Source organism: Ceratotherium simum, chromosome 11 (genome assembly GCF_057802395.1).
Source record: "Ceratotherium simum simum isolate JZ-2026a chromosome 11, ASM5780239v1, whole genome shotgun sequence".
Lineage (NCBI taxonomy): Eukaryota > Metazoa > Chordata > Mammalia > Perissodactyla > Rhinocerotidae > Ceratotherium > Ceratotherium simum.
In genome coordinates, this window is record NC_141910.1 from 12,901,987 (window position 1) to 12,955,645 (window position 53,659).

At 41.1% G+C, this 53,659-nt stretch overlaps 1 protein-coding gene and 1 long non-coding RNA gene across 4 annotated transcripts; both read right to left on the minus strand.

Annotated features, from left to right (window-relative positions):
• Window positions 1–567: 567 nt before the first annotated feature.
• LOC147915926 (uncharacterized) lies at window positions 568–6,899 on the minus strand. Its single transcript, XR_015553553.1, has 3 exons — window positions 6,792–6,899; window positions 5,528–5,638; window positions 568–1,613 (listed from the first exon to the last, which is right to left on the minus strand). It is a non-coding gene; the product is annotated as an uncharacterized LOC147915926 (long non-coding RNA).
• Window positions 6,900–21,341: 14,442 nt separating this feature from the next.
• Window positions 21,342–46,024, minus strand: STAMBP (STAM binding protein). Of its 3 annotated transcripts, none has more exons than XM_004435523.3 (10): window positions 46,007–46,024; window positions 43,902–44,119; window positions 34,546–34,621; window positions 34,160–34,255; window positions 32,634–33,000; window positions 30,537–30,661; window positions 29,535–29,672; window positions 24,254–24,366; window positions 23,360–23,459; window positions 21,342–21,999 (listed from the first exon to the last, which is right to left on the minus strand). In XM_004435523.3, the coding sequence occupies exons 2-10, from the start codon at window positions 44,102–44,104 to the stop codon at window positions 21,943–21,945; spliced, it is 1,275 nt and encodes a 424-aa protein (XP_004435580.1). In that variant the 5' UTR covers window positions 44,105–44,119; window positions 46,007–46,024; the 3' UTR covers window positions 21,342–21,942. The 3 variants fall into 3 exon arrangements, with proteins under 3 accessions (XP_004435580.1, XP_014646902.1, XP_014646903.1); XM_014791416.2 differs by having other exon boundaries at window positions 45,933–46,018; XM_014791417.2 differs by lacking the exon at window positions 46,007–46,024 and adding an exon at window positions 45,510–45,641.
• Window positions 46,025–53,659: the final 7,635 nt, after the last annotated feature.

A 53,659-nucleotide genomic window follows, 5' to 3' on the forward strand; every position in this document is an offset into this window, starting at 1 on the left:
ACAGTTTAGTAGTTTTAAGTATATTTACTTTGTTGTGCAATCTCCAGAACTTTTTCATCTTAAAAAACTGAAACTCTGCACCCATGGAACAACATTGCCCCTTTTCCCTCTCCCCCTAACCCCTAGAAACCACCATTCTACTTTCCATCTCTATGAATGTGACTTCTTTTGATACCTCATATAAGCAGAATCACACAGTATTTGTCTTTTGTGACCGGCTTATTTCACTTAGCATAAGGTCTTCAAGGTTCATCCATGTTGTAGCAGGTGTCAGAATTTCCTTCTTTTTCAAAGCTGAATAATATTCCATTGTATGCATATACCACGTTTTGTTTATCCATTCATCAATTGGGGGACACTTGGATTATGTCCACCTCTTGGCTGTTGTGAATAAGGCTGCTATGAACATGGGTATTTAAATATCTCTTTGAGACACTGCTTTCAATTCTTTTGGATATATACCCAGAAGTGAAATTGCTAGATCATATGGTAATTCTGTTTTTAATTTTTTGAAGAACTGTCATACTGTTTTTCACAGCAACTACGTTCCCATTTTACATTCCCACCAATAGAGCACAAGGGTTCCAATTTCTCCATATCCTTACCAACACTTGTTATTTTCTGTTTTTTTTTAAATATATATATTAGAGATCCTAATAGGTGTGATGTGGTATCTCATTGTGTTTTTTTTTTTAAATTAAATAGATTTTATTCTTTAGAGTAGCTTTAGGTTCACAGCAAAATTGAGCAGAAAGTACAGAGATTTCCCATAGATCCCCTACCACACCTACCACACATGCATAGCCTCCCCGACCATCAACATCCCCAACCAGAGTGGTACACTTATTACAGCTGATGAACCTACATTTACACATCATTATCACCCAAAGTCTTTAGTTTATGTTAGGGTTCACACTTGGTGTTGTACATTCTATAGGTTTCGACAAATATATAATGACATGTATCCATCATTATAGTATCATACAGGATAGTTTTCCCGTCCCAAAAATCCTCTGTGCCCCACCTATTCATCTGTCTCCACTCTCACCAACCTCTGGCAATCACTGATCTTTTTACTATCTCCATAGTTTTGACTTTTTCAGAATGTCATATAGTTGGAATTGTACAGTATGTATGTAGCCTTTTCAGATTGGCTTCTTTCACTTAGTAATATGCATTGAAGATTCCTTCATGTCTTTTTATGGTTTGATAGCTCATTTCTTTTTAGTGCTGAGTAACATTCCAGTGTCAGGATGTCCCACTGTTTATTTATCCATTCACCCAGTGAAGGGCATCTTAGTTGCTTCCAAGTTTTGTCAATTATGAATGAAGCTGCTCTTAACATCCTTCAGCAGGTTTTTGTGTGGACATAAGTTTTCAACTCATTTGAGTAAATACCAAGGAATGCAATTCCTGGATCATATGGTGAAAGTATGTTTAGTTTTGTAAGAAGCTTCCAAACTGTCTTCTGAAGTGCCTGTACCGTTTTGCTTTCCCACCAGCAATGAATGAGAATTTCTGTTATTCCACATCCTTGTGGTTTTGATTTGCATTTGAGCACTTCTTTTTAATGTCAGAAAATTTCTCCCACTTGACAGTTGATCTTTTAATTTCTTTGAGGGAAGGAAATAGCACACATCAATTATTCAGACACTCTTTAAAATAAATTTTTGTCACTTTATTTTTGTCAAAATAGAAATTCATTAATTTTCTTCTGATTTAAAAGGCATACTCATTCAAAAAACTTTAGGAAAAAAAAATATGAAGCAGAAAATAAAAATCCCCGCCTTCCAGATAATCACTATGAGCTAAAATCTTTCCAGACACTTTTCAATACATCCACACATTTAGGAAAATGGTATCACACTGTCTACACTGCTTCATATACTACGTAATTTATTTCACTGTTTTTTGATTCGCGCTGAGCTAACATCTGTTGCCAATCTTCCTCTATTTTGTATGTAAGCTGCCACCACAGCGTGGCCACTGACAGGTGAGTGGTGTAGGTCTGCACCCAGGAACCCAAGCCGGGCCGCCGAAGGGAGTGTGCTGAACTTAACCACTAGGCCACCAGGGCTGGCCCTATTTCACTTTTTATTATCTTTCATTTGCCACTAGAGTGTCAGCTCCAGGAAGGCAGTAATTTTTTTTCTTTTTCATTCACTGCTGTATTACCAGGGCCTAGATGAGGGCCTGACACACGTGGGCGCTCAATAAATATCTGTTAAATGAAGAAATAAATCCCACTTTTATCACTTAAAAATGTCTTGGAATTTGTTTTTTCTACATCTATTAGTATAGATTTTCAACATCATCTATTTTTTTGGCTGTGTATATTTCAATATATTTATTGAATCAGTCCTTTACTGATTGGTGTGTAAGTGGTTTCCAATTTGTCACTATTATAAACAATACTGTAATGAATATGTTTTTACTTGTGTTCGTGCACCTGTGGGATTATCTCCTTAGATCACTCCAAAAAGAGAAATTTCTTGGTCAAGTAGAATGCACATTTTAATTGTAAATCATTTTGCTAAGCCAGACCTCCAGAAAGTAATTGCAATTTATTCTGCCACTCAGGAAAGAGTGCTCATTTCCTTACAGCCCAGCTAGAGAGCACCAAACTTTTTAATCTTTGCAAGCAAATACATAAAAAATAGTGCTGCACTGGGTTTTAATTTGCATTTCTTTGCTTATTAGTGAGTTATGCATCTTTTCTTGTTTATTGTCCAATTTGTATTTCTTCTTTTGTGAATTGTCTGTTTGTGCTTTTTACATTTTTCTTAGAGTGCTTAATCTGTTCTTATTGATTTACAATAGCTCTTTATATATTAAAGATATTAACCTTTTGTATGTCATCTTGCAAATATTTATTTCTAGCTTGTCATTTCTTTTAAAATTATTTTCAGAGTGTCTTTTTCCAAACAGAAATTTTACTTAAATTTTTTCAATTGAGAGATAACATACATACAGAAAAGTACACAAATTTTAAGTACACAAGGAGTCTTTACCCCCACATAACCACTACCCAAATCAGGTTTCCATGTAGCCTCTCCCAGTCAATAATTCTCCCAAGGTAAACACTACTCTGATAAAGTTTTAACTTTTCTCATAATAATATCTTTCTTATCCTTCATGGTAGCTATTTTTGGGCCATGTTTAGAAAAGAATTCCTCAACTTATAATTATGTAAATATTCACCTACATTTTATTCTGGCATTTTCATTATTTAATTTATTATATTGAAATCTTTAATCCAGCTGAAATGTATTCTAATGTATTCTGAACTATGAGCTAGGGTTCAAACTACCCTGTCTTCGCTCTTCCCTCAAGGGCTACTACCCAATACTACTTATTAATTAGCCAACATCATTTATAAACTAGTCAACATTATCTCCATGATTTGAAATGTTCCCTCTTTCTATACATTGTTCTCTTCCTTTATTTGTCTATTTGTTTCTGCTCCCATATCTCACCATTTTAAACATAACTCTAGGTTTTAATATCTGCTGAAGTAAATATTGCATCATTACTCTCTTTCAAACATTTCTTGGATATTATTTCTCATTTATTCTCCCAGGAAAACTTTAAAATCATTTCGTAACATTCTCTCGCCACCTACCCTGAAAAAGTTGAGATCCTAATTGGAATTACATTGAATTTATATACTAATTTAGAAAATGTTTATATCTTTACATTATTGGACTTTCCATTTATGTCTTTTCATTTATTCAAAATTTTATGTTTCTCAATAGCATCTCAAAGTTTTCATCATATCGATCCTGTACAATGATGTTGTTTTAACTAGGTTTTTATATTTTTTGTTGCTACTATATTAACACTTTTGTTATATATTCTAACTGATTACTGACATTTTATTATGTACACATATAATATATATTATATACTCATGTCTAGTCATCTTGCTAAACTCATTAGTTTGACATTTTTCTTCTTTAGGTAGATAACATATCACCTGGAAATAATATTTCAACCAATATTTCTACCTTTTATTTATTTTCTTTTTTTAATTACACTATTTAGAACTTTCAGAACCATGTTTGATGTTTTGCCCTTATGACTAGCATCCTTATCTTTAATGAGAATGCCTCTAGTTCAGTGTTCTTAACCCATCCACTACAACTCCAACCCTAATTCGTCAAATCTGAGGTGGGACCCAGGCAACTGTGTTCTGTTAGTTACACAGATAATATTGAAGCATGTTCTTCCCCAAAACACCTCTGAGGACCCTACTCTAGTGTGTCCCCATTAAATATTATTTAATATAATTCACATTATTTTTCATATTAAGGAAGTATTGCTCCATTCTAGGTTTGAACCTGATGTTCTATGCCATTTTCCTCTTGAGACATCTTTCAGTGTCTAAACAGCACAGGGCAGAGGGCAAGAAGTTGAGCAAGAAGCAATAACTAAGAGACTGAAAAGCTTATAAGTGCTTTTGGCATATTTATGGGGCTAGGGAGAAAAATACTGGAGTTCAGAGCCCACTGTGGAGGAGGGGCAGTGTCAAACACTCCAGGCTTTCCATTGGGACCTGTGAAGGTTAACTTTATGTGTCATGTTGGCTAGGCCATAGTACCTAGATATTTGATTAAATATTAATCTAGGTGGTTGTGTGAAGGTATTTTTTAGATGAGATTAACATTTAAATCAGTAGACTTTGAGTGATGCAGATTATCCTCCATAATGTGGGTGGGTCTCATCCAATCAGTAGTTGGCCTTAATAGAAAAAGATTGATCTTCCTGGAAGAAGAGGGGATTCTGAATTCTGCCAGCAGACTGCCTTTGGACTCAAACTGCTACTCTTCCCTCAGTCTTCAGCCTAATGGCTGTACACACACACACACACACACACACACACACTCTATTGATTCTACTTCTCTGGACAACCCTGACTAATACAGGTCCCTTAAAAAACTATGCTCTAGGAGTAAGGGCAAGCCAGAAACAGACTAGACCTTACAAAAACCAAACTCAGCTCTGAATAAGTTCAATTCTAGATTGGAATAGGTGATCTTAACTACCTGCCAAAATCTAGAGTAAATCCTCTCTAGAGGAAGATAATACTATTAAGAGCCTCTACAAATTTTTGTCCACACTATCTAGTATTCAATTTTAAAATTATCAGGAATATCTGGAAACAGGACTGAAAGAGAAAAAAGCAAATAATAGAAACAGACCACAGATTATCTATATTTTTGAAAAATATGAAAAATACAAAAAAGAGAAATTTGGAATATGGTGAAAAGGTCTAACATGTGTAATTGCAATCCCAGAAGGAAAAGAGAGAAAGAATGTGACAGAAAAAATATTTGAAAAATAATGGCCAAGAAATTTTCAAAGCTGATGAAAGACATTAAGCTACAGTTTCAATAAGTACTCTGTATCCCAGGTAGGATAAATACAAAGCAAATCATGTCTAGGCATGTCATAGTGGAACCACGGTATGTGGGGCGAACTAAGATAAAGAGAAAAATTTTAAAGCAACTGAGTGAAAACACGTTACCTTTGAAAGAACAGCAATAAGACTTACAGCTGACTTCACAGTGGAATGACTTCTGTAAAATGCTGATTGAAAATAGATGCAATTTATAATTGTATACCCTGTGAAAATATTCTGAAAAACAAAGACAAAAATAAAGACATTTCCAGACAAGCTAACACTGCAATAATTCACCACCAGCCAACTTGCCTTAAGGAGAATTCTTTGGGCAGAAGCAAAATCATCCCAGTAGGAAGCACAGAAATTTAGGAAGGAATAAAGAATAATGAAAAGGGTTAGTAGTGCATAAATCTTCATGAATATTAACTACAGAAAACAAAAGTAAAATATAAGTAGATTTATAATGCACGACATAGTAACTCAGCAGGGGGATAAATGAAGTTAAAGTGTGTTCTAAGTTCCTTGCATTGTCTTGGAAGGAGAAAAGTTACTATTTTACATGACATGTTAATAAGCCAAGGATGAATGTTATGATATCTAGAGTAATCTCTAAAAGAAAAAGAATGTATAACTATAAGCTAATAGAGGAGAAAACAACTAGAATAATAAAAAATACTTCATTAATCCGTAAGAAATCAACAAAGGAGAGAAAAAGAAGGATAAAAACAAGTGGGAAAAATAGAAAGCAAATTGTAAGGAGGTAACCTTATTCCCAAATATGTCAGTAATTACAGTGTTCAAATTGAGTCAATATTCCTATTTAAAGATAAAGATTTGGACTGGTATTTCATATTAAATCGACAATATACTGCTTGTAAGAGGTATGCCTTAAATGCAAGGATATAGTAAATTAAAGATAAGCACTAATCAAAAGAAAGTTATACCAACATCAGACAAAGCAGATTTTAAGGCAAGGAGCAGTCCTAAAGATAAAGAGAGACATTTTATAAGATAAAAGGGCCAGTCCACCAGAGGACACAACAATTTCACATTTGTGTGCATCTAATAGCATAGAGGGAGCGCGAGAGCACAAAAATTGACTAAACAAAAGGAGAAATAGGTAAATTTGCAACAATATTGGGAGATTTTAACACAACTTTCTAAGTAACTGATAGCACAGGGAGACAAAAAAATCAGGAAGGATATAGAGGATTTGAACAACAGGATTAAATCTTAGCTGTGTACGGAGTGTTGAGTGAATATTTTTCTATTTCCCTGAAATTGTCTCTATAGCCCCCAACTGCAAACAACAGGCTCCAGGAGATGGCCAAAAATGGAGTCCCACACCTCCCCCAGGGCTGACTGGGGGACAGCTTAACCACCTTACCTCCCGGGAGCAGCGGCTGCCCCGCCCCGTGTGTCTCTGTGAGAAAGCTGGAGAGAGGAGGAGACTGAGTCTTCCCAGGCCCAGTCCTCAGCCTTGTGGGGAGAGCAGCGCTGTGTGTGTGTGTTGGGGGTGGGGGGACGGGGTGGAGAGAGATTCTCTCCTTTCGGAGGAGAGGAGGGGAGAGCTGTATCTCCCAGCCAAGTAAGGCGGGGTTCCAAGAGGACACTATGGAAGACCCAGGTGCCCACAATAGTTCTCATTCTCCATTTGGGTGTCTGCCCGTGTAGCAGCTGTATTGATATGCCCTGAGCCCACCTGCTGGGGGGTCGGTGCGCAGGTGTGTGTGTAGGGAGTTGGGGGAAGGCGATGAGACAGGGAAGTGAGTGGGGAAGTCTGGGGAGCAGACTGACCACCCCCTATTTGGCGGGTCCTCAAGGGTCCAGTGGGTAAAGGGAAGGTGGTCGGGCTTGGGCCTTCTTGCCAATCCCTCACCCAAGAGAAAGGCTGCGGGTGTACTCCTGGAGGGGGTGGGGATAAGGGAGGATGGAAGTGTTTGAACCAGACCAGATTTCCCACATCAAGGAAGTGCGCAGTTTGGGTGGGGGACGCCGTTTGCACAGGACCCACAGAAAATCCCACAAGTGATCACTATAAGAACACCAGCATTTGGACAGTCAGTGCTAAATGGAGAAGTAACAGCCAGAGGGGAGAACTTGGAAAGCTATTGGCCAGCTAACTAAAAAGGCACAGTCCTTTCCCACCAGCCCTCTGGGATGACCCAACTCTGGAGGAGCTGGAAACAGAGGACATCCCTCTCCACTTTCCAAGTGTCTCCAGCCTTGGGTGGGCCTGGGTGGTGCCTGGATCCCTGCTCCTTCCCTTACTTATTGTCAGGCAGTTCCTTCCTCCCACTCCCATACTCCTTCCTGGCAAGTATTTGGGGGGGTGGTGCCCCAGGTCCCTCTCCTCATATACAGAGACAGGAGAAGCTGGGGTGGGGGGGACGATGGGAGAAGGGGGACCAGAGAGCTTCAATATCAAGGTTGGTAGCCTCCCTGATGGATAGTTCTTTTAAAAGTCAAGCTCTACCTGACACTAAGGCCTGTCTACCCATAAGGGTGGCTTATAAATGAAGGCAGGATCCCCCATACACCTGACTATGTGATCAGGGGCTGTGGTTTCCCTGGGAAAGGCCTCAGCATGTGGGGACTCAGCTGAGCCTGGGCTGTTAGGATCCTCTACCCTTCCCTCTCCCCCCACTTTGCCCCAGCTTCTCCTCTCTGTACACGAGTATAGGAACATGGGGCAACACCCCCCAAATGCTTGGTGGGGAGAAGGAGTATGGGAGTGGGAGGAGGGAACTGCCTGATAATACATAAAGGAAGGAGCAGGGATCCTGGGGCACCTCACAGGCCAGCCCAAGGCTTGGGGCACTTGGAAAGTGGAAGGGGATGTTTGGAGCAAACTACTGGCCCCGGATCTCGTTATTATTACTATTATTGTTATTATTGACAGCTGCCATTTATTGAGTTGCGTCTACGTGTTATATTTATTTATTTATTTATTTTTTTGTGAGGAAGATCAGCCCTGAGCTAACATCCATGCCAATCCTCCTCTTTTTGCTGAGGAAGACTGGCTCTGAGCTAACATCTATTGCCAATCCTCCTCCTTTTTTTCCCCCCAAAGCCCCAGTAGATAGTTGTATGTCATAGTTGCACATCCTTCTAGTTGCTGTATGTGGGACGCAGCCTCAGCATGGCCAGAGAAGCGGTGCGTCGGTGCGCGCCCGGGATCTGAACCCGGGCCTCCAGTAACGGAGCACGCGCACTTAACCGCTAAGCCACGGGGCCGGCCCCGCGTCTACGTGTTATAAATTGTACTAAGCGCTGTGTATGCATTCTCTTATTTAATCCTGGTATTATTCACATGTTATTGAGTTGAGGACTTTGAAGATGGGAAGGGTTAGGCTCTTATTGAAGTGACATAGCCAGTAAATGAGGAAGCCAGGGAGCCATCCCAGGTCAGCCCACTCCTAACCTCAGCATTACGCCCTCCCCTAATGCTGAGGGAAAAAATATACCTGCCTTAGCTGAGAACATTAGAAACGTCGCTTGTAGTGTTCTGAAGGTGAAGTTCTCCTGTAACAACCCAATAATTTAGAATCAGTCTTAACTTCAAAATATTACTGCAAATGCAGGTTCCACTTCTCCTACATTTGGCTTAAGTATTCTTGGGTAGCCAAGATAACCTTTAATAAGTCAAATGAAGAAGCTGTGAAAAACCAAAATAAGAAGAGGCCACTCAGGACCTCATAAGAGTTAAAGTTTAGAATACATTTCACTGTCTTAAAAATACTTTACTTCAATAACACCTTGTGGTGAGAATGGAATCTGACAACAAGGGCTGACTCCAGAAGAGAGTTTTGAGCCATTATCATGGAAAGTGAGTTTGTGTGGGACCAAATGCTGAATAACACCCAGGAAGTTCACTTCCTCCTGCTCTCAGGAAACAAGTCAGCTGCCCCAATTTTTATAAATATGAGGCCAGTCTCTGACTACAGCCCAGTTGTGGTCCTTCCCTGCCCAGAAAATTTGAAAACTTGAGCTAAATAAAGTGCCCATGGGGGACTTTTCGCCTCTGGAGTTGTTAATGCTTCTCCTGAATGGTGGGCTTCCATCCCCAGTTTTATTTATTGATTGTGTTTATTATTTTTTTTACTCTTTGGACTTAGCTCTGTTTAGCTGGACCCAGAGCCCAGTTTATCTTCCTTGAATAAGAACTACCTGTGCCTCCTCAACTCAAATTAAAAGTCTATTTGTTTATTGGTCATTCTACCCAAATTCTATGCCAGCTCCTTAATAAGTTGTGCAAATCCAGGATTCTCAGATCGACATCTGACATAAGGAACAGATGGGCTTTAAACAGCCATTCCACCACAGGTCACTGTCATCATATTTGCCCTACAGTGAGTGGCAAGAATAATATCAAACTGTCTGCAACTTTTATTGACCTTTCCTCAGTCTGGGCCGTGGACAAATGGATTCGGCACTGCTATTCCACTTCATGGGCCAGAGCCGGGGGAGCAGCTTTCCTGAGGGCTGACCAGGCTGAGTTCTGACACCAGTACTTTTCCACTCGTTAAAAAAAAAAAATCTGAATCTATCTTTGGATGAGTTGGTTGCATAGCCACTTGCTATAAAAAAACAAAGGGAGGTATTCTTTTTTACTCTGAAGATATGGCTTTATTTTCCTGGACAAAGAATGGTCTGTGTATACAACATACCCTGCTAGCTAATTATGCACAGAAAGAAGGTCTATGGATCAAAACCTCTAACATTAAAGTTATTACCCAGGTAGGTATTCCCATGTTATTCCCAAATTCATAAATAAGGAGACAAACACATTGTCCAAAATTTGATTCCCCAAATTTGCTTGTACAGAAACCCTTTGTGGTGGCTGTAGGTTCCTTTTCTGCTGTAAAGTGAGAATCGATGTAGTAAGTGGGCCAGGGGCTCTCCTACTCCCCCTTGGTGAGCTGTGTTAAAACAAAACAGAAACAATTTCAAAGTCAAGGTCCTCGGATCTTACCCAACCACCGATAAAGAATGGCAGCGGCACCCCAGGCACTTGCCAAAGATTACAATTCCAAGTTCACTGTCACTAAATATTTATTAAAATGTCACCAAAGAGAAACTTGGAATTATTATCAGATATGGCAAAATATGTCCCTAGATTAAGCCAGATTAGCAGACAGCTAGGATCTGAGCTGAGCTGTACTGTCCCCACCTCCCACACCCACCTGAGTTCCAGTAGAATTACTTGTATTCTATATTGTGCTTTAGTGAGATGCCATCATTTATGTGGAGAAACAGAACCCTCTATGTGCTGTTTGGGTTTATTATACAAATGTTTATATTATTTATGACATCACACATCACGTGGCACATCCATGGTGGGAATGTAAGTGATCAGGGTTTACATTTTTTGCTCTGTCACTGGATCCACCTTGTTGCATCCTTGTATTATATACTCCTTTGCCCCTATGTTCAATTTATTTTCTCTTTATAATATTTTACCTATCCTGGAAAACCTTTTTACTAGCATGGGGCTTGGCACTTGGTAGGCATACAATAAATATTTGTTGAAAGAATCAAAAAAGTGGAGCACAAATAAATTATAATTATAAATAAAGTGTATAAATTAAGTTATAAACATGGAGCATAAATAGATTAAAATGAAAACAATCATTTCTCTCTTACTTGGGTTCGCTCACCACTCATGCGTAAAGTTGGTCCTCATCCTGTGTACACTCACCAGTTATGAAGAAATTGCTCTTGTGCTGTTTCCTGGGAGTATGGCTCCTTTGTCTTACTCCATTATTTGCTCCTTGAAGACAGAGAGCATAGCATCTACTCTCTGTGTATTTTGAACAGTGCTCTGCACACAGTAGGTGCTCAATAAAAGCAAATTAAATGAATGCATGACCCATGGCCTGGATGTGTGACCCATATATATTTTTTGTGTGTGTGAGGAAGATGAGCCCTGAGCTAACATCTGTCGCCAATCCTCCTCTTTTTGCTGAGGAAGACTGGCCCTGGGCTAACATCCATGCCCATCTTCCTCCACTTTATATGGGATGCCGCCACAGCACGGCTTGACAAGCGGTGCGTTGGTGCGCGCCCGGGATCCAAACCCTGGGCCACTGCAGTGGAGCGCGCGCTCTTAACCGCTACAACACAGGGCCAGCCCCATGACCCACATTTTTGAGAGTGAAAAGTCATTATTCCATAGTTCAGATGCTATTATCTAAAGCCAATAGCACCTGGTGTTCCCATTTATATCTTATTAGCTTGCTCACTTTAGGTCATACTGCCCACAGTGTGACGGTAGGCCCCAGCTTTTTCTCGTAGGCACCTGTTGTAGACATCTGTTGCTTTTGCCTGCCCAGCATCCACTCCCCCTTCTACTGTTACTGCCATAATGATTTTTCTTTGGAGAATGAATGCTCCCCCACTCTCAGTGCATGTGGTTCAGATGGGGTATCGGCACATGACTCAGGCCTGGCCAATCAGAGCATTCCATCCCCTTGGCCACAGTAACTGGTCCTAGAATGAAGTCATGACCAAAGCCATGACCCAACAACTCAATTCCAGGACTTTTGTTGGAACTGTTGGAGGCAGAAGTTCTCTTTTTCCTGCTGGATTTAACAAGACAATAGGATATAAACTTAGAGCTGTCAAAGCTACCATATTGGAGAAACCTAATTAAATGAACAAACACTGAGAATCTAAGAGCCAAGAGAAGAATACAAAATGAGTCTTGATGACAATGGGCACTGGATCCAGCTGTGCCAGAACACCAGTTTGAACTGAGTTTTCTGTCAGTGCAATGAAAAGAATTCAAACTAACACAGGATCCTGTTCTCATTATATGGTCTGTTCCTAGGCCACACTGAAGTCCCAACCGCCATAATCAGAGGCCTTGTGCTTACAGAGCAACACTGGGATTAGGAACTAAAATATTTGTGTGAACTTATCCTGAGTCTACCATGGTTTAATTTAAAATAATTTAAAACTCTGAAGCCATGGAAAAGGTGTAGAATACTAGCCTGGGTGAGAGAAGCTCTAGACACAGATGGTTAACCACGGCAAGCAGGGGTGTTAAGAGCTGTTCAGGAGGCAAAGGGGCCAATGCTGTGGATGGCATAGGCCATATTTTGATGGAATTGTGCTTTGGTATGACGCCACTGGCTTTTTTTAAGGCAAAGTGAGGTGAAAAGAGGAGACTGCCAGGGGTAGGGAAGCTAACTACAGGGAAGGACTGAGGAATATCTAAGAATAGTCTTCCTTTAGTCTAGGTGATGTTTCCACTTCCTTCCCCCACCAATAACCCATTACTATTTGTCCAACACAAGTAACATCCTACGTTCTCACCCATGCCCAGGAAAAAGACAGAAATAACTTGGGCCATTGTGGGAGTTCTTTTTTGGAGGAGGGTGAGGTGGGGAAAAGTAACCCTCCCCTAGGAACTGATCACAGAGGAGACCTGCTGAGCCCAAATGGATACACAGGACTTCCTCAGGCCATAAGCCTAGAAGTTCTCTCTTCTTTAGGTCAGCTTTCCACCCTCCAGGTTTTGTCCAAAGATCTCTGCTAGCTCTTGCAGGCAAGGTTTATGTTGAATGGGTTCCAGTGGTGAGGTCATCCTCGTGGAAGGTTTCCATATATGACATGCCTCTGCTGCTGCGCCCAAGAGCATTCCCAAGGCCCTTTCACTGATGCTGTCCAAGAATAAGGTCTTGGCTAGATTCCCACATTGAAAGGGCACTGGAGCTTTGGTTTCTGAAAATAGCAGGCATTGTCCTTTTCGTCCACTTATAAAGCTATACATGTTCTCTGTAGAATATTTGGAAAATTCAAAAAAAGTATAGAGGGGAAAAAAACCAATCATGCTGTAATTCCATCATCTATAAATAACCAATATTAATATTTTGGTCTACTTCTTTCTCATAGTTTTTGTGAATGCATGTATCTACGTTATTTTAGGAAGGCAGTATTGCATTGTGGTTAGGAGTGTGGGTTTGGAAGTCTGACACCACTCATTTAGAGTTATGTGGGCTTTGGCAACTTTCTCTCTTTAAGTTTTAATTCGAACAATAAAGTTTGCTAATTCTTAATCTAGTCCTCCACCCGTATGATACTATTTTAACTTACAGGTTTATAATAAGAGTTATTTGGTAATAAAATTTCCCCCAACATTCTTCTTTCCATTTTTAAAAATGGTTATTTCATTTATTCCAGATTAATGTTAGAACAATCTTTCCAAGTTAAAAAAAATGAGATTTTTGTAGACTTGCATTTAAAAGTATGGATTAATTAAAGAAGAATGAACATCTTTAAAGCATTAATTCTTCCTTTCATAGAATATAGTGTATCTGTCTTTCCATTTATTTTCTTCATATCCCTCTGTAAAGTTTAGTAGTTTTCTTCATATAATTCTTGCACATTTCTTGCAAATTTTGTTCTAAGGTATTTTATAGTTTTGGTTACTAGGGTGAGTGAGATTTTTTTCCCCAATCACAATTGGTTATTACCTGTACTAGAAAGCTATTTCAGAAGTTAGAGATATATATATATATATATCTTTTAGTGGACAACCTTGCTGTACTTTCTTATTAGGTCCAACCATCTTTCAGGATTGATTATCTCCATATTTCTAGGTAGATACTTAGTTTGCAGCCAAAAACCGTGTCTCCTTGCCAATAGTAAACTCTTTATCCTGCCTTATTACATTGGCTCGATTATCCTTTTGGGACACTGTTAGATAACAACAGTTAGAATGGGTCTGTCTTATCCCTCACACAATTATTTCTTTATTAAGAATGATGCTGTGTTGTTTAAGAAGATATATGTTATCATGTTAATGAGGCTTCTTTCTTTCCTAATTTATTAGGGGAGTTTTAAAAATAAAGAATAAATGTTGACTTTCATCTTCAAATACGTTCTTATTATCTATGAGAGACTCTTGGGTCTGTTTTTTTTTTCCTTTGACCTATTTCTGTGATGTACTATACAGGTGGATATCTCTTATAGGGCCATCATTACCTTCTCTACAAACTCACCAAATGCATCAGGGGCTCTGGAGTCGGGCAGACCTGGGCTGCCATCTTAACCCACCACTTACCAGCTGGGGGGTCATGGGCAAGTTCTACATGGGGATGTATAATAAATGCTGGCAGTTATGATATTCCTTTACTATATTGATGAATTTGTAAGTGCTTTGTTTAGGATTTTTGCATCTGTATTATTGATATTGGTGTAAAACGTATGTGTATGTTTGTACACAACTTATTAGGTTGTGTTCACAAAAAAGAATTATGTTGGTTTTCTTATTTTCCTATGCTCTACAACAATTAAAACAGCATGAGATATTTATACACCCATGTCCACAGCAGCACTATTCACAGTAGCCGAGAAGTGGAGGCAACTCAAGTGTCAATCGATGGATGAACGGATAAGCAAAATGTGGTATATATAGACAATGGAATATTATTCAGCCTTAAAAAGGAAGGAAATTCTGACACATGCTACAACATGGATGAACCTTGAGGACATTATGCTAAGTAAAATAAGCTAGTCACAAAGAAACAAATACTGTATGATTCCACTTATATGAGGTATCTAAAGAAGTCAAATTCATTGAGACAGAAAATAGAAGAGTAGTTGCCAGGAGCTGGGGGGAGGAGGAAAAGGGGAGATGTTCAATGGGTACAGAGTTTCAGTTTTGCAAGATGAAAAAGTTCTGGAGATCTGTTTCACAGCAATGTGAGTATACATAATACTACTAACTATACACTTAAAAATGGTTAAGATGGCAAATTTTATGTTATGTGGTTTTCTTTCTACAATAATAACAAAATGGCATGAGAATTATTCGTTCCTTGAAAGTTTGAAAGAACTCATTCATAAAAGCATCTGGAGATAAAACTTGCACACTTTTTCCATTTCTTCATTGATTATTGGTCTTTCAAGTCTGCCACTTAAGATAATTTTAGTTTCATTCACATGTATAATTTTTTTTTTTTTACCAGAAAATCATCTATTTCACTGAGTAGCAAATTCCTTAGCCTAGTTATACACAGGACTTTCTTATAACATGCATTTGTTCTATCCCCGTGTTCATTTCTAATTTTGCATATATTTTTGTTTTTCCTCTTTGGCTACTTTATTGCTTTTTCAAAGAATGACATTACGAATTTATATACCAATTTTCCTATTTTTTTAAGTTTATTTTTTAATTTTATTGAGGTCACATTAGTTTATAACATTATGTATATTTCAGGTGTACATCATTACCTTTCGGCCTCTGTATAGACTGTGTTGTGTTCACCACCAAAAGTCTAGTTTCCATCACCAAACATATGTGCCCCTTTATCCCTTTCACCTTCCCCCCATCCCCTTCCCCTCTGGTAACCACCAATCTGTTCTTTGTATCTATGTGTTTGTATTTTTATCTTCCACATATGAGTAAAATCATACAGCACTTGTCTTTCTCCATCTGACTTATTTTGCTTAGCATAATACCCTCAAGGTCCATCCACATTGTCACAAATGGCACAATTTCATCTTTTTTTTTTTATGACTGAGTAGTATTCCATTGTGTGTGTGTGTGTGTGTGTGTGTGTATCTCACATTAAATTCAGTAATATCTGCTTTAGTACTTCTTTCTTCCTGGCTTTCCTAGTATATTTTGTTATTATTTTTTCTTATTTATTTAAGTCAAATGCTTAATTCATATCTTTTGATTCTTTCTTATTAAATAATTAAAGCATTTAAAGTTGGAAATTTCCTTTTCTGTACAATTTGTAGAAATTCCAGAAGTTTTAATTTGTGATATTGCATTATCATTCATCTCCAAATAAAGTTCAATGGCTATCTATGTAGTTTTTATTTTCTCATATGCTTTCCTTTTTTAACTTCTAAGAGGTAACCTTCTATGATTAACTTGCTAATTTTTAAATTGTACAATCTTTAAAATCATTATTCAAAATGTGTACACATTTACTGCTCTGCTCCACCAAAAACCAAAGCTTTTCCACTTATTCGCTGTGTGACTTGGGACAAGTCTGTGCATTTATTCCTATCTTACTGAGTGTCAAACACTATTCTGGGAGCCGAGAATGCAAGGGTGAACAAGACAAAGTTGCAGTTTTCAAGGCGCATACTTTAGATACATAAGCTAGAAATAAACAAACAGGATGATTTTAGCTAATGACAGTATTATACAGACAGTAAAGAAAGAAATGTGGTAGAGCCATGGGCTGGAGGTGTTTTGGATGGAGTCATCAGGGAAGACCTCTGCTAACTGCCAGATCCTATGCACTCATCTTGGTCCTTAGCCCAGAAAACCTCTCCTGAGCCATTTGGCACCACTCACCTCCCCTTCTTTGAACTGTTGCCTTCCTTGGTTTCTATGACAAGATAGTGGTGTCTCTATCTCCTAGTCTCCTCCTACCTCCCTGACCTCCCCCTTTCAGCCTTCATTGCAGGTACATCTTCTCTGATTACCCATTAAACGAGCCTGTTGGGCAGGACAACATCTGTCTTGGCAACTGAAAGGAGAGCTCAACTACTGGCTCCCTCTGCTGAGAGCTCTTGCTTGTATTCAAACCTTTGGGACAAGGTAACAGTGGGATGGCAGCACAGGCCCAAGATACAATGTCTGAGTCAAGGCGTTAAGATAGCTTCCCACAAAGTGGAGGTAGAGCTTCTCAAGGTTAGGGCACAGGTCCAACTGGCTCCTAACACGATTCAACACCAAGGACACTATTTCAAGAAGGGCTAAGCAAAAGAAAGTAAGGAAGCACTATGCTGACTGAAAGGCACTCAACACAGTGCTAGAAAGCAAACATGGTGTCTACCTTAGAGAGTCTACATGGTAGTTCAGAGACATGACTCACATAAGAGACAATAAGAAAACACTGCAAAAGAACAAAAGGAAAAACACTGCAAAAGAGCAAAAAAACACACATTAACTTGTGGGACAGGCTATAAATGTCATTAGAATTCAAAGAAGGAAGCCCTCAGAGTGATTTACCAGTGAGGGAAGACACTAGAAGGGGTCGAACTCGAGCCAAGCCCTAAGGGAAGCAGGTTTGATCACCAAAGGACACAAGAGCCCATGGTTAGGCAGTGCGACAGGGCTGATTTCTGGATCTAACAGGCACAACGAATGATACTAGACACATACTATATACATAAGGCCCTGCTTCTAACCCCAAGAAGGCTAAAATTAACAAAAAATTCAACCCTGGATTAAGAAGTGAAGACTTCCGTGAAGACAGTCAAAGTTCTCTGCCTCTTCTTTCATCTCAAGAAGTAGTTGGAACAATGAAAGTGGGAGGTTCAAACAAGAGTGGGGTGGAGCCAAGGGATAAAAGATATGGTGCAACCTCTTTAGGTCCTGGCTCTGCTCTGGGTCTTAGGGAAAATGAGTGGAAATCTGGAATGTTTCTTCTGGTTCTTGAGGTTCTCAGTTTTTCAGCTCAGAACATCAGGGCAGACCAGACAAGATATTTGGAGCTGAGGCCGAGCTAGTGATAGAGAATGTGGATCTGCCTGAAGAGTCCTCTAGCTGGAAGTTGGATGGGGTAGAGGTCTAGTAGGTGGAAGCAACAGCACCTCAACTCTAACATTTCAAAGATAGAAATAACAAGTACCTTAAATCTTTAAGTCATCTTACAACTCGCATAGTTGCATATGGATTTCATCGTGTCCTCATTTGAGGTAGGTATATGAGACTGACCCCATTTTATAGATTTTAGAGAACCTTGGGAAGTTAAGTGACTTGCTGGTGAACGAACAGCTGGGCCTAGAAGCAAAGTCTTAAATGTTCAATGTGGCACTTCCTCTCAAGAGGATAATGTTCCAATGGTCCTGATCCAAACAGGCCTTAGTGCCCTAGGCAAAGTTCCTCACAAAAAGAAATGAGCCTTGACTCAGAAGTTCCACTCTGGGCTCACAGGCTTGAAAGTGCCTTGGACAAACTGGTCTCCAAACCTAGGTGGGGTTAAAATGCTGAGATCCCAGTGGGGAGGGGTCGGGAGGCACAAGACCAACTGACAAATTGTTTTCTAGGGAACAACATCCGGTCTGGTCCTAAAACTCTTCTCGAAATTCATTTGAAAGAGACCAAAGTTGCAGGATTCACTGGGCTTTCACATCATTAAAGCTTCTCTCTTAGCAGTCTCCATTCCTCTCAACCCCGACATGAAAAATTTCTCCTTCTACTGGAGTAACTGAAACCCAGAAGAAGTGATCAACAGTCGAAGGGGATAGACATTAGATTTTAAATTCTGGGGTGCCAAAATGAAAGCTGAAACCCTTGCCTCTCAAGCAACAAACACCCCCCAGGACACTAGCCTTACTAGGGAATCCTCCTCCCTGTCCTCCCTTTTAAGGTGTCTGGTCCCCGAGAGAGTATTACAAAGGCTTAAGTGGTTTCTTCTTCCTCTTTGGTGGAATTTAACTAGGAGTAGGTGAAAGTGATCATCTGAAAAAACCCACCCCTGCTCCGACCCCCAGCAAAGCAGCTTCACCAGAATCTCTCTGGACCCAGCCCATTGCATTTTGGAGGGTCTGTGCCTGTGAAGCCAACTGGGTTGCAACCAGACACTGCCTCTCTTACCCCACTCACAGACCAGTAAGCTTGGTACTCGTGTGGCTTGGGAGAGCAGAAAAGGCTCCTGGCCTTTGAGGCTCAGGAGCCCAGGAGTCAGTATCTTTACTGAGTAGTTGTTACTCTTTCAATATAAGCTTCTTTCCTTGGCTTTCATGGTCTGATTCCCTTTTATTCATAACATTCCTTTCCTCTTTTCCCTACAATTCTGGCTCCTTTTCTCCCTCACTGGCCTACCCAGTCTCCCTGTTTCCTTGTGGGCTGGTTTGATACCACATCTCTCCCACAGAGGTAGGGTGAAGAGAGAGATATTGCAACACTCCTGTGCAAAGTGCCTCTGCAGTGGCTAGACTGTAACACGTGCTAAGACGGCATCTGCAGCCTAGTTCCTGCTTCCATCCAGCCACTGACATTTCTTGTGCACAGATGCAGAGGCAAGAAAATGTGGCCACTTGGTAAACAGTAAATGATGAATGTGGTTACAATATACGATACATTCAGTTCACTTTGGTTTAACAAAAATTTGCTAAATATCTCTGACGTAGAGATAATTAAAAGAGCTCACAATTCTTAGGTATAAATGACTGAGGCAGTGGTTTTCAACCCTGGCTGCACTTGAGAATCCTAGCAGCTCTAGCGACAAAGACAAGAACAAAACAAAACAAAAACAACGTCTGGGGCCCCACCTCAGCGATTCGGATTTCATTGGTGTGGGGTGGAGCACAAGTATCAGTATTTTTTCAAAAGCTCCCCAGATATTAGGACGTGTAGCCAGGGGCAAGAACTTTACGTGGTCACATGTAGAAAGATCTGAATAAAGGCTAAATTTAGGTTTTAGGCAATGGAAAGCTATTGCAGAGTTTTGAGCAAGAGAGGAAACATGAGGATGGCTGTAATGCGGGAAGCTTCCCCTGATTGTACTGGGCAGAACAGAGTGGAGTCAAGAAACACTGAAAAAACCAGACCTGGTAAAAGCCTATTGCAATAGTCCAAGTAAGGGGTAATAAAGGCCTAAACTAAGCAGTGCCCTGAGAATGGACAGAGGGATGAATTTCCTGGAAAGTACAAGACCGGCAGGACTGTTAGGGCAAGGTGGAATAGTCTAGGCTGCCTCTGGGGAAGGAGGGCAGAGACAGGTGGGGAGACTAATAAAAGAAACCTTAACTAAATTGGAGTCAGGAAGGCCTGTAGGGTGAGTGCTCACACTCTATTATACATTATCCATTACACCAAACAGAAAGAGACAAGATGACACTTGCATCTTGGACAGGAAGTAAAACTACTTTACTACTGAAGGAAGATTTCTCTCGCCACCTAGCAACAGCTCAGCCAATGAGAAATGCTGTAACTCAGCCAATGAGAGCTGTTGCTACCCTGAACTGTTACTTTGCCCCAATGAACTTTCCCTTAGAACAGCCCTTCCCTACTCCCCTTTTCTCTATAAAGGCAGCTCCTCTTCTTTGTTAGATTTGCCTACAGTTTGCCATAGCACGCACACCCTGAATTGCAATTCTTTTGGCTATTCCCGAATAAAGTCATTTTCAGGATAAAATAACAGACGAATTTGCTTTTTAAGTTGACACAGGAGAGCCGCTCTTCCCCTTGCCCAGACCCACTTGTACATTGCCACCTACACCAAAACTGTAGAAGAAAGAATTTCCAATATCTTGGGAGTTAAGAACCCAAGAGAAGAACAAGAATATAGAGACTTGGCTCTTTCAGGGGAAAAAATAACCTAAGTGATAAAGACTGAACATATTCAGGACACAAAATTTTAAAATAAAGCAAAACTGATTGCAGACTTTTTTCCCACAGAATATTGATATAAAAAGAAATCATTCTTCTCCTATGCAAGGTATTTACTGTCCTGCCCTCACCTGAGGGGTCACAAACAATGCCATTATTTCTAGGCCACCTTAGAACACTAGGCTCAACTCATAGAAAGAAAAATACAGAATAAGTTGTACCTTCAGACACCTTCCTAGATGTTGCCTAAGTCAGAAAAGAACAGTCAACACAATAAAATTGGTAGGGTGGGATGGCTAGGGAATGTAATCATTTATTTGGAGTGTTACCTGGCACTCCAAATAAAGCCTCCATTATCCTCAGCTGAGAGCTCTTAGGGCATAAGGAGGAAGCGAATGGGATGACCCACTTGGGGCAGCACCAAAAGAACAGACGACTTCACAGCCCTGGAAGGCACCAACAGGCAGAGAAAAAACACTGAACAATTAAAAGGGAACTGGGACACACCTTCGATGTCAGTACATCTCAAATTCCATTTCCCCTCACTTTTCCCCAAACCGCCAGACCTTTCAGCTAACCTGTTTAGACAATGCTTGATCAAACAGATCACTCTAGAGCACAAAAAAATAAGTTAATTGTTATTTTATTGTAGAGGAAAAAATATCCTGAAATATTTGTTAAATAACAATAATTCCTGACAAAATCATTCTTCAGGGTTTTCAAGCCACACCACCTGGTCAGACATAGTGAGCTGTCCTTCACCCTTGTGATAAGCTTCATTAATTGCCATAAACCACAGGAAAACCCGAATACTTTCTAAATGGCTTCCAAATTTCTGCATAGATGCCCTTATTTAGTCCAAAAGTAAACAAGAAACAAGTTGGCAGAGAAATTAGAAGGATAGCTGATAGGAAAAAATGTTAACCATTGGTGAACCTAGAAAAGGGTATATGAGTGTTCATTCTACCATCCTTCCAACTTAATTTTTTAGTTACAGGCAGACTGAAAAGTTGCTTGAGTGTGATCGTGCCATTTTCCAGACTTGCCTAAAAATTATATTCAATGATTTCTTTTCAAACCAGAAATGGAAAATCAGTTCTGCCCCAGGTGATACTCACTTTCCGTTCTGTCTAAAAAAGCTTGCAGAGCTTTCTGGAAAGTTTAAATTTAGGGGCTACAGTACACTGACATTGTTTTATAGTTCTTGGTAGGTGTGTGAGTCCAACTCTTATCGAAGGTCTGTGATGGTCACTGCTCTGTCCACAACAGTCACGTGGCTGCAGCTCTGCAACAGGGAAAAAGAAAGAAAAGGAAAGTCCTGGAAAATTCAGAAAAGTCACTTTTTAGCACTTTTTACTGAAAATGCTCCTTCTGGCTAGTGGCTCCCACTCCGGAAGGCAGACTGCTACTGCAATAAATGGCAGCTATGGTAGGGGGTCTGGGAACCATTACTTCCACCGCTCCTACTCGGAGACTGAATCAACGTCAGTCCATAGATCTTCATTTATTTTTCAAACGTGTGGATATTCTAGAGTCACTCATAAAATAAACATTCATTTTAAAAAATTGCTGAAGTCATTGCAGTTTTTTGGGTCATTATGTCAACCAGATAATAAAGTACACCTACTCTCACGTGGGGAATGCTCACTTCCAGCACACCAAAGGAGTCCTATAACTGAAAACTTGGGCATTTTGGGGGGATTGTGCAGCCTCTGTTTCAACATTCTGGTATCTAGACATTTATAAGATTCCAAGGCAGACTACCCTATTTTTGAACAGATCTCTCAGACATACTCAGCTGAAAACTATCATTCCATGAGGTCTTGGTTTTAGTTCTGGGAGTCACGAAATACACTCGATACCTTTTTATACAACAATTTTTCTAACATTTAAAGTCAGTTCTCAGATCCTCCCTGGGGTTTCTCTTCTAAACATCCCCAGTTCCTGTTATGTGACAAGGTTCTGAGTCTCTTTTCCATATTGGTCATTTTTCAGTGAACCCAAAAGAAATAATGCTACTCATGGCCAGCATGGAACACTATCACATTAGATTTGAGGGACAAACTGAAACATACTGATCTTATCAGCAACTAAAACTTTCTATTCACAGAATACAACTCAGGGGAAAAAAAACTTCCTAAGAAGATCATAAAAATACCTACTATCTAGGCAAAATTCCATAATCAAATATACTTTACCTGTCTTAAGTGCCTTTTTCTCTTTGAATTCAAATCTCTTATTGAAGTACAGGCTTAGCAACTGAAGTTGATGAAGAAAAAAACCTAACGTTTAATAAGCCAGCTACTGTACTAGGTACTTTCTGCACATTACATCATTTAATCCTCCAAATAACCATATAAAGTAGATATTATTATTACTATCACCCCCATTTACAGATGAGAAAGCAAAGACCCAAGAAGGTTAAGTAGCCTGATCAAAGACACACAGTCACTGAGTGGCAGAGCTAAGACTCAAATTCGTTCCTATTCCACACTGCTTCCCATAAATGTCCTTATTAGGAAGATTTGGAAAGATAAGTGACAAGGCTGATGTTCTATGTGGGTCAGAAAGGACAATGCACCTCATTAGTTCTGTGTCCTTCCTGCTTGAAGCATAGCCCTGATTTCTTCTACATAGATACATACACAGAACAGAGGTGGATCCTTGCCGTGTGGATGAAATCCTTTCTGGCGACAGGAAGAAATCTCCTCTAGTCCATGGTCAGTTAGTTTAAAGAATCCAGTTCTGAAATTAAAAAAAAGCAGGCCTAAAATCAAGAAAAGGTGTCCCCCCAATCCCCAACACACACGCACATGCAATGTGGGAGACACATACACAGCACAGCAGAGCCCATTTTGAGACAGGTTCAAAAGTATGCTGGCTCGGGCTGGCCCTGTGGCTTAGTGGTTAAGTGTGCGCGCTCCGCTACTGGCGGCCCGTGTTCGGATCCCGGGCGCGCACCGACGCACCGCTTCTCCGGCCATGCTGGGGCTGCGTCCCACATACAGCAACTAGAGGGATGTGCAGCTATGACATGCAACTATCTACTGCGGCTTTGGGGGAAAAATAAATAAATAAAATTAAAAAAAAAAAATTATGCTGGCTCATAGGCCTCTTCTCCCGTGAATGAATCAGAGTTAGAGAATGACTCATCACTGCCATCACACTAGTTTTGTTGGGAGAATTCATAGTAAATAACAGCATTTAGAATGAAAAAGAAGTTATTATCTGTTTGATTTTGAGATTCTCTAATCTGACATCAATCTCTTGAAATTCCTACTCCTTCAAGTCAAACACTTGAAATTTCTAATGTCCTTTTCTTAGAAAAGCACCTACGTCATTGCTCGGATATCTTTTTAAACAAGCATAGTAGGTTTATCAGGATATGGGGCTTAAAAGGAAGCCTTTTAGAACAGCCAATTAAGACCACAATCTATATATTTTATAGAGAACAAGGTCTTAAGAATAGAGATCTTTTCCTTGGAGGCTTTTTCCCCACTGTCTCCTTGTAACACCCAAACCTTGTCCTATGTACTTACTCCTGGAACTTGGGGGAGCAAACAATGGCTATTGACTCAGGCAACATCATCTGGTAGGAGCAGTGAGTGTGTAGGTCAACACTGGAGAGGAAGGCGGTCTGTGTGGGATGAGTCTGAGAAGAGAAAAAAAAGTCAGAGACCCCCTCAGTGAGAATACACAGCCAAGCCTGGCCCAGGAAGGATGGTAGAGCCAAAGTTCTCAACAGCTGGCCACGATCTCCTTCCCAAGTACAAAGCCATTTGCAGCATGAGGGGTATGCCTGAAGTACATAATAAGTAATGAACTTCCTTTCCAGCACTGTAAACAAGTATAGTTGAACAAGAGTATGTGAAGAGACTCATAATTTCTAACTGACCATCAAGATTTATTTGGCTCCTCACAAGCTTTCTCCATACGATGGAATCACCCCATTCTGGACTAGATGGTACATGCGGCCCAATACTTCAACACAGCAGAAATCAAGGACTTAACAAACCACAGTTAGAGGACTGACTCTTCTTCCTGAAAGAGGTGTTACAGGGTCAAACATGAGTCTGGGACTCTATAGGCGAAAGTGGCAAAAGCTGTCCTGTGGTTAAAGCATGTCATCCAAGGACACGAGAGGCAGGGCCACTGGGATTCCAGTGTAGTTAAATCCCACAAAGGACCCTGTCGTGTTTGGGAAAAGGACCAAGATATTGAAATTTGAGGGTAATTAGTTACAGCACCATCTAATGTGCATTCAGTTTATCTCATATGTTTTTAATTTTTTAATGTTTTATCGAGCACATTCTTTGTATACAAATGAACAATGACATAATGACTTGTGTTCATCTTAGAGGGGGTGTGACCTGAGATAACAAGAAAGGAAAAAGAAGGATCCAATATGACTCAAAAAGACCACCAAGCTTCACTGACAGAAAAGTACAGAAAATAAATAAGTGTACTTGACCAGTGTTTTCAAACCTGCTGTGCAAAAGTGAAGCTCCTGAGGAGCTGGTCAAAAGCACAGGCTCCTGCACCCCATCCCTGGAAATATCCATCCTGAGAGGAACCTTTTTTCCTAAAAAAAAAAGCTCACTAAATGATTCTTATGTGCAGTCTCGTCTGAGAAGCACCACTGCACAGAATGCTGTGACTGATCGCTGTGGAAGAGGTCTGCAGGACAGGGACATGTCAGCTGAGTGCCGACAGCAAATCCACACGCCGGTCCTCACGGGCAGGTAGCAACTCTGGTGACCACAAGGGAAAATCAGGTTCTACCTGATAATAATAAGATCTACATGATAGTAATATAACTGTTAGGGACAGACGGCCTGTGCTGACACTTTTCATTCCACGGTCAGAGCAGGAATTCTCACTGGGAACAAACGAGGCCTATACAAGCCAGTCTAAGCCTCTGACCTAAAGCTGGGTTAGCTAGAAAGACGATATAGAGACACATAGCAGGGGCTCAAGAAATAAATGTTAAACTGAATGAAGACACCTTGCCTTGAGCCTCTGCTCCCCTCTAACTACTGTGCCTTCTCTCCCTCCTTCCCTTCATAGTTCAGTTTCTTGAAAAAACAGTTATGTCTATGGTGTCCACCATGCTGGGGAGAGAGGAAGGCATTTTTATGAGGAGAGAACAATACACCACGAGAGCAGAAATGAGCAAGGAGAGTGCATGCTGAGGGTAGCCTAGGTGCCTGGACGGGGACAGAGTGGCCACAGGAGAGCAATGCTAGCTAAGGCAAGGTTGAGATAAGGTGAGGGAGTGCCTTGAATATTGGGTTGGTGTTACACAATAGTTGGCGAGCGATACATGATCATACAAAGTTTTTGACCAGAGAGCCTAATTTATAGCTGGCAAGGTACGGAAGGAAGAACTGATCTTTTGCATTCTCCTCTTGCCAGTTTTAAGATCTGAGCAAAGTTTACGGTCTACTTTCTGTTTGTTTTTAATCCCAAGTCAGGAAGGAATGGTACAGAAATATCATAAGAAAAACAAGTTGAAATATTATCAATTTAGGCTCTAAATTTGTTCCTGGCTGGGCCCTCACTGATACTAGAAATCCTTTTATTCATTAGTGGCTAAGTTCTACCTGAAGTCTAGACAGTAATTCTCCCAAACTTTCCCCCATCTCCCCCAGTTCCTGAAACGTGTCTCCCTCCTGCTGGGCAGTGGATCTAGACTCCAACCTTGCTGAAATCAAGACTGCCGAAAATGAGTTCCATCAACTCCTCCAAATATAACCTCAAAAATCTCTCTGTATTTTTCTCTTTTCCTTCAATTCTGCCTCAGAGGAATGAGTGCTCTTCCCCCATATGAAGGTGAATCCCCTTTTTGTACTTTTGATTTAATGCTTTCCTACCTGCACATTACCTTGTCTCTCCTGCCCTTTTACATCTCTTCCACCGGCTCCACTATGCTCCACAGTAGAGCCAGTGAGCTCTACTGGCTCACTGGGCAAAAAACACGTTCAGACAACCACACACAAGAACGTAGATAAACCTTAAAAATGTTGAGCAAAAGATGCCAGACACAAAAGAATACACATTATATAATTCCATTTATATGAAGTTCAAAACCAGGCAAAACTAAACTATCGAGTTTAGGGATACACATTTAGGTGGTAAAACTATAAAGAAAGCAAAGGATTTCCCGAAACGTCAGGAGAAGGATTCCCTGTCTCAGGGAGAAAGTGTGACTGGGCAGGAGCATGGGGTGGAAGCATGCTTCTGGCAATGTTCTATTTCTTGGCTTAGGTATTGTGTGTACATAGATGTTTGCTTAATGATTCTCTGAAGCATACATTTAGTTTATATACCTTCTTATGTATGTTGTATTTCAAATATAAAGGTTTCAAGAAAACAAAATCAAAACAAGACACATTTCAAACCTTTCACACCGAACCATAAATCAAGCAAACTTTTTCTCAACCCGGCTACTCCTCAAGCCACCATGCCATCTCTTTCCTTTCCGCTAGGGCTAGGCTCTTTAAAAAATTAGTGTCCATTTCACTGTCTCCACAACCTCAGTCCCCATTACTTCTTAAACCCTGATAATCTACTCCCACCACTGTCTAAAACCCACTAAATCGAGGTCATTAATGACCTCACCAAATCCAACAGGCTGATCTAAGTCACCATCATTCTGGAGCTCTCTGCAGCATGTGACATGGTTAACATCCTGAAGTTTCTTCTTAAAACGTTCCTCATCCTTTGGCTTCTGCACCTTAACACTACTCTCACCTTTCTCTTAAATCTCTTTGCTTCATTACTGACTACTCCCTATGCTCCCCTAGGTAGCCTGTCCCTCAAACTGCCAATGAATGTCTTCTTGCTCTCCACTCTCCTCTAGTTCCAAGGCTTTCCTATGCAGAGGACTCCCAGATCTCTTTTCTGCCTTGACCTTGCTCCCAAGTTCCAGCCACAGTTCCAACTTCCCGATAACTACCTCTGCTGATTTAATGTCTCACCTGTACCTTAAACTCAACATGCTCAGAACTGAACACATCATTTGCTACTTCCAATGTTAAGTTCTCCCCCTGGAGACCCTGTGTCTGCTTATGAGATGATCATTGCCACCTCGTGAGTCAGGCCCCAAATCTCTAAATCATCACTGACTTACTCATTACCCACATCCTCTGAAATCCTACACTCATCTCCTCCTTCCCCAACAGACTGCCATCACCCTACCTCTCATTATTATTAGACTTTATCACCACACTAACCCCTTAAGTCATCTCCCTGCCTCAACATACCTTAAAATTGCTTTTATGTTAAATTTTCTAAAGTATGGTTTTGATCATATCATTGCTCTACTTAAAAGTCTTTAAGAATTCTCCACTTACTAAAAAGCAGAATTATTCTGCCTGTCCACCCAAGACCCTCCTGAGCACTGCTCCAATGTATCACATTAAAGCTTATCTACTATTGTTTCCTGATTTGAACCATAAACTCCAGCAAACTGGACCACTCAATGCTCCAGGGACACAGTCTGCCGAATCCAATGCTGACTCCTCCACATGGAACTCTCCCTTGGCTCATCTTGTCAACATTCTAGTAAATCATACCAGGGATGATCCTTCCTTCCTCCGACTCCCATAGTGCTCTCTTTGCACCTCCAGAGGCACTTGGCACATTCTGCCTCACGGGAAGAGTTATTACTTGTTTATTTATCTAATCTCCTTTCTGAGACTAAAATCATATCTTATTCAAATTTGTATCCCCTGGAAGATAAGGAACAAGTTTTCTATCCCCCAAATGCTATAATGGGAGATACACACTAGAAGGCAAATATTCATGTAATTGAGCTGAAGAAAGGACAGAGGCACATGTGACTGCCTCACAGGCCAGTATTTCCCAAATTCTAACATACAAGTATGTATAATCTTCCCTGATCCAGAAATGAGCCAACTTGTTTGTATGTAACCCTGTCACACGACATGAAAAGCAGCTTGGTCTGTGAGAGTGAGGTGTTAAAAAGGAATAGAAAGAAAAATTAAGAAATAATCTTTGGGGGGCCGGCCCGGTGGCGTAGTGGTTAAGTGCGCGCGCTCTGCTTCGGCAGCCCGGGGTTCGTGGGTTCGGATCCTGGGTGTGCACTGACGCACCGCTTGTCAGTCCATGCTGTGGCGGCGTCCCATATAAAGTAGAGGAAGATGGGCACGGATGTTAGCCCAGGGCCAGTCTTCCTCAGCAAAAAGAGGAGGATTGACATCGGATGTTAGCTCGGGGCTGATGTTCCTCACACACACACAAAAAAGAAATAATCTTTGGGGATGGAATTATATTTTACCTAAACGTTACCAGAAGACTGCATAAGATATGCAGACACTTGAAAATCACCTATATTGGTGGTCCTTCTGGTTTACATAAAGATATACGCTGCTTTAAGAAAGATCAAATGCAAGCATAACTTCCTCGGCTCATTTAAAATATTTCGATTTATATACCTTATAGGCACACGATTTGCATGAAGTAGGCATAGCCTCCTAGTCAATGTCCACATATATTCTACGCTAGCATCCTATCATCATTCACACTCACAGGGAAACTGGGACTTTAGGGAAACAAATTCATTTTTATTAAAAAATTTTAAAAATTAAAAAGCCCTACATAGTTCCCAGAAATCAATACTGGAGTGCAAGCAGTCAAGTATGCTAGGGAAGTCAAGTTCGCATCCAACAGAGGAGAAAACAATAATTGAAATAATCTGGATACAATTCACTTTGCTCAAAGAAAGAAACAAGCAGTGTGTTTATAATATCATGAGAGAAGAGGAGACTAACCCTCAGAGAGCTTGGAATTGCTTACATGAATCCAGCCCAGTGTGATGAGACCCTGCTGATCCTGTATGAGGAAAAGCTCTTCTTCGTTCTCGGTGTTGCAATAATCAGACCCGGCACTTTGCTTAGGGATGAGAACATGGGTAATGGTAAACTCGTTCCTCATCTGTCAAAGGAGAAAACAGTTTGTCACACACAATTCCCTGGCACTTATGTAACCCCACTATACCACAGCAGTGGAAAGTTAAACATCTATACAAGCGAAGGCACTTCCCACTCCAGCTCAAGTCTTCTTCATGCTCCCTGAGTCCCTCACCTCAGTGGTTCACAATCTTGGCTGCTCATGTGCATTGCATGGGGCACTCTGCAAGGCCACAGATGCCCACAGCCCTGTAGGAATTTCCTGTTGCAGCCAAATCAGCTACTCCTGATTCTTGAGACGCTCCGAGTATAGTACCATCTCTCTTCCTTTGCTCATATTTAAGTAGTTTCCCTTTTACTGTTTCTCTAAGTCCTTCTCATCCTTTAAGGCTCAGCCTAAGTGTATCCCAGTTCATTCTTTTATTCATTCAGCAGTTAGTAGTAGGTTCTTTAAGTGCCTCATTCAATGATGTTTCCTTCCTCAAAATTCCCAGTGGTCTTATTGTACACACTATTCAGCATGCTACTTATCTTTTGGTATGTATCTTCCATCACTCCAAAGTGCTTGGGTACTTTTTGTGGACACATGCTATGTGCCTTACATATTTCATATTCCCAGGTCCTACCATAAAGCAGGTGCTCAAAAATTGATATACAGGTAGAATTAGGTATTTCTTACTACTGGCATTAAAATAATCAGTATAATTCAAGGGACTTTGAAAGTCAATTAAATACAGGATCATCAAATTCAAAGTGACATTATGCTGTCCAGGGTTCCTTTGGCAGAGGGATCAGCACAGAGTAATTGACTCTGGATATCTTCTCTGAGATTCACAGGAGGCCAAGGGGCAAGAAATGGTCTCAGCTCAGGAGAGCGTTTGTTTTTTACCAGTTTTCCACAGAGAATTCCACATGTCTCTACTCCCCGGGCAGTGTTGGCACTGGCTAACTGGAGAAACTGTGGGCAGAGCCTCCCGGGCACCACCACATGCCGCAGTCCATCAATTGTAGGAGCTGTAATGGAGAAAAAGGAAAAGTGTGAGACCATGGGACAGGGCCTCCCCAAGCAGACCTCAGAGTTGGCAGCCCTGGGAGAGCAATGCCAAATCACTGGGGTCCCTCCAACTGTAGGCAATGAGTGGGGATCTCATGCTAATGGCAGAAGAAAAAGGGCTGTAAAGTCTCTTCTCCGATCTCTGGCCACAGCGGTTGGGAGTACATTAATTCAAGAAAAGAAAAGAGGCTTTAATCACTCAAGTTAAGACAAGGGTAAATTACTACTTAAAAAGAAGTTTCTGAGCTATTCAGGAATTCTGTCACACACTAATACAAAGGATTAAAGAATAATCCCCATCCTCTCCATTCAACTGAACTTTCATTTTTATTTTAAATCTCTCTTTTATCTCAGATAAGAACGTCAGAGAGTATGACTTTCAAAGAAATACACCAGGATATATTCTAGATAACAGAAAATAATTTGGGTAACTATTTACTTCTGAACTGATTCATTTATAAGAAAGTTAAAATGCCAAAACAAAACAACAAAAAACATACTCTAGTGCTCAAAAATAGGCATGAATGAACAAAGCAGCTCGTCAGCCTGCTTCAGAATGCCAAGAAGGGACCCGGTCCCTGAATACCATGGAGGAACCTCGAGAGAGAGTCAGCAAGCTGAAGTCAGAAGGTGTCTTTCACAGTCCTGTTTTCATTAAAAAAAAAAAAAAAAAAGTAAAAAAGGACGTTCTGCTTCTGCACATTCAACAGCAAGATCTGAATTCCTGGAGAGGTAACGAAGTCAGACCAGAAGCCATGTGGTCATGTGGGAGTCTGATGATGGCATCTGAGGATTCTGAATTAAGATTTGGCACAGCCCTTTCCTTTCAATTCAATAATCACTTACCAAGTGCATACCAAGCAGACAGTGCCCTGCCCACAGGGAACACAAATATGAACAAGACTCAAGCCTTAATCTGCAGGAAGTTAAAATCTCGTTATTGACAAATGCCTACACTATTAGGTAAGTGATCTCCACTGTGTTACAGATAATAAGAGCTCTGGGGGTTTTAAGGAGAATAGAATCAATCTGATTGAAGGGAGGGGGATCTGGAAAAACTTCAAGAAAAACAGGGAAGGCAGAAACAGAGAAAGGAGATTTTTAGGTTCAGGGCAAATGTTAACAAACCTCTTTGGGTAAGAGAGTCCAGGGACTGTTCTGGGAACATGAGAGTCCAATCTGACCAGAGTATAGAATGTATATGAAGGAAGAGTAGTGAGAGACAAGCCTGCCCAGTAAATGGGGAGAAACCCTAAAGGCCAGCCACTCTTGCCCATTCTTGTTCTTTTAAGTGGATCTTATGCAAAGCTGACTTTCTTAAATGACAACTTGAAAGCCGATTCCTACCCCCCAAAAATCTATTCTAACGATCAAGGTAGACTCATTTCGCCGCTTTTGTTATTTTCTCAGGTAGCCCATCATTGGTGAGAGGAGGAAAGACTCAGTAGTTTTTATGGTCGGACTGAATTATCACCAACTGTATACAATATTTGGTAAGCTCCTTCAGGATTAGGAACACTATCAGGGCAAGCACAGTTCAATAGCCCTTTTTCATTTTTTAAAAGTCAGTTGTTGAATTGCAAAGTGGTACTATAAATTTCAAATTCCTTTATGAAAGGCCAACAGTGTCTCTAATTCACTGAACATTTCACATCTCTGTATAACCTTTAAAAGCTGAGGGTCTGACTTTCAAGGATATTATTAGCTCTTCAGAAAATTGACCTGGCCCAGGTGAATTACAAGGCTTAAGCAAAGGCCACTGTTATAATATAGCCGGTGTGACAGGACACAGTACGGCAATACTGACCAAATGGGTTTCTGTGGCCAGGGCCTAATCAGTGGGATCATGGAGGTAATCTTAGGCTGAATCCCCCAGAGTGACACTGTTTGGCTGCAGCTGAGATGGAAGAGGACACGAGCAAAGGGACTCACTACTTTCTGAGTTGCTCAGTGCTCCAGGTTTCAAGGACCTGTCCACCACAGGTGGCCTGGCAGGCCTTACAGTTGTATTACAGTCTGAAGGCTGTGTGGATGCGACAGGGGCCATGGGGAAGATATCTAGCGAGGGCTGCTCCAAGTCAGGCAACAGTGGGCCGCCTGGGCCAGGGTCCACCTTCCCAAACTCCTGTACAATTTTCAGTCGCTCTTTTTCTAGCTCCTGGTTCCGGATCATCTCCTCAAAGGCATGGAACTGTTCCTGCTCCAGCTGTTGCTGCTTCTGTTGTGCTACCCTCTGTCTTTCCTTCTCCAGCTCCTGCTGGATAGCCACGTTCCGGGCAAATTCTTCCGCTTCCTTCTTCTACAAAGAAAGAATGGGAGTTAGGCTAACTCTTTACACTCAGGTGACTTCACACCTCAGGAGGACAAGGCTTTTCAGCGGGGAGATTTCCCAAAATGTCCTTCTGCTCTGGCCTGATTTCCCAGCACAGCATTCATGCTTCCCTCGGTACCTCTACACCCACGGAATAGTCACACTCCTTTCTATCTCGCCTCCCTACACCTATTCTTCAAGGACAGTTAAAGTCGCGATCCTCTCAGCGCCCTTCCCCAGTGACTGTAACTAATGCATTTTCTTTTTGACCTCAATCTTGGTGCAACTTATTGTCTGCACCTTATAATCTGTATCACATACAGTTTTATTCTCTGTGCCATGTATACATTCTGTATCCCAAGTAAGGTTGTAAAATAGAACCAAGTCCAAACTTACACCTGCTATGTTGGGGCTCTCTACCAAATTGTCACCCAAAATGAAGCTTCTGAAATTTTTCTGGTGATCAGTTCAATATAGAGTGACGTTGTACAATAAGAAATATCAAGTAATAACCTCCTTCATTAAGGTTTTCCCTCACTCGGTGCCTTAGAAATATATGCCTCATAGCTGTTTACCCCTCTGCTGATTTTCAACATCAGAGTCCAGAATAGAGCTCAGCAGATAGCTGCAAAAGAATGTAGAAGTGCTTGCAGTGTGTATTCACATCTGACACAGACCACAGACAGTGCCTTGGGAGTTTCTCCATGTGCTTTCACTGACTCTTCCTAACAAGAATCATCTGAAAATAGCTTGAGAAACAAATCACTTTTTATAATTGATATCTGACATATTTGGTTATACCTGACGGCTTCAGGTATAAGCAAATATGAATTAAGCCCCCAAACTTCTCTGATCTAAAAACCTATGTTCTAGTGATAATTTTCAATGTTCTTAGCTTCTTGCTCTGGATATAGCAGACAAGCAATAGATTTCCTGTCCCTCAAGTCACCCTCTTGGACAAGCAGGCTAAACCTGTGTTAGAATCCTCAGCCTAATCACTTGTGTTCTACCTTTTTGAGTTTCTGGCCTTTGCCAAAAAAAGGTAAAATATCATAGAATCTGCTGAAATATCATATTACAATCCCAGGGCACAGCCTAAGAAACCAAAATAATCTCCTTTTCTTTTTCTTTGCTGTTTTATACTAACCTTTTCTTCATTATATTCTGTATATTCTTTGGTATATCGTTTTAACAGCTCTGCCTTCAGCTCTTCTGCTTTGGGAAACGCAATCTCCTTTAATTTCTGAGACATAAAACAGAAAAACTGAGAATTAGAACACTCAATTCCCAGGTAATGAATTAGAGAAGTAAAAAGAAAACTTCAGTCAAGCTGGCAATGGTAGCAATGTTTCCAAAAACAGTTTAAAATACCCCCTACTGTACCATAACTGCTACTTCTTAAGTGATCTGGTAAAATGGCCTCAGCACCTATTGCAGGATTTGATGCTCAGATCAGACACCACTGCCTTTACCTTTGAGGTAGTCTGTCGCTTTGAAGCTTTTAGATGGGCAACAGTGAAAGTAAAGACCCACCTTTACTGTGTCTTTCTTTTCAGGAATGACAGCCGATTTGTAATCTCGATGTTTTGGTAGTTTCTCAATAAAGAGCCTAAGGGAACAGATCAGAATGATTATGATGCAAAGAAAATGTCCAAATGCCCAAGACTCAGAAGCAATGCAACTCCCTTATCCTGCAGCCACCTCATGACAGGTTTTCTGACGTGCGGGGGAGGGTAACAGGCACACACCAGGCAGGCCATGTTGCCCACCCATCCCTATCCCTGTAAAGAGCAAGAGAGTGTTTCCCTCTCCTCCCAAATCAGGTGTGCAGTAGCTGCTACAACAAAAAGATGGAAAAAACCCTATCCTGTGCCCAAAAATATACCTTCAAAGAGATTCTTTTCCTGTTGCAGTAGTGACAGGTTTCCAAAGGAAAGGGTCTCTGTTACAAAACATTCTTCAGAGAACAATGTGGCAGCCAACTGCAGGAGGCTAAGAGAAAATCTATGTTCCATTACTATCCCGAGCCCCGGGTGACCTTTAACTTAGGTTTTTTTTCTTTGGGATTCATGTTCCTTCAAAGAAGAATACTCCTTGCATCACATTAAGCACTGAGACGCTTAGATAGTAAATGTGTTATACATGTGTGATGTGTGCATGTTACGTGTGTAATACGCATTATGACCTTTGATGAACAGTGCTTAGAGAAACATAAGATGCTAGATTTTCTCTTTCAATTCTTGTCCTTGGCTATAAAGCTCAGTGGGAAAAACAATCTGAATCAATTCACAGACTTGTAACATTTATGGTAGCTACTTGGGGACAGTGAAAACAAATAGAAGTTCAGTAACTTGTCACAGCCCAAAGTGGCCAATTCAAAATTTCACTGCCAGCAGGCCAGTTCCAGCGTCTACGCTTTTAACCACTGCACCATACTGCCTCCACATGGCTCCTGAAATGTCCAGAACTCTTGGAGGGGTTCTGAACAAAGAGGTCTTTTGATAGAATTAAGTTGTAATAAATATAAGCTGAGACTCAAAACAAATAAATTGAGGGTAGCTTGCCCACAGCCCTAAAATACTGTACTGTAGCTGGGATTAACTGGCTCTTTTCCACTTTCTCCCTCAGGAAGAGAAAAGAAGAGGACCTCCAACCAAACAGCCCCTCTATAGATGAGCCCTCCTCCTTCAGTTCAATATTAGGCACATGAAAATTTCATTTCAATCCAATTGGACAAGTCCTCTCAGGCAGGGATAAATTCTAAAATCAAAATGATTCTAAAATCTTCCCTTTGGGTTCATGAAAAAGATATAAACAGTTTCCTTAAAGTCTACACGTAAAACAAGTACAGATTCATTTGTTCAACCATAAAGTCCTGAAGAGTATATTAAGATAAATATGACATAGGTCTTGTGTTCAAGAGACTTACAATTCAGAAACTGTCTCACCTTGGCCCTACAGACCAAGGTACGTGTTCACTACCTTCCGCAAGCTGCACGTGCCTTCTATCAAAGCCTGAATCAGCCAAGAAAGTACCAGGTCGTAGAAACCCCACACTTTACTTTCTTTAGCTCCCAACCTGAGGAAATAGACTGAAAAGTCCCTGAGGCCAGAGACTTCTGTGTCTCCTGCTTCTCTGTACACTCCTTTACAGCCAGCACAGTTCCCTGCAGAAAGAGGTACTCAATATGCATCTGATGAATAAATGGTCTTAAGACCTCTGGATGAGCTAAATGAAAAAAAAACCAAAGTGTAAAAAAGTGTATATAGTACGCTACCTTAGGTGTAAGAAGGGGGAAAAATCATACATATGTATACACACATCTATTTATTTATTTTGCTTACAAGTATCTAAAGAAATATAGGAAGTACATATAGAAACTAATAAAAGTAGAGGGCAGGGAAAAGAGGGCGGATGAGATAAGAGTGGGAGTGAAACTTTTCACCATAAATCTTTTTATTTTATTTTTTTTTTTTTTAAAGATTTTATTTATTCAGTTTTTTCCCCCCAAAGCCCCAGTAGACAGTTGTATGTCATAGGTTCACATCCTTCTAGTTGCCGTACGTGGGACTCGGCCTCACGTTGGACGGAGAAGCGGTGCCTCGGGGCGCCCCCGGGATCCGAACCCGGGCCGCCAGCATCAGAGCGCGCGCACTCAACCGCCAAGCCACGGAGCCGGCCCTACACCATAAATCTTTTTAAATTATTTAGACTTTGAACCATGTAATGGGATCTAGTTTATAAGTAAAGATAAAAACTTCCTGACCCGCACAAGAAAACCTTTCCCTTGTTGCAGCAACTGTAGTCCACTTCCTGAATGGGGACATATGGGTAGCAGGGCAGAGGATGGGCGACATAACCCCTGTCCCATACTGGAGGCAACAGAGCTCAGTGATTAGGAGGGCAGTCCCCAGAACCACCCTGCCTGGCTCCAATCCTGGCTGTGCCCTTTACTAGCTGTGTGACCTCAAGCAACTTACTTAATCTCACCGTCCCTCAGTTTCTTTATATACATCAATTATATATATATGGAGACAAACTAGTACTACCTGATAGGGTTGCTGTGACGCTTACAAAATAATTTTTTTAAAAAGTGCTGAGCACAGTGCATAGCACAGAGCCAACATCTGCTATGTGCTTATATGATTGTTTTTACTAATAAACAACCAAAAAATGTGAGCAAGAATAAGAGATGAAGATGTTCACATCAGGCTAGAAACATGCTAGGCATAGACTAGCTGTGGCCCAGATGTATACTATTCTCTGGGGTTACATCCAGTTGCAGCTTAGAGAGAGGAAATGTAACAAAGCAAACAAAGATGCATTGGCAAAAACAGAAGCAAAACAACCTAATACAAGAATAGGAAAAAAAAGAGATACACAGAAAAGTAAATACAAAAAGTGAATAAGTACATGAAACAGTACTCAAATTTACATACAATGAAAGAAATTCAAATTAAGATGAGATACTGTTTTCATCTATCACATTGGCAAAGTCTTAAAGGTGGATTATAACCAGTACAGGCAAAGGTGTAGGGAAATGGGTGTTCTTACATACTCTTAGCAGGACTGACTGTCAACTGATAAGACTTTTTTTCTTAGGGGAGGGAGTGAGGTGGGAGACAACTATTGAAAATTTAAAATGAATATATCCTTTAAACTCACAATTCCACCTCTACGAATTTATCCTACACAATGTAGTACAAGACACATGTATAAGGCTACTCAGCATAGCACTGTTCATACAAGTAGGGAAAACTAAAAACCAAAATGTCCATCATTAGAGGGTTATTTAATAAATTATGGTGTACTCAAATGTGAAAAACAACATAACCATTCATTCATTCAACAAATATTTATTGAGCACCTACTATGGGGTCAAGCATTATTGTAGAGGCTAGGGATCTGGCAGTGAACGACACAGTCACAAATTCCTCCCCACCATGGAGTGTACATTACAGGAAGGAAACAGATAATGAACAAAACAAAAAGTATGTGGATTATCAGTGCTAGAAAAAAGTCATTAATAGGGAAAGGGAATAGGAAGCAACAGGGGAAGGGCTGAAATTTTAAATAGGGCCACTAAGGAAGGCATCACTGAGAAGGTGGCATTTAAGTGAGGACTGGAAGAGAGTAAGCCATGAAGAGATCTGGGATAAGACAGTTCCAAGCAGAAGAAATGGCCTCAAGGCAGAATGAGATGGATCAGTATGTCCTGATATGGAAAGATATGACTGTCAAGAAAGCAAGTTGTAGAACAGACTATATGGTATGATCTCATTCATGCTTTAAGAAAAAAGGATAAACGTGAGCCTGTGTGCTTACATGGACATAAACATTTTCTTGTTCACACAAGAAACATAACAGTGGTAACCTCTGGTGGATGCAACTTTTCTTTTCACTTTAATATCTCCCTTGTTGTACGATTTGAAAAATTATTTTAATCATGAACCAATATTAATTTTGTGTATAAAAATGTCTAATTCAAAAAGTCAAGAAAAAATTCTCAAACATGGATGTATTAAGGACTCTCATATCATGTCTCTCAATTTTGAAAGTTAATCAGCAAAGTAAGCATGATCGCAGATGAAAACCCTCTTCAGTCTATAAGCCCCATCCCAGTGGTAAACATTTTCAACACTGGTGTCAGACCATTTTCAGAAAGCAGGTTTGTGTTACAGGAGGCTCACCCAGCAGACAGGAATGGCCTAAGTCGTCTGTAACTCCCTTCTATGTAGCCCAGTCAATGACCATAAAAAGCTGTGAAAGAATCCACTGCCTGGATTATTGTCTGTGCTCATCATGAAAATATGTACTGATTTAATATGCTGAAGATCTTTCTTCTATACTGGGGTCTGCAAAAGGCAAAGCATTCCTGCAGCAGGCAAAACCACCGAAGGGGGAAATGTGCTTGAGATCATCAAGATGCCTGAACTGCTCCAAGGAAAGGAAGAAACACGCCTTTTAAAATCCTGAATTAAAGTATCCACAAAAGGTCTAGAAAATGACTCTCAATAGTAGGGGAGGCAGATGAGTGATGGGTAGATGCCTGCCCTCCTCCTTCCTCTCTCCTCAGTTGTACTAATTGCCGAAGTGAGCCATTGTTACCGACAGGAATATACCAAGTAAAATGTGGTAGAAAAACAGACCGAGAATACTGAGCTAGAACTTTTTTGCAACTCCTAGGGCTTGTCAGTTCACAGAATCAGAATTAGTGTCTTGCAGATATCTACAGGAAAAATAAAGGTAGCTACGATTATTGCTTCAGGCCAAGCCAATCCAACCAAGTCCCAAATTAAACCCTAAATCTAACAAATTAAGTAAATGAGCTGCTACATCCTACCCCCTTCACACTCAACTCTCCTCCAGACCTAGTTCATCGTATTAAATGGTCCTAGAAGTGGAACCATAATACAGGAACAGACTCCCCATATCAGTCTTGCTGTTAACACTGATATTCATGTCACTCAAGGTAACACCAAGTCACAGAAGAAAAGCAATTTCTTAAGTATCTGTGTACTCTTAATCCTACCCCCTCTTGCATATTTAGGAGTTTATTGCTACAGTTAAACCCTCTTCTGTACCATCAGCCTCTCCTTCTCCACAGGATCCTTTCTAGCAGCAAAAAGTATGCTTTAGACTCTCCTGTCTTAAAATACACACCACACACTGACACACTCCTTATCCTCCTTCAGTTGCTTCCTCATTTTTCCATTTTACTTCCCACCCAAACTTCTACAAAGAGTTGTCTATGCCAGGTCTTGGCAAACTACAGCTAGTGGGTCAAATCTGGCTCACCACTTGTCTTTGTAAATAAGGTTTCATTGGAACACAGCCACATGCATCCGTTCATGTATTGTCTATGGCTGCTTTCACACTACAAAGCAGAGGTTGTAAGAGATCAAGTGGCCTGCAAAGCTAAAAATATCTACCACGTGGCCCTTTACAGAAGAAGTTTGCTGACAGGATATTCGCTGTCCACTTTCTTACTGTCCATTCATCTTTCAACCCACTCTAATCTAGTGTCTCTTTAATCCCTCTAGTGAAATTGCTCACCAAAATCGCCAATGGCACCATGTTACCAAACCCAAATCCTCACCCATCTGACACAGCTGACCACTCTCCTGCAAACACTGTCCTCTTTTGGTTCCCATGACACCACTTTCTCCTAGATTTCCTCCTGCCTCTCAAACCTTCCTTCAAAGTCTCCTCTGCTGGCCCTCCCTCCACTAACCAACCTCAGGGCTCAGTGCTAGGCTCCTTCCCTTCTCATTCTACAATCTCATTATCAAAGACTCTTGATCCTTTTATGTGCCAAGGATCCTTCTGGCCTCTGATGTAGCCTATGGACTCCTCAGAATAATTTTTTAAGATATAACATAAAATACAAAGGATTACAAAAGAAACCAATTCTACTGAAATACAGTTTTCAAAATATAAAAAATTGTGATATGTGCTTCTTTATTAATGAATTGTTAATGCATTAAAGAAAGGATCTAGCTATGGGTTTAATAACTCTGTACTGTAATTCTGAAATAGTCATAACGGTAAATGCTATTTTGAGATATCAGCAACAATTGTAATGTGATATGAAAATATCTTGATTTCTATTGGTGACAAAATTACATATATTATTAATACTACTATGGTTTGAGGCCTACATTCAAAATTGAAGTTAGATGCTAAATATCAGTTAGAGGTTAGTAAAAACAAGAAAAGTTTTTCCCAACCAAGTTCATGGACCACGAATTCTATCAATGAATCCCTGTGGGATTCCTGGACTCTGGCTTAAGAACCTCTGGGCTAGAAGGTCTCAGCGGTTCTCATGGCTTCAGAACCATTGTATGCTGAGGACTCCTGCATTTGTATTTCCAACCCAGACCTCTCCTCTGAGTTCAGACTGGTACATCCAGCCTCCTACTGGACATCTCTACTTGGATATCACAGAGGCATCTCAAACTTAACATCTTAACATGTCAAAAAAAAACCCAGACCTGAACCCCAGACCCCTACCCAACCCCTTTTTGATGCCATTCTGCCCATCTCAGTAAATGGACCACCACATCCTAAGTTACTCAAGGCAAAAACCTGAGGTCAACCTTAATATTATCTTCTTTCCCAAACTATCAGTAAGTCCTGTGGACTCTCCCTTGAGAATACCAAATTCATCTGCTTCTTTCCAGGCCACCACACTCCTTCAAGCCACCACACTCCCTTCTCAAAGGCTATAAGTTTCCTAACTAATATCCCTGCCTTCTCTTAACACTCTTTCCACCATTCACCTCACAGTAGCCAAAATTTGTATTTTTAAAACATAAGTAAGATTGGGTCACAACACCACTTAAAACTTTTCAATGGCTTTCTATTGCTCTCAAGATAAAATGCAACCTCCTTACCATGGCCTATAAGATCCTGCATGATTCAGCCCTGCCTACCTCTCCAACCTCATCTGGAGTCGTTCTTCCCCCTCACTTGCTACCCTCCAAACACAATGATCTTCTTTCAATCTTCAGAACACACTATGTCTTTCCCACCTAAGGGCTTCTCAACACATAGTTACATCTGTTTTAAATGCTCTGCCACATGCTCTTGGAATGAGCAACTCTATGGCATCCTTCAAGTCTCAGTTTAAATCTTACCTGCTCAGACAGACTTTACCCTGACTACCCTAGTTAGAGACTCTTGGTTATTCTCTGTCACAGCACTCTCTCTGTTGCTTTCATAGCAGTTTCCTTATTTTGTGACTATGTATTTACTTGCTTACCTGTTTACTGCCTTCTCCCATAACTAGAAAGGTACACCAATAAGGGCAGGGGCCATTTTACTCACTATGTGTCCAGGACCTAGTGCAGTGCCAAGTAGATAGTAGGTATACATAATATGTATTTGTTGAATGAATATGGTCCTTGTCCTCAAAGCACTTTCTATGTGGGGCAACAGGATCCAGAAGGCTCTTCAGAAAATACCTGCTAGATTGATGCCATGATTCTACTCAACTATGATTCTCCAAAATAATTTTGCCTCTGGGTCTCATTTTGGGAGAACTATTTACAAGATTACTGGAAATATACAAGGTTACTATTTCTACCAGAAACAGAGTATATGAAGAGAGGGACAGTAGTCAAAGAAACTTCTCAGGAAAATAAATTTTGTGCCCATTATGCCTAGGAACAAAAACCTCATAACAGCAAAGAGAGGCAGGAATGTAATTATAATTCTGTGAAATTTTATCAACATTGAGGCCACATGACAGGGCATGATGGCATAGATGGACTGCAAGAGCTTTGAGGAAATGGCACTACTTGTCAACTTAAAAAAAAAGAAAAAGACAACAGCAGTCCCTTTTCTCCACTCTAAAATTGCAATATGAATCTTAGGTAGTCCACTCTTAACACCTACTTTTCTTTAGAGCACTGGTTCTCAACTGGGGCACTTTCGCCCCTCAGAGAACATTAGGTAATGTCTGGAGACACTTTTGGTTGACAACTAGGGGGGAGGAGATGAGACTGGCATCTAGGGGGAGAGACCAGCGATGCTGCTAAACACCTTACAATGCACAGGACAGTCCCCACAACAAAGAATTATTCAGCCCAGAATGTCAATGATGCAAACATTGAGAAACCCTGCTTTAGAGTGTATGTGATCAAAAACTTAATGTGATATAATTGATATGCATATACCATCTCTGGGAGGAGAGAAAAAAAACTAACAAGAGTCAATGTCTCTGGGGAGGGGAATGAAGGTTTTAGGGGAAAAGAGGAGTGGTAGGGAGACTTAGTTTTTAAATATTTACACCCTCTTGTGCCTTCTGAATTCTGTAACATATGTATGTGTTACCTATTCAAAAAACAATAATAAAAAATAACCAAAAAATAGCCAGTGTGGCTCAAGACTATGATCTCAAAAGACTACCTTTAACTCATAACACTACCAAAAGGAAAACAAAAAGAACAGGACCTACATAGAATGAATCCTGAATTAAGAGTTAGAAAATCTGGGTTTTGTCACTCCAAACTGTGGAACAAAGATATCGCTAAACCCTGAGCTGGTTTCCTCATATGGAGAACGGGAGGATGACATGCCTGACTCAAAGCACACAGAACTGTGAAGATCAAATGAAATGCTGCAGGTGAAACACTCTATGAACTATTAAGAGTCATATGAATAAATTGTAATTGTTATTAATTTTTAAAAGGTCCTGGTATCATGAAAGAACAAGACTAGAAATTACAAATAAGACCCTTTAACATTATTCTCTTCCTAAACTACACATCACCACATTGTCACTGGTGCTTTAGGCAGTGTTCCCTGTTAACTGTACTGAAATCTATTTATGCTGCCTACCCTGAGATGCTAAGCGACTCAAGGAGAAAGGTCTTATGATTAGCCACACAAACTGTAGGTGGTTAATACTTATTTGATGATTTGCATGATTATGATAAAGGTTAAAAAGAAAAAACTTCCTGAATCACGCAATTTGCTACAAAATAAGTAGAGGTGAGGAATTTCGGCTCTGCTGAACCTCAACAATAATCCTATGATTGGCTGCCTTAATAGAGAGGGACAGGAAAAACATTCATCAATATAAAACATGTGTACTTTAACCACCAACTCTTTTGCCTACCAGCTGGGCCACGTGGGCACAGGCCAAAGAGCTAGCTCTCTTACTCATGAAATTACTGAGTCATGAAAATAACACTTTCAGTACTCATGTCTTTGAATGTCAAGGACAGCCAATATGTAGGAGCTGCCAGCAAAAATGATTAATGCTAATGATGCTGTGAAGTTTTCTAGTTTTAGCAATTCTGAGCAGAATAAATGAGCACAAGAGCAAGATAAGTGAGGCATCAGTCATCGGAAAAGAAAAAGGAAAGTGGAGGTGTCTTACGTGATATATTTGTTATAGAGGATGAAGGCATGTTCAATGTTGCCTTCCTCTGAGTAAATGGATGCCATTCGGATAATCTCAACTCCAGAGCGGAAGTATCGACGGGGTGGAATGTCTTCATTTATCTCCACTGCGCTACCCATCTGGGAGAGAGCCCTCACCCGGTCTTCGGGCGGGAGGCTTACATCTCCATGGTCAGACATCAGGACCAGGAAGTTCTGAGACAGAAAAGAGAAAACAGATGGCATCAACACCATGGCCCCCATCATCCCAGCACAGCCTAGCACACAGTGTGTTTATCCCACAAACCTCTACTTTACAAGAAATTAAGAGAAAAATACCATATGCTGTGGCTCATATCAAATAAGGTCTCTTTCCCACAAGAAGGCTGAGACCCTCAAGGAAGCCCATATCACAACAATGAAAGGATTGGAAACCCCACAGTCCCTATGCCATAAGTAGGTGGTATAACCATACTGGGCCACAGGAAGTTCAGTTCCACTCTTCATGATAATCATTCTCTGTCATTAGGTGGCCCTGCCCTCAGCATCATAAGAGGAGGGACAGTATCTTCTATTTTTGCATCATTTCTCTTCCCGGCTACCCACTTCCATCCACCCCAGTCCCTGGCAGAGTATCCTCAATGAATTTTCATGATGATTGTTAACTGACTTCAAGTTTGATCATTTTTATTTAATCTGAGAGTAACTGACATTTTCCTGTGGTGTAGTTTTTCATATTTGAGCACAAGGTTTGTTAGGGGTACTGGTCTGGGAATGAATGCTCATAATCCTAACTCGACGCACTAAACCACTACACCAGTCAATCTGCAACATCATTCTGCATATCGTGGCAAGGAATTTAGATCTTGAAAACAATTTACTCAAATCTATTTTCAAAGACTAAGCAGTCTTTGAACAACAAAAGGGCATGAAGGTAACATGGAATGCAAAACACAAACCACAACTGGGGAGTTTTCCCACTCTGGGTTTCAAACTGAAGTAATTCTACAATCTTGCTAGATATTGTTGCTCTTGGAATCGGATTCCAACTTCCAATCAGATATTACTCTACATTATCTTTAAGAATCTGGGAATTTGATACATATTGAATTTCAGCACACCCTAACCAGCATGCTGTAGAATATACAAGCTATGGTAGAATTCATGTTGGAATTCAAGGCCCTGTGTCAACCGGCCCCATTTTGTCTTTGCAATCTTATACCTTACTCCTTCCCAACAGAGATCTTTCGCTTCTGTCAGGATTCTGATCTGCCCAGAAATCCTCACCGTTCAGTTTCATTTGTCTATCCACTGTTTTTCTGTTTCCACTCCAACCTCTCCCTCAGAGAGAGTCTTCTCTCAGCCAGTTCTATCTCTAGGTCACACTTGCTCCACGAAGCTTGCTCTCTAAAACACGCTCACTAATAGTACAAAAGCTGTAGGGACTACCAGGGAGGCAGAGGCATTCCATCTCCCACAATGTCTTTTTAGAGGCTCAGAAAGCCGCCAGCAAAGCTAAAACCTCCCCAAGTCGCCTAATTAGTAAACTCAGTCCAGAGCCCACTAAAGCTATTGGAAGCAGAGGATCCTTGTTGCACCTCAGTACCTCTCGGGAGAGATCTTTTGGGTCGAGAATGGGGGCCCTTCCTGAGGCCAGCAAGCGGTGCTCGGTACTAAAGGGCTGAGCAACACTCCAAAGAGGAGATGCAGCATCCGCAAATAAGGGGGAAAGGTGACGTAAAGGACTGAGGAGCGAAAACCAGGAGCCGGCGAAAGGAAGTAGCAGGAATGAGCGGAGGGGCGTATACAGTGGAGACGGACGTCCTGACACTGGCTTGAGACTCCCTTCTTGAAGGCACTTAAGCCCAAGTTGCCAACCCGGGTCAAAATCATCCGTATTCGGGTCCGTCGCGTGCAGTAGGCGGGGAAGAACTGGGCCTGGCCGGGGACAAGAGCCGACAGGGTCCTCGCACACAGTGGGCTGGGCAAGGGGCGCGCGGGAGGAGAAGGCTGCAGGCCCCACACTTACGGCGGCCGCTCCCCTTCAGAGTCCGACCACGCTCAGCGCCCCGGCCCCACCATATTCTCGGGACCCTTCCCCACCTGTCCCCGCGGACGACAGTCGTAGCTTCCGGAAACGTCACATCCGACACCCGCCCCGCCCACTCCCGCTGGTCTGTCAGTTACCCTCCCAAGCGCTTAGGACCCGGTGCGGCGAGCCGGCGGGCGGGGCTAGAACCGCCACCTGCGGAAAACCGACCAATGAGGAGAGAGCCCGACGGCGGCCATCTTGGTAAAGGAAAAGCAACAGGGAAGAAGAGGGAACCAAGTAGTTAAAGGAACCAATGACCAAGCTGACGTGTTTGGGGAATTATTTTTATTTCGGGCAGTTTACTGCCAGATAGTCCCTCACGCAAATCCATCATTCAAGGAGGAATTGCTTTTCCGAGTACTTGGCTAAACCAACTAGGGTTTCTAAGTCGGGGAAAGGAAAACTGAACATTTCAGCTTGTGTTACTTTCTGCACAAAATTGGTGGCCTGAGGTATTAGGCAATCCTCTTATTGCCTAGGAAAGAACATAAAACTAATTTTTAAATGTCAGAATGCCAATAAAATTGATTGGAAATGAGTGTTTAATGTCTAAGGGTCCCTGTGCAAAGCAATGGGACACAAAGATCCGTATGACACAGTTCCTGCCCCTGCGGCCAGGACAAGGCGGTCATTTATGTCAAATACAAACAGAGTGGCACATTCTGTGTGTGGATGTGTGGATGTGTGACGATATGCACAGCCTCTTTCCAAAAAGGTCCTGCAGGCCCATTAGTCATTCTGTCTCAGCAGACTTTGTATTTATTTCACCACTCTGAAAGTATGCCTTGTTTGAAAGTTTAACTCTCTGGGGATACTTTACTCCCCAAATTTTGGGAGCCTTCCTGTAAGTTTGTTAGCGTGATTACATGACCTATCCTTCAAGGTCTACCTTAAAATCCCTGCACAGGTGTTACCTCCTCCACCGAGCCAGCATGAGATCGCTAATTTCTCCCACTCCCTGTTGTGTACATTTCTCTTGGATTTCCCTGAACTGATTCTGTGTGGTCATTGGCTTTTTAGACTTACGGCTGAAAGCACTTATCAAGTTCTTTCCCCTCCACAAGCATAAATATGCATGTTGGTGCTAGGATCCACTGTCAATTCTCCTGGAGCCCCTGCAGATAACTCTGAGAAGACAGTTGTAAAAAGCACTCTACTGTGTCTCCAAAACTGTGTTTGTCTACTTATTCTTTCCCTTCAGAAGGTAAGCACAGTGGATTCAGCCTAAAGAAATTGATGCACTAGTGGTGCTGGTCATAGAGAGGGCATACAGTGCAGGTGGGGTCCTGGCAGGAGCCAACACATGACAAAAGCCAACCCACTCAACCTCTCACTCAGCAGATCTTTGTTGTGCATCTGCTATGTGCCAGCTTCTGTTCTAGGTGTTAGGGATACAGCAGCGGACAAATACTGTTATTGTGGAAGTACAGGCAGAAGCAGAGCTGGTGGGGTGGGGAGCAGGGGCATCTGCTCCCACTGAGCACTGTCTCCAACAAGTAGCTCTTTTTTGTAATGTTTAACTTTACGAGTTAACAGAGCTTTCACACATGTTCAATGTTGAGACTATGATGAGAAGGCTTTAAGAAGCTATGACTGGGGGCCGCCCCGTGGCTTAGCGGTTAAGTGCTCGCGCTCCGCTGCTGGCGGCCCGGCTTCGGATCCCGGGCGAGCACCGACGCACCGCTTCTCCGGCCATGCTGAGGCCGCGTCCCACATACAGCAACTAGAATGGATGTGCAACTACGACATACAACTATCTACTGGGGCTTTGGGGGAAAAATAAATAAATAAAATCTTAAAAAAAAAAAAAAAAAAAGAAGCTATGACTGGGAAGCACATAAAAGAGAGGTGTGCATATGCAAATGATATATCTGATAAGGGGTTAATATTCAAAATATATAAAGCGCTCATACAACTCAATAACAAAAAAACCCAAACAATCCAATTAAAAAATGGGCAGAGGATCTGAATAGACATTTTCCCAAAGAAGACATACAGATGGCCACAGACACATGAAAAGATGCTCAACATCACTAACCATCATAGAAATGCAAATTAAAACCACAACGAGCTATCACTTCACGTCTGTCAGAATGGCTATTATCAAAAAGACACCAAATAACAAGTGTTGGCAAGGATGTGAAGAAAAGGCAACTGTTGTACACTGCTAGTGGGAATGTAAATTGGTGCAGCCACCATGGAAAACAGTATGGAGGTTCCTCAAAAAATTAATAGAACTACCACATGATCCAGCAATTCCACTTCTGGGTATTTACCTGAAGAAAACAAAAACACTAATTTGAAAAGGTATATGTTGGGCCGGCCCCGTGGCTTAGCGGTTAAGTGCGCGCGCTCCGCTGCTGGCGGCCCTGGTTCGGATCCCGGGCGAGCACCGACATGCCGCTTCTCCGGCCATGCTGGGGCTGCATCCCACATACAGCAACTAGAAGGATGTGCAGCTATGACATACAACTATCTACTGGAGCTTTGGAGGGGAAAAAAAATAAATAAAAATTAAAAAAAAAAAAAGAAAAGGTATATGCACCCCTATGTTCATTGCAGCATTATATACAATGGACTATTACTCAGCCATAATAAAGAATGAAATCTTGCCATTTGTGACAACATGGATGGACATAAAGGGTATTATGCTCAATGAAATAAGTCAAACAGAGATAGACAAATACCATATGACCTCACTTATATGTGGAATCTAAAAAACAATACAAATGAACAAGGGAAACAAAACAGAAACAAACTCAAGAACAAACTGGTGGTCGCCAGAAGGAAAGGGGGTGAGGGAATGGGTGAAATAGACGAAGGCGATTAAGAGGCACAAACTTCCAGTTATAAAATAAATAAGTCACAGGGATGTAATGTACAGCATAGGGAATACAGTCAATAATATTGTAATAACTTTGTATGGTGATAGATGATTACCAGACTTGTCATAGTGATCATTTTGTACTGTATATAAATGTTGAATCACTATGTTGTACACCTGAAACTAATATAATGTTGTATGTCAACTATACTTCAATTAAAAAAAAAGATTTTCACAGTGGGCAAAAAAAAAAAAAAAAAAAAAGAGGAGTGCATAATCACATAATCACAAACACAGCAACCACAGCACACAGGCTGCCCCTGATGGTAGAAAGTAAATATACCCAGGTGCCAGCAATTCTTAAGATAATGGCTAAAAGGACATAGGAAGCAGGATCTGGTCCTTTCAGGGAGGGAATTCATAAATATTGACCAGAGTTTTTGGCCTCTGGGCAAGTGGCCAGCACTCTTGGCTTTATAGGGACCAGAAAGAACAAGCAAGAAAACCGTGGCCAAGGTGGACATTTGACATTCCTCATTTCCTGATTAACTGGGAAGGTTGAAAACTAGACAGTTTGTGCATGCAACCAGGAAATTAAGGTTACAAAAATTCTGTTGTTTCTTGGCATAACTGAAGAGAATATTCTTCTTATTCCTGTCCCAAATGTTGGAGGTTAAGCATGAAAGGTATTCTGTCAGCAAATAGGCTTTAGTAGCTCACCTGGTGGGCCAAGGCCAGGCTAGGAATTGAGGTCCTCTTTTCTTCTGGTGCCCACACCTAGCCATGAACACTTTCCCTGAATATAACAGTCTCCATATGGCCTCTTGCATATTTCAATATCACAGACTCCTGCACTCCTGCGTGCTTATTCCTACCTGCTCATTCCTGGGCAGCAGTAAGAGACTCCTAAAAGATGAAATTCTTACCTTGATATATAACATCAAGGTATAGAAAACAGGCCCAGGTGAGGTTTCTGGGGGGATCTAAAAACAAGGAAGACTCCAGGTAGATGTCACTTGCCTACTTCTTACTCCTGTGATGAGTGCCATACCTAGAAGGGCAGTCTCATTAGGATAGGAATGACATCCATTCTTACCTACTACAATGCATTCTTACAACAGCAGCTAATATTCTTCTTAAAACAAAAATCAGAGTCTGTTGCTCCTGGGTTTAAAACCCTCCAATTATTTCCCATGGCACTTGGAATTAAAAATCCACACTCCTTACCCTGGCTTACAGAGTGACTTGGTCCTTGTTGTCTCTGACCTCATCTCCCACTCTTCTCCTTGCTTACTACTCTCCACCCACACTGTCTGAACTTCTGCTCCACTCAAGACCTTTGCACAGCTATTTCCTCTGCCTTGGATGCTCTTACTCTGATCTTCACTTGGCTGGCTCTATCTTGTCATTCATGACTCAGTTTACATGTCACGTCCTCAAAGTGAACTTCTCTGACTACACACTCTAAGGAGCCACCCAGTCACCCTCTATCACCTGGTCCTGTTTTAGTTCTTTTCATAGACTTTACCACTGTCTGCTATGGTCTCAATTGTTTACTGTCTTTCATTCCCCCCTAGAATATAATCTCCAGGAAAACAGGAGCTTTTTCTAACTTGTTCACGGCTCTATCCCCAGCACCTAGAACAGCTTGGGACTCCAGATGACACTCAATAAAGATTTTTGGATGTTCAAATGTTGTTGAAATAAATGTTATCTCACTATCCCCAAAATGAAATACAGGGATGGTTAGCCAATTACATTGATGACTGAGATGAACAACGAAAAACAGTGGACATTATGCTCTTGGGACCAAGTCTTCACTACAAGACAGTGAGAGCTAGGAGCAGAAAGCCTCCAATGCTAGAAGTCTTCACTAATTGAACAAATATTTATTCAGTACCTATGACATTCATGGATCTATGTCAGGTGGTGGGTGTACAATAATGAAAAAGGAAAACTCAGTTCCTGTTGTTTTAAGGACCTCATGGATGAGGGCTTAGAGCCATCAGAAGGAAAAAAATCTTTAAAAGATGAGTAAGTTTCTCAAGGGGATGTTAGGTGAGCTCCATGCATTGAGATGTTAAAACAGCTTATCTTGAACATTGCTAGGGAATGGGTGTGCTCTGAAAGCAGAAATGGAATGGGTACTAAAGACAAATTTTTCACATCGTTAAAATTTTTGCTGTTAACCCACTGGGAATATAAAAAGACAAATAGAATTTAAAAAGTAAATACTTGGGGGCCGGCCCTGTGGCTCAGCGGTTAAGTGTGTGCGCTCCGATGCAGGCTGCCCGGGTTCAGATCCCGGGCGCGCACAGACGCACTGCTTCTCCGGCCATGCTGAGGCCGCGTCCCACATACAGCAACTAGAAGAATGTGCAACTATGACATACAACTATCGCCTGGGGCTTTAGGGGAAAAATAAATTAAAATAAAATAAAATAAAATAAAATAAATAAAAAGTAAATACTTGGGAAGAAAAAGATGCAGTATGATCTGTTCAAAAAAAGAGAAATATAGGGGCCAGTCCCGAGGCCTAGTGGTTAAGTTCGGTGCACTCTGCTTTGGCGGCCCAAGTTCTGTTCCTGGGCTTGGACCTATACCACTCATCGGCGGCCATGCTGGAGTGGCAACCCACATACAAAATAGAGGAAGACTGACAACAGATGTTAGCTCAGGGTGACTCTTCCTCAGCAAAAAAAAAAAAAAAAAGAAAGAGAGAGAGAGAAATACAGAGAGTGCACTGGGCTCTTTTATGTTTGTGTATTATGAATGCATACAAATTATGTTCCTTTTCAGTTGGAGTTGGAATTACCTGATGGAGAAGTTGTTCCTTGAGAAGAAGGCTACAGTAAAACTGGCAACATTAAGATGAATCTGAGGTTTGGAGCTCCACCTATAGTTCGTTTGAAGACTAGTATCTCCCATCACCAAGAAAAATATCTAGTTGGGAAAATGAATTTTTATGCATGCTTGGAAATGTTTTTAATGTGTGTGTATTGTTACAACTAATGCTTAAATGTGTACATAAGGGGTCAAATTTATTTTAGATGTATTTTCTTCCTTTGTTACCTGCGAATTACCTATGAGTTATATAATTTATTTCCTAATAAATTGAAGCCTTTTGTTTTAGGTAAGAGTGCCATTCTCAAGGTTGTATGTTTCAACAAGAGTTAAATGAGATAAGAAATTTTAGGCTATTTGGATTGGATACTTTGGGTTGAGGGATTTTATCATTTTATATTTGATTTACATATTTCTTTGCAAAAATATTGGCATATGACCAGGCACGATAACTTTGAATGTGAGATAAAGAATTGCATGTCACTGTAGATATACTCTTTGAAAAACGTTCATTCAATAAGTCAAACTGAAGAAGAAATTCCAGGCAGGGAACAGCAAGTGGAAAGGCCCCGAGCCAGGAGCTTGCTGGTGTATTTAAGGAACAGCAAGGGCTCAGCGTGACTGGAGAGGAGTGAGTGAAAGGGAGCACACCAGTAGATCACGTAGGGCAGGAGTCAGCAAGTTATAGTGTGGCCTGTCTTGGTAAATGAAGTTTTACGGGAACACAGCCATGCCCAATCGTTTACATAGTTTCTGAGGCTGCTTTCCTGCTCCAACTGCAGAGCTGAGTAGTTGAGACAGAGAAAATCTGGCCTGCCAAGACTAACTTATTTACTCTCTGGCTCTTTATAGAAAATGTTTGCTGATCCCTGATGTAGGTAGGGCCATTGTAAGGACATTGGCTTTGACTCTGAGAAAAATAAGGAGCCATGGGAGGGTTTGAGCAGAAGACAGTCAGGATCGACTTATGTTTTGAAAGGATCATTGTGGTGGCCGTGTTGACAAATTTTAGAGAGGAAAGGCTGGGAACAGGGAACCAGTTAGGATGATGGCTCACAAAGGTCCACTGGGGTGCCCCCAGGACATCACAGCAAATTCCATCAGGTGTAGCAGGTATTTTAAATTTTTGAAGGATTCACAGCAATATTTGACATCTGTTAGACACCGTGTGAGCATCTACCTAGTAAGTAGTTCAGAGTTTCAACACTGAGTCATGTTATATTCCTTTCAATGCTGTCATATCTTTGTGAAGTTGGGTTTTTGGGAGTTGCTGTGATAAAAAGCAAGCACTATTTGAAAATCAGTGTGGAGGAGGAAATGAAGCTGGCGGTGTCCAATTTAATTCCAAGGTCTGAGATGTTGTACAGTGCCCAGCAGTCACATTCCATTAGGAAGTGATTGTGGTTAAGAGTGAAATAAAAATATTTTTTCTTTTAATTTATATGTATAGGGCCGGCCCTGTGGCTTAGTGGTTAAGTGCATGCGCTCCGCTGCTGGCGGCCTGGGTTCGGATCCCGGGCGCGCACCAATGCACTGCTTCTCCGGCCTCATGGCCGCGTCCCACATACAGCAACTAGAGGGATGTGCAGCTATGACATACAACTATCTACTGGGGCTTTGGGGGGAAAAATAAATAAATAAAATCTTTAAAAAAAAAGCATTTTCAGCAACTAGAAGGATGTGCAACTATGACATACAACTATCTACTGGGGCTTTGGGGGAAAAATAAATAAATAAAATTATATAAATAAATTTATATGTATTATTTTTCAAATGTGTACTTACTTATGAGAACAGTGTATTATTGTACAATGTACTGCATTATTGGAGCGTTTTTTTCTGTGGCTGCTCACAGTTTGGTGGCTTAAAAGCAGAAATTAATTTTTTCACATTCTGGAGTCTAGAAGTCTGAAATCAGTATCACTGGGGCAAAATTAAGCTGTCAGCAGGTCTACTCCCCCTGTGGAGGCTCTTGGGGGAGATTTTGTTCCTTGCT

What these genes read in the sequence shown, in the direction of transcription:
- STAMBP (XM_004435523.3), bottom strand. Translation starts at nt 44,104, where the DNA reads ATGTCTGACCATGGAGATGTAAGCCTCCCGCCCGAAGACCGGGTGAGG. An exon ending in AAAAGAAAGACACAGTAAAG is followed by an intron (nt 34,256 to 34,545) that starts GTGGGTCTTTAC and finishes TTTATGTCTCAG; the next exon opens with AAATTAAAGGAGATTGCGTT. An exon ending in AGGATCCACCTCTGTTCTGT is followed by an intron (nt 22,000 to 23,359) that starts GTATGTATCTAT and finishes TCCCTGTTGCAG; the next exon opens with AGCTGCAGCCACGTGACTGT.